Genomic DNA, 71,497 nt, shown 5'->3' with positions numbered 1-71,497 from the left:
ACCCAGGGTCAGAGCCCTGAGCTAAGAACCCAGGCCAGCTGAGTAGCTGTCACTGGCCACATTGTGTGGCTGCAATAGGAAGGAAATACCCAGGGCAGAGGAGGAGCCAGTGTCTGGGAACAACCTTGCAGGGGCTGCTGCCTGCTGTCCCCAGAGAGGAGCACATGGGAGGAAGCATCTTCTGTCCAGAGTGCAATGGTGGCTTCTCTATGAGGCCTGTCACATTTCACCACTAGGGGCCAGCAGTTAGCAAAATGTTTTCCCAGTATGATTTCAATGTTTCCCTGTTAAATTATTATTTTTATATTATTTCATACAAACTCTATTCCAATCTTCTCACAGTGGAAACTCAATGAGCTATAAAAATACCTGACATTTAGCAATCTGCTCTGCTCTCGGCAACCATGAGCCTATGGAGCACTAAACAATTCTGTTCTTGACAATGGTTGTTTCCAACACAGGGTTCACCACACAGGGTATGGAAAAACTCATCCTTCTGAAACCCCATAGATTTTGTCAGATTTGGAATAACATGCTACAAAGAAATACACTGAAATATGGATTATGTTGCGACTGAGAATTGAGTCATTTTGTTTTCTTCCTTACATTTCTGCTTGCCAAGTGTCCCATTTTTATAATCAGAGAAACAGGTGCATTTAAGACCAAGTGTTCCAGCTTTTCTCCCTCCCCTTGGATATTCCCATTGTCCATGTCCTCAGTCTGTGATGGTGACCAGCCAGCCAGGACCTTCTTCCTGCTCCACCTATCTTCCATCATGAGCTCTGAGCCAGCAGGGGTGGGGCAGGCTGTGTATGCTACCTGCAAATGCTTGCGTGCTGTGTGGACTGCTGTAAATGCCTAGAGGAGGGGGCCATGGGAACCACAAGTCACCTGCCTTCAACCCAAGCCCTGGGTGCTGGGGCGGGATCTCCTCCTGTGCAGGTGATCCTTGGCACCAAGCCCGACCTTTCTAGCAACACCATTTGGCACAGTCTGTGCTGGATTTGTGCCCAGACTGCTTGGGTTCCTCTGAGCTCACTGAGCCTCCACTGTGCAAATCATGGGTCATGGAGCTTAGAACAGTCCTCCTTTGCAACAGGAATGCACACAACTCAGGGTGAAGGAGAGTGGGGTGTGTGGAGGGAGTTCTCCAGTCAGGACTGAGAAACTAAAATCTGAGCACACATGGCTGATGCAGCCAAAATGTCCTAACACGTTAGAGAGACTCTGGCATGTTCTTTTAATGTGTGTCAGCCTTAATCCTTATTAGTGTCTGACTAGAACTGGAAGTGAAGGTGAATCCACTGGAATCCTAGGATGAGCCTAAGAAGGGAGTGTAAACCTCAGTTCCCCAGAATGCATCAACCCCTGCTACTTCCTTCCATTTTCTGTGAACTAATTAGCCTTTTTCATACTCAACCATGTATGTAACCCAGACCTAGGGCATAATTACCCTCAACACTATTGAGAACTACTATATTGGTTTGTTCTTAAAATATTCATGTTTATTTTTAAAATGTGACTTAAAGCCACCATGCAAAATATAGTTTCATTCATGGAGCTTCAGCTTCTCCTCGTTGTTGTGCCAGGGTCCTGGGGTTTTATAAGCAATTTGTTTTTGCAGCTCTTGGTCGTCTCCAGATGTGTGATCTGCTCCCCTACTTGTCACAGGCTGTGCCTGGGAATCTTTCAGAGCCCCCCCTCTCTAGATCAGTCTTGCACAGTATGAGTGCAAGCAAGCTATCCTGTCCTCCCACTGCTGGGGAGCCACTTCTCCCCTCTTATCCATTCCACTAGGCAATGGACACTTCATTCTGTGATGACAGCAACCTTTTGGAGGCATTCTCTATCCCTGCAATGAGGAAATCTTCGGGTTTTTTGTTTGTTTGTTTTGTTTTGTCTTCAATCTTGGCTTTCAGGACCTTTGAGAACTCAGGAATTCTCATTGGGATGTTAAATGCTGAACTCATTTATCTCTTTGCATTCCTACTATTGAAATCCTCATTGTCCTTGAGACAAGGATGTCCCTAGCTGTAGAGGGGACATTGCTCTAGAAATGGAACACAAACAGGAACACTGACATTTTAGACAGTATCACTACCCTGTATCACACATGACAGGGCCCCTCTCAGCATCTGATACTGGCTCCCCACAGCTCTAACAACTGCACCCCAGCACCTGCTCTAGAAGAAATAACTCAGGAGTCGGGGGGTTTCTGCTAAGAGAAGAAGGAAGTGGTTCCTGTGGGGAGGAGGGAAGGTCTCCGCATAAGTCAGTGCACAGTCACAAACACAAGAGGCACTTTCCAGAAATGTTGAATGGACACAGTGGCAGTGAAAACTCCAGAACAGAAGTCATCAGCTTGGGAAACAAAAGCAGATCTGGGAAGATTACAGTGTACTGGGCGGTATGGACAGGGCCAATCAGGCCAAACCCTAGGGCTTTAAGTGGGTGGCCTCAGAGTCACTGCCCAACATCAGAGAGCCCTGGGGCTACACCTGCTGAGGGTATTTGCACAGCTACACGATCAGGTGAGCACTCCCGGAGGGGCCGGTGTAATCCTTGTGTAAGTATTTGGGAGGATAAATTCAATGTTTTACTCCATTCGAGTGGTCTAACATCTCAGAAGAAAGAGGGATAGTTTTAGATAGTTCAGTCTAATCAGATACTCATTTCTTTTTGCTTCCTAGGTTTTGAAACATGCATCGTTTTGTCTTCCTGACTGCCCTTTGCTTGGGAATAGCCTCAGCTACTATACAGCTTGATCAAAGTTTAAATGCACAGTGGATCCGGTGGAAGGAGATACACGGGAAAAAATATGGTGTGGTTGGTAACATCTAAACTATCTGGGGGACCCACCGAGAACGTCCGTGCTGGTGGGAGTTCATAGCACAGAGTAGCATCTTGAGGCCACTCTTACCAAGAGAGTAAGCTGAGCACTGTGACTGTGCACAGTGTGAGCATGAGTCCTGCTGTGTGGTTGGTGGAGAACATATCTCAGAAGCATCAGGTCACCCTGGCTGTTGTTTCTCCTCCTCTCTCTGAGCACATCCACTTGGTGCAGGTCAGTAGGTTTTAAATACAAATAAGAATGATAAGTTATATGTTTGCCTCTAGGCTGAAGAATGCAGAAGAGCAGTGTGGGAGAAGAACATGAAGATGATTCTAAAGCACAATCAGGAATATTATCAAGGGAAACACAGCTTCACAATGGCAATGAATGGCTTTGGTGACATGGTGAGTGTGGCATGGATTTGCTGAATATTTTGTTCTTTTTCTCTTCAGTACTTTCCTCCCCAGATCTCATGCTTGTCAACATTCTACTTTTTTTCTCCTGCAGACCAGTGAAGAATTCAGGCACATGATGATTGGCCTTCCAATGCAGAAGAATGATACTGGGAAAGTATTTAAAGTACCTTTCTGTGCTGGTATATCTGTAACTGGGGATAGGAACCAGAAATCTGCTGTAAGTCCTGTCAGTATCAAGGATGACTACTCAACAGGTCTCTCTCCAGGAGGAAAGCCAAAAACAAAGTGGCCACCCTGCTAAGGTTTCCTGCTGTGGAACAATATGTTGTTGCGATATTGTTGTTGCTGCTGTTTGTAACGTTCATTATTTTTGAGAGAGAGAGAAAAAGAGCATGAGCGAAGGAGGGGCAGAGAGAGAGGGAGACACAGAATCCATGCAGGCTCCAGGCTCTGAGCCGTCAACACAGAGCCTGACATGGGTCTCACACCCATAAGCCCTGAGATCATAACCTGGCCCAAAGTCTGACTCTGAACCAACTGACCCACCCATGTGCCCCATCATTGCTATGTTTTAAAGTTTTCATATAGATGGACTGTTGTCACTCTTAATATTTATTTTGTGGACTGAGACCTTTATAATTTGTTTTCAGGGTCGGTGTGCTTCTGGCTGGGCTTTTAGTGCAATTGCTGCCCTTGAAGAACAAATGTTCCGGAAAACTGGCAAACCTGTTTCCCTGAGTGTGCAGAACCTCCTGGACTGCTCTTGGGCTGAAGGCAATGAGGGCTGTAATGGTGGTCTAATGAGTAATGCCTTCCAGTATGTTAGGAACAACGGAGGCCTGAACACAGAGGAATCTTATCCATACGTTGGAAGGGTGAGTGGAGTTCCTCACTTGTCATTCCAGCTCTGCTCTTAGACTTGAATGCTTCTGAAGAAAACGGACACCATATTTAACATTCACATTTTCTTTTTTTTAATGTTTATTTATTTTTGAGAGAGAGAGAGAGCATGAGTGGTGGAGGGTCAGAGAGAGAGGGAGACACAGAATCCAAAGCAGGCTCCAGGCTCTGAGCACAGAATCTAATGTGGGACTCAAACTCACCAGCCATGAGATCATGACCTGAGCCGAAGTTGAATGCTTAACCGACTGAGCCACCCAGGTGCCCCTAATATTCACATTTTCAATTGTAGACTCTATCTGCAGACTGTCAGGACTGATAGCCTGCACAGTTCTCTGCTTAGAGGGTTGCCACATAGGTATTTTTATTTCTATGTTACATGGAGATATGCGTACCTTTCTCTATAGGGTACAGATTTCTCCAGAGTGAAAAACTTCTTATGGACACTTAGACCAATGGTGCTTTGATGAATTCACACCAGTTAGATCTTTTTAAGTTTATTTATTTTGAGAAAGTGAAAGAAAGAGGGAGTACGAGAGGTGGAGGGGTAGAGATAGAGAGAGGGAGAGAGAATGCCAAGCAGGCTTCAGGCTCTGTGCAGAGCCCAACACAGAACTTGATCCCATGACTGTGAGATCATGACCTGAGCCACAATCAAGGGTTGGACGCTTAACCTAATGAGCCACCCAGGTGCCCCTCACACCAATTAGTTTTTCAATTTCAAAACAATAAATACCATTTCTCTTCCTGGGATCCTTCACAACAAACTTGACTTGGAAATCTTTCACCTGTAAGCTGTGTTACATGTTCCCAGGAGGTGGATGGTAGTAATCAAGTTTCTTTTCCTTTACCGTTCAAAGGATGGACCCTGCAAATACAGGCCCGAGTATTCTGCTGCCAATATCACTGACTTTCACACCATCCCTCAGCAGGAGAAGATCCTTAAGATGATACTGAGAAAAATAGGGCCTGTCTCCGCTACTCTAGATGCAAGCCTGGATACCTTCCGGTTTTATAAACGAGGTAAACTTTTGTTAATGTAGAAATTTAGGTAGGAAAATTGGAAAACCGCCCTAACAGACGGAAAGAGTGACACTTTGGTATGTACAATTCAATGTAGAATTTGGGGGGGGGGGGTGGATTTAAACTAGTTGTTCATTCTGTACCTGTAGTATTTATGTCTGCTGCTTCCATATGCCATGACTTGACCCAAATCCCCATGATTTTAAGTATATCACGAATATATTTAAATAGCTACATAATTCGATGGGTAGAGTTTACTTTACTTTTTTTCCATGTGTAGACCTTAAAAACGTTTAAAGAATTTTGCTACTGAAATTAACACTGGAAAAAATCCCTTGGCTCAAGTAATTTTATGTTCTCTACTGTTTCACTAGGCTGACATCCTATAAGTAGAATAATAAGGTTTTGGCAGGTAATTTTTAAAAACCTCTTGACTCGGGGTACCTGGGTGGCTGAGTTGGTTAAGCGTCTGACTTCGGCTCAGGTCATTATCTCACGGTTCGTGGGTTTGAGTCCCATGTGGAGCTCTGTGCTGACGGCTAGCTCAGAGCTGGAGCCTGTTTCAGATTCTGTATGTCCCTCTCTCTCTGACCCTCCCCTGTTCGCACTGTCTCTCTCTCAGAAATAAATAAGACATTAAAAAAATTTTTTTAAAAACCTCTTGACTATTATTTTCAAAAGAGATTGTGACAGTATTTCTCCTGGTGTGAGATGAAGGCCTGAATCCCCACCCTAGGTAAACAAAAGTATCCGACTTTTAAATCTCATCTGAATTCATATCACAACTGAATCTTGAAATGCCTCCCTTACTGTGATTGATAGGCTGGGTTACTATCACATGTCATGTGGGAATCCTCACTTCAGCATTGAATATTACTCCCTAGGCATTTATTATGATCCAAAGTGCAGCAGTGAAGACCTGAATCATGGTGTTCTGGTGGTTGGCTATGGCTTTAGAGGAAAAGAATCAGATGACAAAAAATATTGGATTGTCAGAAACAGGTATGAAAATCCAGGAACACATACTGTTGAATTTGAAAACAGAATATTTTTTGGAACCAGTGTTAAGACACTGGTCCCCCACACTTGACAATACTTCTGAAATCCTAGCAGTGTTTACCCACCTAGTAGGGAGCACAGACATTGTCCATATGATAACAACATTAAGATATTGCCTCCCACTGGCCCTAGGGTCCTGATTTGGTACAATTGCATTTCTTAATTGGAATTTTAAAAAATTTCTATAACACATCCGGGTCCCAAAATTTTCCTTTTCCTGCTCACGTTACAGTTTTGTGGAAGGTCTGGGGATAGAATTCTATGCTGGGTCAGAACTCAGCCATGAACAAGAATGGCCTCTCCTGATTCTTCCTGAATCTGTTTTTGATCATTTGTAATAATTGGAAAACTCTGTATTTTTTCAGCTGGGGCTCTGAATGGGGCATGGATGGCTACATAAAAATAGCCAGAGACAGGAACAACCACTGTGGAATCACCACCATGGCCAGCTTTCCTGTCGTGTGAGATGATGGTGATGAAGAAGTCCTTGACTGGCAACAGAATATCCAGGAAATGGATTTTATTGTAAAGTTTATCACATCTTATTGTTTGGGGTAAAACACTTGAATCATTGAAGATCCAAGTTGTGACTGGATTCTGTGACTGTTCACACTGCTCTTTAATCCTTGCTGTAATCAATGGTGTATGATTATCTTCCTTAATAACTTTTGAATGTTCATGTTATAATTTTTTAAATTTATTTTTGAGAGAGAGACAGGCAGACCAAGTGTGAGTAGGGAAGGAGCAGAGAAAGAAGGAGACACAGAATCCGAAGCAGGCTCCAGACTCTGAGCTGTCAGCACAGAGCCCAATTAGGGGCTTGAACTCACAAACCGTGAGATCATGACCTGACCTGAAGTCAGATGCTCAATCAGCTGAGCTTCCCAAGTGCCCCTGTATGTTCATATTTTAAAACGTTGCATGAATTTTTATCTTTTAAAATAAAATTTATTTGCATATGTTGGGGTGTGATTCTGTTTTTAATACATAAACTTCTTTATAGTAAAAACATGCAGTGGTTTTGGAGAGAGGAGGAAATGTCCTCATTGATTTAAGAATTTAATTAATATGAGACAGGTTAATGGAAAAAAATATCTCAGAGTTTTATTATATAAGCAGGGAGGCCCAGTAATGAATTTGAGCGCCCCCAAAATAGCCAACAGGTAGGGTTTTTTTTTTTTTTGGCAGTTTTTATACATTTAGAAAAAGACAATAATTTGTGAGGAATTGACAGGAAAAAGAGAAAACGTGTGTGGGAGCTTTAAATTGCAGGATCTCTAAGTGGAATCTGGGCTGGGGTTGAAGATGAGCAAAAAAGTAACAAGGTTTGTTTCCACAGCTTTCTTACCTTTGAAGCCCCATCTCTGCTGATAAAGATGTCTCTTACCTTGTTCAGGGAGAGAACTTTCATATGGGACACTCACTTTCTGCTTTCAGGGGTCACAGAAACAGCCTGGGTGTCCTTGAACCAGCTGTATCCCAAGTAGCTTTAATTCAAGATAGTCAATATGCCATGTGGTACATTTTGGGGTGACCTCCCTGGGCCCCCATAGTTTCTTCATCTGAAACTTCCCTGGAAATTTGCATACTAACTAGCTGAGCGGGTGACTGTGGAGAGAGAAATCCAGTTTGTAAATGAGCGGTAAGAAATCTACAAAGAATAAAAAAAAAAGCACAGAGCAGCATGAGGATGAAAATATGGGTGAAGGAGGGTGGGAGGTACAGGCTTCCAGGTATAGAATGAATCAGCCATGGGAATCAAGGGCACAGCACAGGGAATATAGTCAATGGTATTGTAATAGTGATGTAAGATGACAGGGGGTGGCTACACTTGTGGTGAGCACAGCATAATGTATACAGTTGGCAAATTACTGAAACAACGGTAGCATCGTGTGTCATTTATACTCAAAACATTTGAAAAGAAAAAAAAGCAAGACGATGAATAAACAGAAGAGAACATACTGCCCCACACCTCATGAAACCCGTCCCACAATACTGGAAGTAGATCAGCCCAATGAAATGTGTTTCATTTATCTGATGGAAAATATTAACTCCTTTTTTTAAGGCTGATGTAAGTTAGATATTATCTATCTCATTGGGTTTAGATAAAAGCAACATTTTCCACTGATGATTGCATGAGCTGCCCCTGCTGGGCAGTCACTGTATCCAGAACATGATGACTTGAGACCCCCAGATGCTAAGCTTTTACCTTCTGACTAGAGTGTTTTCTTTTTTTTCTTTTGTCTATAGATATCTTTATTATTTTTTTATTTTTTTAATTAATTAATTTATTTTTTACAAATAGTTTATTGTCAAGTTGGTTTCCATATAACACCCAATGCTCATCCCAACAAGTGCCCTCCTCCATGCACNAATTTTGTTTACTTTTTTAAAAAACCAACTCTTGGTTTCATGGATCTGTTCAATTGTTTCTTTGGTCTCTATGTTGTTTATTTCTGCTCTGATTTTTACTATTTCTCTTCTTCTTCTGTGTTTGGGGCATTCTTATTGCTCTGCCTCTAGTTCCTTTTGGTGAGCTGTTAGATTTTGGGCTTGCACTTTTTCTAATTCTTGAAATAGGCCTGGAGTGCAATGCACTTCCCTCTTAGGACTGCCTTTCNGAAAGTGAATTCCCTGGCCTCAGGATGTAGAGTTCTAAATATATCTGTTAGATTCATCTGGTCCAATGTGTCTTTCAAGTCCANCTCTAAGTATAGCTACTCCAGCTTTCTTTTGACTTCTAGTAGCATGATAGATATTTCTTCATCCCCTTACTTTCAATCTGAAGGTATCTTCCAGTCTAACATGAGTTTCTTATATACAGCATATAGATGGATTTTGTTCNTTTTTCAAGCCCAGCTATTAATTTTATGATTATTATTCTAAAATCTTGTTCAGTGTTGCTGCTTATATCTGTTTTGAGAAGTTCATTAGCTGTCAGTTCTCTTTGGAATTTCTTTGGAGGAGAGCTCTTTCGTTTTGTNGCGAAAGTCGGACGCTTAACCGACTAAGCCACCCAGGTGCCCCTCGTTTTGTCATTTTAATTACTTTCTGGCTTTTGTTAGTTTTAAAGACTTGTTATGCTCTCTGCACCTGTGAGCACTGCTGTATCTAATAAGGCTCTTTGTCCAGGTCCTATCCTTTCAGAGACTGTTTTTTTTTTTTTTTTTTTGAGTGGTATCTCTTGGTCTCTCTTGTTGAGACCTTTATTATTTTATTTGCCTACTCATAGTGATATTTGGGACTCTCCATCATGTGTACTTTGGCTTGTTTTTTGAGGTAGCCGTGGAGAAGAAAACAGACAAACACACAAGGAGCAGAGGCACAGAAACGCACAAACAAATCCAACTAACTTGCAAACCGAGAGGGAAAATGCAAAAGTTAAGAGAAAAGATGGAGGAGGGAAGTCAAACAATAGAAAATAAAAAAATACGTAAAAAGGTCAAAAAGAAGAAGAGAAAAGGAGAAAAGTAGAAAACGGATGGACAAAGAATGGTTTAAAGCATATAACCGGATTTCCCAGCTACAATTAAATAGCCGGGTGTATCCAGTGCTGGTTGAAGAGCATAGAGAGAGAGAAGACAGGGTGGGGATGAGGGACAATTGGAAATAGAATGAACAGGCTGAAGGGATAAGAAGCTTTTTTCAAAGAACTAAAGGGTGGAATATGGTTGGATAGGTGAGAGAAGGACGCTGGTATTATCCAGAGAGACTATATAGTCTAATTACTCCTGAAAGAAAGAGATGAAAATGTCGGTAGTTGTAGAATTTACATCTACAGAATGGAATAAATGTGACTGTTTAAGCAAGCCGGTGACCAGAGTTAATCAAGTCAGTGTTCCGGGAAATAAAAAAAAAAAAAAAAAGAAAAAAAAAGAGGGGAAGGGCAGCTCTCAAGCAGGGATGGGCGTGGCGTGATCCATTGCCTCAGGCGGGGGTTCTGCATTGGTTGTTGTGGGGAGAAGAGTGGCGGCGCTCCAGTTCCTTCTTGAACCAAGCGTTGCACCTTGCTTTTTTGGGTGTTTAAACTCGCCAGGTCAGGGGCACAGCCAAAGTGGGTTGCGCTCTTTAACCCAGGCCAGCCCTAGTTTCCAAATCCCAGTCTGCTTGCCCCACTGAAATTACCATAGACACAACCTCGCAGGTGATCCCCTCAGGGCAATTCCAAGCCACTTGCCTAGCCCTGGGGTTGGAGCCAGAATCGCAGCTACCTTCTCCTCCAGGTCAGGTTGGCGAGCATGGGCGGGGTTTTGCCTACGGGCCAGGCCGGGCCTGCTGGAGAGCGGGAAACCAGGTCCCTCTGTGTCTCCTCACCTGAAACACGAACTCGCGGGCAAATCTCCCAGTTTTTAAGCTCTTCGCCTTCTCTCTAGTGTTCCAGCCAGCCAGGAGCGCGGAGGCCCAGCACGCACGTGAGGCTCCTCCAGGAGTCCGGCCAGCCAGGAGCACAATGGCGCGGTAGGCACACAGCTCCTCTAAGCGTTCAGTCAGCCAGGAGCACAAAGAAGTGGTCAGCGCACAGTCCCTCCGGGATGAGTTGGCACGCGGGGACCTGGCGCGCAGGGATTTGGCGCGCATGGTCCTTCTGTGCCCTGAGCGGAGGGTTTTCTGTTTCCCAGCGACAGGGCCCGTGTCTTGAGTGGTTTCAGACTCTCTTTTTCCCCTCTCACTCCCCGCAGAGGGGGATCGCCCCCGTCCCTGGAGTCTCCGATCCGGGCCCGATTTTATCTTCCCCCGTTCACACTCACGTTGTTAGAAGGCTTTCTCAGTGGGTTCTGCGTCCTTTTTCTCCCAATCTCTTGGGTTCTGTAAGGTTTGGCTTCGGATCTTTTCCTTGCGAGATATGGGGGCGAGTGCAATGAACGGAGCTCCCTACTTCTCTGCCATCTTGCCCCCTCCTCCTGACTAGAGTGTTTTCAAAGCTTGCCTAGTGGTATTGAGCCCTTCCTTGTTCCATTATCATAGACAGATATAGGATTGCCTTTTCTAATTCACAATCTCTGAAACTTGGGAAGAAGACCTTTAATGCTGATGAGAACTTGGAATTCTGATGCACCATCCGATTTTCTATGATTTTTCAACAAGCACGTGTGTGTGTTTGTGTGGCAGAATTTTATGAACAAGTGCTGTCACTAAGCACAGTGACAGAAGAGCTAGGGATCCAAGCCCAAATGATTCTGACCATTTAGTTGGGAACCCTTTATATTTCTGTTGCCACATGAAATAAAGGAGCAGAGGTGCCTGGGTGGCTCAGTCCTTAAGCATCTGACTTCAGCTCAAGTCATGACCTCACAGTTGATGAGTCCGAGTCACACATCAGGTGAGCTTGAGTCCTGCTTCAGGTGAGACCCTGTCTATCTCTCTCCCTCTCTCTCTCTGTCCCTCTGTCTCTGTCCTTTATTCACTTGTGCTCTCTTTCTCTCTCTCTCAAAAAAGAGAGAAAAAAAAAAGAGCAGTGTGGTTTATAGATAAGGTTAGGTTGAAACGTACTTTTCAAAGTCTGGAATATTAATTGATAGTGTTAATGTTCATTTATCTCCATTTTTTCTTGTGGTCCTGTGTGTCTTTGAGAGCAGCGCACATTTTAAATAGCTGATTTCAGAGATGCCTGGGTGGCTCAGTTGGTTAAGCATCTGACTTCAGCTTAGGTCATGATCTCAAAGTCTGCGGGTTCGGGCCCCACATCAGGCTCTGTGCTTACAGCTCAGAGCCTGGAGCCTCCTTCAGATTCTGTGTCTCCCTTTCTCTCTGCCCCTCCCCTGCCCAATCTCTGTCTCTCTCTCAAAATAAAGACATAAAAAAAATTTTAAATAAAATAAAATGGCTTATTTCAGAGGCTCTGAAATGGCTCTGCAGCTAGGAAGCTTGGTTTTGTCCCCCGGCCAAGTAAGCCCAGATTTTTGGTCCACATTTTTAGGTGGCCTGCCTTTGTTCAATATAGTTCCTTCCTCTGCAACTTTCTTGGAAGATTCACACATTCAAAGTTGAGCTGATAGATGGTTTTATCTCCTTACTCCAGTTTCTTTGTTCTGACAATGAGTCAATTCAGTCAAATTCATTTCAGAAAGAGATGATGCAGGTATGTTCTTAGAATGAGGCCTCTGCTTCAAATAATCAGGTAACAAATAAGAGGCAATTCTATGGCAATACAATAAAAATAATGGTTAATAAAAGGATCAAATTATAAACAACTTTCTGAGTTCCAGGGCAGCCAGTCGAAAGAATTTCTAGATGCTGGGCTTAAAGCATCTTAGACAGAATAAGAGTAGGTAGTGGCAGGCTGACAGACTATCTGAGTGGCTCATAGAGGAACAGGCATGAAGATTGTCTACACATGAGCTGTTGTGGTGATTTCTCTGAAGGTTACATCAAGTTCATATTCAATTTGGAGGGCTTTAGGAAAAGGGTAGTTTTGGTTATCCAGTGATTCCAAGTAAAAAGGATAGAAAAAAGCAGAAAACATTAGTTTGGAGACTTGTAGACAGACTTTGCAGGAAACTAGAAGAAATTAGGATCTCATCCAGTTCATAGTGAACTCTATTAGACACTAATATCCACAACGGTGTGTTATTGAAATATAATTTTTCTTTGTATAATCACCCTCAGTTTTACCAAGGACAGCCAAATTTAAGACCAATTTGTTTGCAAAGTGTAGATTTCTTCTTCTTCTTCTTTATTTTAACTTAGCCTATAATGATTGCTATAATCATAGCTTATGAGAAAAAAATTTCTTAGGATTCCTTGAAATTAACGCTACTGTACATCTGTTTTCTTCATCCTGTTAATTCATCGTGAATTTGTTGTCTCTTTGTCGCAATGGATGAAAACTACCTGTCTTGCTTATAGACTCAGATATAAGTATCAGGCTGTTTTTCCAAGGGGCTTTATTGGCTCCATAAAGTCTGTCTGAGTTCTTTCAGCCTCTGGTCATATCTGAGTCTGTGCAAGTCTCTCCTCGAATATGACATTGCAGTCAAAGCCTTGGTGGGGTAACCAGTGTTTCCAAATGTGCCCTGTTACAAAGAGAGCAGATTCTTATTCAACTTCTACAAATTAGCATATTGTCATGAAAATATGAGATTACTCACTGAACGTTTTTGAATTCTGGGCAGATCAGGTAGGGAGAACAATTTAAATGTCTCAGTCTGTTCACACAGGCATATTTTATCAAATGGCTATAAGTCATAACTTCAAATAATTTCTTTAACACTGGAAAAAACATTTAAAATCATCAATGTTTCAAAAAAGTTATAAAATGAGAAGCATCCTCCGTTCACTCAATCCCATGTTATTAATTCTTGTTCTGGTTGAATCCAGATCTTCCATTCATTCTAGAACTTCTTACCCCGTTCGGCTTTATGATCCTAAGGTTATCAGAAACCTGTACTCAAGAGTTCCATCAGTCTCATTGCAGACGAAACACATAATTACTAATTAGTATAATATCTTCGTTTTTATAAAGAGACCAAATCTCTTGCAAATGGTCCATGGATCCTCGGGAATATTTTAGTTGCATTGTGGTCAAAATACTTCAATTTAGAATTTGATTTTGGAATGCCTGTTTTACAAAAAATCAAAATATTTGAACATTTGATTAAATGGGATCACAATTCATCATGCAACAATATTTATATATTCAACCCAAGTGACAATAAAATATTTCTTTTTGAAGAGAAGTAAAGTGGGCTGAATTGGTTGCTTTTTGGTGATTAATCAAGAGACCAACAAGTCCCATGTCCTTGTCCACCTCATCTGACTCTTCCTTTGCTTCAACTTTGTCCAGGGCTATGGCAGCAGCAGGTGCAGCAGTGGTGGTGATGGCTTCAGCAAGTGGGAAGGTGTAATTAATCAGTCTACACAGACAAAGCCAGGACCTGCTTGTATCCATTGATGATAGAATGGGGCAATGATGTAACAATTGGATGACCGATCTGCAGACAGATGCTGGCAACAGTGCGGACATCCTCCAGGAAGACAGAATGCAGTTTTCTCTGTGATGTCAAGCACTTCAGGGCTGTAGATTCTTCCATTGTCAGATACTTGCTGATTGATTACCCCAGAGGAGAATGGGGAGGTGTTCACCACGTTCAGCTGTGTGGCTTCGCTGCCCCCGCTTTGTCTCCAGTCTTAATCAACTGCATGTCACTCAGGATTTCAGCGGTGCCCCTGGAGATTTTAGTGGTGATGCTTAAAGCCTGGGAGAAGAAGGTCTTGCCCCAGACAAGTGTTCTGGCCTGGTATAGTGACTTCATATGGGGCTATGGCACTAACACAGGCAACAGTTGGCACCTTATCAGCCAGTAGCATGTGCCTGGTCTCGGTGAGGTCCTCCTTGGTGAGCACAAAGCCCACATTCACCCAGATATGAGGCAAAAGTTTCTCCAGAGCTGGCTGTTCTCCAGATGCCCTCAGATGGCCTCGTACATCATGGTGCTCATGCCACAGCAGCACCACAGGGTTTCCATGGAAATACATGCGGATCTACTGCATCTTCTTGGAACCCACGTTGTCTGCTCCCACAATGAAGGATGATCATCCCAAAGGTGATGATTTTAAGGAAGTACTCGGATTTCTGGGTCACTCTGTATTCCCTGGGCATCATGGAAATTATCAGGATTGCCACTATGGCTTAAGCAAGATGTTACTCTCATGAGGATGCCTGGAGAGAGGAGGGCCAAGAATAAAAATTTTAAAGGCAAATGCTGCAAGTTATACCATAGTGAACAAACCTTAGCTCTTTTAATATTAAGACTCAGTTTTCTTGAATAATCTGATAAAGATGAAGCATAGAAAATTTGTATTTCTAAACGATTAAAGGTAAGAAAAATCTTTGGTTATAATTTTTTCTAATAAGCAAACTAAGACTCTTTTTTTTAATGTTTATTTATTTTTGAGAGAGGGTACACACATACAAAGCATGAGTAGGGGAGGGGCAGAGAGAGAGGGTGACACAGAATCTGAGCAGGCTCTAATCTTGGAGCTATCAGAATGGAGCCTGACTCGGGGCCCAAATTCAGGAACTGTGAGAGCATGACATGAGCCGAAGTCGGATGCTTAAACGACTGAGCCACCCAGGTGCCTCAAGCTAACACTTTTAAGAAAATGTTTTGTCCTTTTTAACAGAGAGAAAACGCAAGTTCTAATGTTGCATCAGTGTACTTTTGATATGAGAACTTGTTCTTTTTTTTTTTAAACATCAGTGTTTTTTTTTTTNGCGAGATCATGACCTAAGCGAAAGTCGGACGCTCAACCGACTACGCCACCCAGGCGCCCCGAGAACTTGTTCTTAAATAAAATATTTTTTAATTTTTTAACTTATTTCTGATAGAGAGAGAGACAGCATGAGCAAGAGAGGGTCAGAGAGAGAGAGAGAGAGATACAGAACGTGAAGCAGGTCTACAGGCTCTGAGCTAGCTGTCAGCACAGAGCCCTACGTGGGGCTCGAGCCCATGAACCATGAGTCTATGACCTGGGCCGAAGTCGGACGCTTAACCGACTGAGCCACCCAGGTGCCCCGATAAAATCTTAAATAAAATCTATTTGGGCATGGCTTGCAAGAATCCAGGAGGGTTTTTCTTCTGTTCGGATGGTGGTGTAGCTGGTGAGCAGCACCTCATAAGGTCCTTCCCAGAGAGGTGATGGCACATGTTCTCTTCTGAAGACCTTGAGGTCCCCCTGGTCTTCTGGTGGACAGGTGTGGTGAGCCTCACCAGTTGGTGGAGGCCATATCTTTTTTACCTGTTGGTGATGTGCTCCAGGTGTACTAGAGAGTCCTTGTCTCGAGTTAGTCATAGCATCACATTGTTCACTCAGCCATGAGTGGAAGGTTTAGAGATGCCAGTAGGCTTTGACAACCAAACACTATTTCAAAAGGGGTCAATCCATGTCCCCTCTTTGGAGTATTTCGGACCTTAATAAGGGTCATGGTTAGTTTCTTGATATTTTTCCTACAGTCTGTCTCCTGTCTAGACTTCTATGTTCCATTTGTGCTGATAATTGAGTATCATATATGGTATGAAATTTTAATGTATACCCCAGAGTTTTTGTAAGCAGGTGGTTTCACGCATGCTGTAAAATAAATTTCTTTGTCTGATTGAATCCATAAGGAATGGAAACATGAGGAACAGAGGTGTTAATTTCTTTACTACCTGCTGTGGCATCATCACATCTAGTCAGAGAGCATGAGCCCATTCACTGATCATGCAGGCAGTGATCAAATAGTGAGAATATCACAAGGAGGGGGCACATCTATCAAATCCATTTATTCAACCACAGAGGGTGGTGTGGGCCTAGGAAGACTTCCTGGGGTATGCTGATTTCTTCCAGAGATTTCCCGGGATTTACAAATAGTGCCCTGGGAAATCATTTGGTCAGGAATGTTGTGGATGCTAGGTCCTTCATTGTCTTTGGGTCCAATTTGGGGAATGGTATGCATAAGCCACAGAGTCAAAAGAAAGAATGCTGAAGAAAGTCCATTCAGCTGCTGTATAATCCATCTGATAGTTGTTTGGCACCTTTTTAAATCTGAATGTCTTTTGTAGGCTGTGGGGCATTTCCCAGGTAATTAATACTGTCAGTCAGGGATAAAGGTAGGGTGCACAATTGGGTGGAGAAAAGAGAATGGGGTCTGTTTGTAGTACATGCTTAGCAGCTCTTTCAGCCCTGTCATTTTCTAACGATACAACATCAGCTTTCTTAGTATGTGCAGAGCAGTGAACAATGATGATTTTAGGAAGGTGAATAGCTGTAATAGGTCAACAAATATAAGCCTTTTAGCAAAAGGAATAAGATGATAGAGAGGTGCTATGATTTATGAACTTTTAAGAGAGCAGGCACCACAACGCAGAGTACTAACCACTATACGATCACGGCGCGCCACCGGGGACCAATGAGAAACAATGAAATCTGGCCATGTGTAGCAACATGGATGGACCTTGAGGGTGTTATGCTGAGCGAAATAAGTCAGGCAGAGAAGGACAAATATCATATGTTTGCACGTATAGGAGGATTAGGAGGAACTTGACGGAGGAACAAGGGGGAGAAGAAGGGCGGAAATGGTGGGGGAAAGGGAGAGAAGCAAACCATGAGAGACTCTTGAATGCTGACAAAAACTGAGGACTGATGGATGTGGGGGGAGGAGGGATGGGCATGGAGGAGGACACTTGTGGGGATGAGCACTGAGTGTTATGTGGAAACTAATTTGACAATAAACTATTAAAAAAAAAAAAAAGAGAGCAGGCACCATGTGGGGAGGGGACACACAGGTGAACAGGAAAGCTTAATGTCAGAGTGCTGGCTTTGTCTGGTAGAAGCTGTGGCCACCCGAGGAGAGCATGGGGGCATACCTGATGCCACAGCATCTGACGGGCATGAGAAGTATGCTCCTGGTTATATCTGACGGGCAAAAGCCTGTCCCAGAATGCATGCAGCAACACTATTCTTTTCATGCAGTATAAATGAAAGGGCTTGTCAAAATCAGGTAAGCTAAGAGCTGAGGTGTGGACAGAGCCAGTTTTAAGGCTTCAAAGGAGGTTAATGTCTCTAAAGTCCATTGATATCTGAGAGAAGAGCATACAAAGGTTTATCAAAAATTGCAAAATTAGGGACCCTTTGGAGGCAGTAGCCAGCTGCTCCTAAAAATTTATGTAACTGTGTTTTGATTTTGGGGAGAGAGATGGACAAAAGTTACTCAAGAATATTTGGAGTGAGATTTTGAATGCCCTGAGGTATGTCCTAAATAGGTCACAGCATCCTAAATAGATAACAGTTGTTTACACTCCTTGGAGTCTAGATATAGAGCTGTATAAGCTGTCTGCCTTGTTCAGCTAGTGCCCTTAAGAGAATGAGGGAGTCCATATGAGCTCCTGGCTTGCTTTGATTATAGAGTAAAAGCCACCAGCAGGTATTGTGCCAACAGGGAGTCTCAGGTACAGGTTACAGCGTCTAGCTTGACTTTAAGGACTTAGGAGAGTATTGAGTGAGACTCACAATATTCTTGGTGCATGCAAGCCCAGGTGAACGGTCTCCTTTAACTGTGATTGCACAAGAAACCAGGAGTCAGGGTGCAGAGGGATTGAAAAGAAAGCTACTCAGAGGTCATTTCTGTAAACCAGGCTGCATCAGCAGGAATGACGAAGAATATCAGCTAGATTGGGGAGAACTGGGTGCCAAGAAATTATGAAAGAGACTATGGCCCCTAGATCCTGTACACACTGATGGACTGGTTTTCCCTCTGAGTCACATTTGCCTTCTTTCTTTATGGGCAAGATTGGGTGGCACAGGGTCAGGTGGTAAAAAGGATGCTGTGGTTCAAGAGAAACTCTATTATAGGGGTATCACTTGCCTGGAGTCTCTAGAGAGAGGGAGCTGAGCCACGAGGGAGAGGGTGAGTTCCCCTCCCAAGAAATGCACCCAGGCTCCCACTTCCTAACAACTCAACTTCAATCACATGTGTAGCCCAAAGACTGACTGAGGTATCTTTTAAAGATCGATCCTCTTCACAGGAATTTATCTCAGGATGAACCTCCAGTAAAGACAGCAGGACACTTGGGGCTTGGCCTGAAGGTGAGAAAACATAAATGTGTTTGTTTGTTTGTTTGTTTGTTTGTTTTTTACTGCAATTTATATTGGCATTCAATGTAGATAACAAATCTTTACCAAGAAGGTTTGCCAGTGAAAAGTTGGGAAGTAGCAAGGCCTGGGGAGTGTGAAGAGGGCCTGAAGATACTGGGCTGGGCTGGGACATGGGCAGTAAGATGGGTCGCCTCGGGACTCCGACAGCCTGAAGAGAGTCAGAGGTGACAGGTAGAGATCAGTCCTCTGAGCAGATGCAAGAGAAAGTCACACCAACGTCAATCAAGAAATCTAGTTCCTGAGCCTCTGTCTGAAGGTTTCTGGGAGGCTTGCAGGGGTGACTGAGTACTGGCTGATGCGTCATTTAAAGGGGGAATTGTCTTTCAGATGAAAAATGAAAATTTTTAATGGTTATGGGGCTTAGGGAAAATGGTTTCTTAGTCTTTCCTGCATCTGAAGTGCAGGGCGATTTCTCCTCCAATTTCCTGTTTTATTTGCAATATCTGCAGTTGTCTGGAGGCAAACAGGGAAACATCAGAGTGGGCTGATAGTCATTCTCTGTCATGCTTTTGCCTTTACAAAGATTCAAGTTGTAAACCAAAATTTGTTTTCAGTTCCTTTCTTTTATTCTTGTTGGCTTTCTTGCAAGCTATTTTTTTTTTTTTAAATATTTTTTATTTATTTCTAGGAGAGAGAGAGACAGCGTGAGCAGGGGAGGGTCAGAGAGAGAGGGAATCACAGACTGAAACAGGCTCCAGGCTCTGAGCTGGCAGTCAGCACAGAGCCCGACGCGGGGCTCGAACCCACGAACCGCGAGATCATGACCCAAGGGAAAGTCGGACGCCCAACCGACTAAGCCACCCAGGCGCCCCTCTTGCAAGCTATTTTCAAAAACCCAGGTAGCTGCTTCCATTATTTTGTTGCCTTCTCCAACCAACCACACTATCATCATTTTTAAAACATTTTTTTAAAGTTTATTCATTTATTTCTCAGAGAGAAAGAGAGAGCACAAGCAGGAGAGAGAGAGAGAGAGACATACACAGAATTTGATGCAGGCTCCAGGCTCTGAGATGTCAGCACAGAGCCTAACATGGGGCTTGAATTGTGAGATCATGGCCTCAGCCAAAGTTGGATGCTTAACTGACTGAGCTACCCAGGTGCCCCCCTAGCTTTTAATATCCAGGAGGAGATTTCCCACTGAAGCAGAAATTAGAAGATTTCTATGTTCTGGGGCTACCTGATTGAATACAATGTTTTTTTTTAAAGTTTGTATAAAATGCTTAACAAGCACTTTTGGGTATTCATCTTTCTGAGTGTATGTTTCAACCCTAGACCAACTCACTTTGGAGGAACAGGCCTCCTTTGTTGCTCCTATTAACCCTTGAACAATTGAGCCATCTCCTGGTCATTCCCAGGAAGGCCAGAGAGAGGCTGCAGCCCTCTGTGTCCCCTTTGAGGGGGGCCATTTGGCCTGCTGGGTAACAGCCGAATACTCATGGGCTGGAAGGACTCCCCTTAGCAGCCAGGGAAGGTGTCTGTGAGTTGGGTTGTAAAAAGCTACAAAATGTTTAAAATGTCTCTCTCAATTTGGTAGGATCCTCAAGAGCAGAAGTAAAGTGACTTTATAATTGAAAAGATCTGTTGCTGTCTAGGGGACATGAATTCTCTGCCACAGGGGTCCAGGAAACACTTCTCAAGGACAGCACACAGGAATGTTTGGAACTGGCAGAGCTTGACCACAAAGCCCTGGAGACTCTGAGCAATTGTACGGACCATGGCACGAGCTTTACCACCCCTCCTGGCCGCCCCCACTAGAGTTACTTCTTTACACTCAGCATCTACAGGAAAAAAAACTGTATTTCCCAGGCCAGGAGGCCAGACCAAGGTACTCCCTATAAATCTTGTAAAGAAACAATAGTTAAAATAAGAGCTAGTTGTTAAAGGTTTTTTTCTGGAACAGATGGAGTTTCAGATTTAAGGAAACTGGCTGAATAGTTGGGGTTGGGTTTTGAAGGGAAAGTTTCTAGACCGGGAGCCCAGAGATCCAAAGTCCTTATGGAGGGTCAGGGGCAGAGTGGTGGGGATCAAGGGGATATAAGAAGGGGAACTGATGTCAGATTTGGTTTTTGATTCTTGTTTTAAGTCTGAATTTTATTTTTTATTAAGAGACTCCCTAAGGATAGTCTTATAGTGGTCTGTGTTTTCATTTTGATCCTCCTCTAAATACCAAGAAGGCAGGTGCTAGGAAGAAGAGCTCTCTAAGAAATGTTCTAAATATAGAAAATTTTCCAGTTTGAAAGATCTGTTGCTGCTACTGGCGAGTGAGATCACCATTAGTGTATTTATTCTAATAGTGAATCAATCCAATAAGCCTCTTTACAAAAGGACTCAGAAACAAATTTCCAGGTTTAGAATAAATCTCTACCCTGGATGCAAGAGATGTCTCTGGAGAGGATATGGATGATGAGGCCCCCATGATCCAAAGTTTTCTCCCAAAGAGAGTCTGAGAAAGCAAAGACCTTTGAGTGACATCGCAAGAGCAGGTATGCCAGGACGCCCACGAGGAGCGTGGCCTTGATGCATAGTGGAGCCTGTCACCAGGGACGGCCCAGAGACCCAGGGACAGGCTGAGATCTCACCTGTGGCAAGTGCAGTTGTGCAGCTCAGTTACAGCTTCAGATCAGGGGTGTCCTGGGAGCCCGACGATGGATAGGAGGCTGCCCTTTCAAGGCCTGGGATCTGGCCCTGCCAGCCCTGTCCCCGCCACCTGCCTGTCCTGCAATTGACTGAGCCATCCTGTGGGCAGGTCTCTGAGCCCTGGAGCTCTGAGCTATTGGGGCATATGTTGCCTGGGTCCCTAATTATCCCACTGGAATTCCTGATTGCTTCAGTGGCCTCAGGGGAAGTGAGCTGGAGAACCAGGGACAGCCCTGTGGAGGGGTCCAGCACCTCCCTGGGGACCCACATCAACTAATTACCATGTATTTATGCATTGGCAGGTGGTTCATGAAAAGACCCCACAGGGAGCCCCAAGTGGGTTTTCAGCATCACCCTGCCTGTCCTTCATTCCTAGTGTTTCTGGTGAAAATCTTCTGACAGGATGAGTACAGGATAATCTGGTCTACTGGTTCCTGTTTATTCAGATTAAAGGTCGGGCAGGTGGAAGAAGCAGAGCCCAGAGAGGGAGATGTTATCGCTGTGTCAGGATAGGATGCCCCTGGGTTATGAACGAATCTGGAGAGGGCTGGCAGTCTCCCAAACAGGGGATGCACTGGGCAAGGCTCAGGTCCTTTCAGGGAAAGGGGCAGGAGGGAGGGCTGTCCTGGGAAGGCCTGACGGTGTGTAATGCCCCCTCTCTGCCTCCCCTAGGTAGGGATTCTTCTTCCCTCTCAAGCTTTTCTCAAAACCAACAGAAAAGAGTTATTTCAAGAAAAATATGCTTTAATAAAGGGAGGAAAGGCAGAATGTAGAAAAAGCTTTTTCCTATCCACTCTCTGCGTTATGGATTATTATGTTTCTCAATTTCCAATATGCTTTTATTCAGCTTTAATTCAAAAAGTTTCAGAAAGACATTGATTTCAAGCAAAAAAGTATTTATCAGGAGACCATCAATTTTCTCTTTTACAACGAGTTTTGCTCTCCTTATAAACAGATTCCCTGTGTCTAGACTAGCGGTTGACAGCCTCCTTCCCTGGATCTATGTCTATGAGCCTCCCCAGTGATCTCCCTCTCGCATTGTGTCCAACACTCCTCTGCTCTGGGACAGCAGTGATCAAAGGGATCCCATGCAGGGGCTCAGAGTCAGGCTAAGCCAGCATGGCTATGCTATAGCTCTGCGGCCCGGCAGGCTCCCCAACATCCTCACCCTCAGTTTCCTCAGTGAGGACATGGGGCAATAATTAGATTTTTCTCATAGGATTCTTGTGAAGACTAAACGAGATAATATATGTCAGGCATGAGCATAGAGTAGGACCAATTTAATACTGCTTCCTTATGAGTTCCCAGAAATTTCTTCCAAAGGTTTTGTTTCATTCAGAAAATACTTTCAAGAACTTGATACAGAGGAAATCCCTACTGATTTCTTTACTTTCTGTGAGCCAGGACACCAGATTAGTGAAATGAACCATAAAGTATAGTGGCTAAGTAAGCTTATAGGATCCCAAGTACGACTACTCTCTGTGTTTGTTGATGTAGTGGAAATAAGTGGAGACAGTAAGCCTCCCTTGAAGAAGCAGCTGGGAAAGGAAAGCCTGACTTCCAGCTTCTCTGGGTCACCAGTGCCTGCATCCTGGGTTCACCTGAAGCCATAAGGTAGCTGTCAGTGGACAGAGTGGTCCAAACTCAGGGTGAGTTCCTGGGAAGCCTGTTAACCTATTGGGGCCTTGCTCTCTTCTGTAAATTATCCTAAAATACTCAGATGACACAGGATTTAAGTAGCATTTTTAAATCTTTAAAACAGCAAGAGAACATTAGTTACTGATTTCACATTTATTTGTAAAACAATACAAATTCCCCCCAGATCCTTAGTCCATGTTTCTGAAGAGCAGCGTTAGAACATCTCCCAGGGACACTAAATGTACGCACCTGCTGAGAAGGAGCTAAAGATGGAGAGATGCGGGAACCGACTTTCCTTCAGGGGAAGAGCTGTTTTTTATTCTGTATTTGACTCTTCTGTTTGGAGAGCCTGTTTTTCTATGTGAGGGACCTCATCTAAACTAAACTATATGCCCCAGTCATTTCATACAATAAAAATCTCTACAGTAATGCTTGCTCTCAAGGATTTATATATGTTTATGCTTTGGGGGAAATCTGTCTTTAAAAAAACTATTACTTCAGTGAAGCATTTATTGAGAATAGTTATCTTGTTCAGTACTCCAAATTGTGGAGACTGAGTCCTTTAAAAATTCACACTTTTATATTTGATATCACATTCATTACAGTTTCCAAATATTTTGCATCCTCTGGGTAGCACCAGAATGATCCATTAATAGAAGAAATACATTGTTTCTAGGTAGTTTAACAGGAAGTAGAAGAGATGGTCACAGTGAGCACTTGTGATGCCACTGTAACAGTCCAAGTCCCTCACACTTCTATGCAATATAGGCAGTAAATGTCTTGTTTTGCATGGTGTAAAGTCATAGCAAGTGGCTTCAGATTAATTTTCCATGACTATTGGGCTACTTAGTCTTTCACAGTGTTATCCCTAGGCTCATTGTCCTTTTATCCTATCCTGAAGAAGCACCATCACCCTCCTCACAATCTTTGTTTTCTGCAATTCTTTACCACTGGCTCTATATGACATTTCCAGGCTCATCTCTCATTGCTGCCATGAACACCATGAACAGTGCACTCCATCAACATGCTGCTCTGATGACCTGATATTGCTCTGAGGAGCATTCCTGTGCCTCAATGCCTTAGCCAAGCCATGCATTCCCCCTGGAATGCTCTTTCTTATCATTACACCTCTTCAAATGTCTGGTGGAATTCTGCTCTTCCTCCCAGTCCCCTATGAAAAGGCAGTAAATGGATTTCTTCTTTATGTTTCCACAGCTTCTAGACTTCAAAGCTATCAGGGTACCTGTTACAGTGCTTATAAGTTTTTGGTAATCCTGGCTAGGCTGAGCTCCTCAAAGTCATGTTCATGTCTACTAACCATTGAACCCAGTATCTCAATGACTGGGTCAGCAGGTGCTTGATTAATAAGAAAGGTTGCATTTTGCACTAACACTATGGACCACAGAACCAAATGATAACTTCTGATTCCTTTAGATTTTGACAGTTTTTTGATTTGTAATGTATACCCATGCATAAAGTTGCTCTCATTTTGTTCACATTAAAATGAGTAAATGGAACTGAAATAGTCACATTTATGTTTACATATTTTTCTGTTTTTTTCCCAACTTTAATCTGTGACAATTCATCTAAGGCAGCCAAATTTACTTCCACACCATATATGAAGAAAGAATTTCATGAATAAATTAATGTTCCAGCAAGTACAGAAAATGTTTTAAATTATTTAATAGAAAAAATGTTTATAACATGGTTAGTATCATTATTATCTGCATTCAAATGACCAGAAAATTACAAGTATATCAGCCACTTATTAAGATCATCATTCCACTTGGTTTCACTTTATCAGCAACAAGACCAATTACTTGCAACTTTTGTTTCAGACATTCTACAATCCAGGAAACCATCATCATTATCATCACCATTGTAGTAGTTGTCAACAACTTGTGATATGTTAGGCATTGTTACATGGTTACATGGTCACTGCATTTCCTTTCACAGTGACTGCTGTCTGAGAGAGTCTGAATCCTTGCTGCACTTCCCAATGATGAAAATTTGGAGATGGAGAACTTTAAGTTAGTCTATATGCAAAGAATAAAAAAAACTGACATGATGTGAAACAAGAGTAATTTCAAGCTCAGATATTTTAAGATCTCTCTGAAGAGTAAAAGACAGGTAACCCAAACCAATTAGATTCATTTTTTTTTAAAATAGAATTTTGGAGAAGATATGGGGATGTTGACAGAGTTGATAGCAATGCTAAAGAAACAGATGTCAGGACCGAAACAACTGGAATCCAGGGCAAATCTGGCATCTAAGTAGCAGGAACCATTCAGCAATGTTGTCAGGGCTAGTTGTTGTAATAAAAGAATTCACACTGTTTCTTCCATCCTTGCATCATTCTGCTCCCAGATTGAAAAACCTGGAAGACAGTGTCTTGTCAATATTTCATCCTGTGTCTATGGGAGGGAAAGGCATCTTAATATAGCCCCACCAAGACTGCATGTAATGGGAAAGAAAGAACCCACAAAAGAAAGCATACTGCTTCTACCAAGACAAGAGGAAATGGATGCTGGTGGGTAAGAAATAGCTTTTGTTCAACATGGCAGCCCGCATTTAGCTTCTTAACATATAGATAAGCTTTTTCTTTCATTAAACTTTTTCTTTTGAGATAATTATAGTCACATGCAGTTGTAAAAAATCACACAGAGAAATCCCATGTCCTTCTTACTGGCATGAAAACAAACACATAGATGGATGGAACAGAAGAAAAAGCCCAGAAATGAACTCACACATATACAGAAGATGTGAATAGATATTTTTCCAAAGAGGACACATGGATGGCCAAAGAATACATGAAAAGATGCACATCATCATTCATTACCAGGAAATGCAAATAAAAATCACATTTAAATGTTACCTCACACCTGTTAGAATGGCTATTATCAAAAAGACAAGAAATAAAAAGCATAGTTAGGATGTGGAAAAAAGGACTCCCTTGTATACTATTGGTGGGAATGTAAACTGGTGCAGCTCATATGGAAAACAGTATATAGTTCTATATACACTAGAAATAGAACTACCATAACATCCAGAATTCCCACTTCTGGGTATTTATTTGTAGAAAATGAAAACACTAACTCAAAAAGATAAATGTACTAAATATCCATTGCAGCATTATTTGAAAGAATCAAGATATAAAAACAGCCTAAGTGTCAATCAATGAATGAATGCATAAAGATGTGGTATATATCACAGCCATAAAAGGCTTGCTCAGCCATAAAAAGGAATGGAATTTTTATTTGTGACAATAGGATGGCCCTTGAGGGTCATTATCGCAAGTGCAATAAGTCAGGCAAAGAAAGGTAAATACTATATAATCTCTCCTAAATGTGGAATTAAAACAAAAAACAAAAATTAAAAAAAATCAAGTAAATAAACAAACTAAGCTAATAGATACAGAAAGAAAGTTAGTGGTTTCCAGACACAGGACTGTGGGTGGGAGAAATGGGAAGGAGGTCAAAGGTAAAGAATATTACCAAAAAGAAAAAAAAAGCCTGAAAGAAACACTCCCACATTAGCCTGGGGAAGAGGATTTAGTGCCTCTAACCCTGCAGGGAAAAAGATGAACAAAATCTAAAAACATCTTCAATTATAGTGCACACAAAGAGTTTCTCTTAACAAGGTTTTCTTTTCTTCCTCCTGTTCCCAGATGGGCTGGCGTGCATGGAAGTTTCTCTGTAAGGGAAGCGCGTTTCTTGCTGGAGCTTAGTGCAGGCAGCAAGGAGTAACCACTACCTCCTACGTTCTCACGTTTTTCTGCCAAGATTCCTAATATTCCAGCCTGGTTAGGCATTGTCGATAGATACCCTGAGGGACAATATGTGTCAGGTCAGCCACCTTGTAACAGACATTTCCAGCGTCTCAGCTTACTTAGTAAGGAGAGAGCTACGCTCACTGCATCTACGCTATCACAGCTCAGTCAATCCACATTGTACAGACTTTTATTTATAACACCCTATTTCCAAGTACCGGTTTCTCTATTAGTCATCACTCTTCCAGTTTCAAATGACAGAAACCTAAGTCCATATGCTTGAAAATAGTTTATTGTCTTTCCATGGGAAACAGGGTAGTTTCTCTTGAAGCACAGCTGGATTCCATCAAAAACTCGTCAGGTGTGGGAGGAACTTCCGTGAGCAATGTCATCACCCCCACTGCGCGTGCACGTTCCTTCCACACATCTGCCCTGGTTCCTGGCTGTTGGCTTCACTCTCAGACTTCTTATACTCAGTCTAGACAATTACTGACTTAGCTATATCTAAGGATGGTATCCTTAGAAAAGAGAAACGATCTTGTCAAATAGCATAGACAGTCTTGGAATTATTCCATCGGCTCTATGAGCCTGCGGCGGGTGCTCATTTTAAACATATCTCTGTGTGGGGCTCCTGGGTGGCTCAGTTGGTTAAACACCCAACTTCAGCCCAGGTAATGACCTCACGGTTCGTAGGGTCTAGCCCCGCATCGGGTTCTGTGCTGACAGCTAGCTAAGAGCCTGGAGCCTGTCTTCGGATTCTGTGTCTCCCTCTCTCTCTCTTACCCTCCCCTGCTCATGCTCTCTCTCTTTCTCTCAAACATAAATAAAACATTTAAAAAATTTAAAACGTATCTTTGTGGCTTATAGATGAGAGAAGAGATGTCGGGCTTGGGCCTGGAGACAGATCAGTTTGGTCAGAGACACCATAAACACTCTCAAGGAGATGGAGGCGATTGAAAAGGTGAATGTAAAGAGTGCAATTGCTGGGCCATGGGGTAATTGAATGATTCCTTTTATGAGAAAATGCTTGGGTGCCTGGATGGCTCAGTCGGTTAAGCGTCCGACTTTGGCTCAGGTCATGATCTCATGGTTTTTGGATTCGAGCCCCGCATCAGGCTCTGTGCTGACAGCTAGCTCAAAGCCTGGAGCCTGTTTCGGATTCTGTTCTCCCTCTCTCTCTGACCCTCCCCTGCTCATGCTGTCTCTCTCTCTCTCTCTCCGAAATAAATAAAACATTAAAAAAAGAAAACACAAAAAAAGAAAATGCTTTGGGGTCAGGTACATGAGGGCAGGGAGACAAAAGGTATAAACTCCCAGTTACTAGATAACTAAGTTCTTGGGATGTAATGTCCAGTGTGGAGACTATGGTGAATAGTATTGTGTATTTGAAAATTGCTAAGAGAAAACTTAAAAGTTCTCATCACAAAAAAAAATAACTATAACTTTGTGGGATGATGGATGTTAATTAAAGTTATTGTGGGGATCATTTTGCCATGTATGCATATATTAAATCATGTTGTACACTTTAATACAATGTTATATCTCAATAAAATAGTGAAAACCAGAAACTGCTAAGCTATATTCTAGCATAGCTGTGCCACTTTACGTTCCCACCAGCAATGGCTGAATGGTCCAATTTCTCTGCCTTACCAGCATTACCGCTGGTATTATTGACATTTGTATTTTACCCCATCTAATAGGTGTGTAAAGATGATCATCCTGGCTTAAGTGGGCTTTTCTCTAATGGCTGATAGTGGTGACCATTTCTCATGTGCTCATTGGTTGTCTGCATATCTTCCTTGGTGAAGACAAGAAGTTTCCAGCACTCTTCCCTCATGCACATAGTTCACAGATGTCAGGAGCTCATTCAACGCCAAATGAAAGGGCTGCTGTCGTTGCCTATGTTCTGTCCAGGGTAATCCACAGGCACCTGCACCTTAATCCTGTCTGCTGATGAGTACTGGGTGTTTAGCAGTGTCATCCGATAGAGAAGTGTAGCAGAGTGCTTTCTCTCTTAACATAATCTTGATCATGACCCTCATAGGTACTTTGATGAGCTTCTCAGACCCAATGTGGACTGTGGTTGTTCCTGCTGCAGGGAGGCTGTCTCTGTAGCTCTGAAGTTCTGGGCTCTTCTTTGCATTTAGTGACAGGGAGGAGGCACTGAGGTTCCTCAGGAATGCCTAAGGGTTGCATTAAAACATAGACCCTTCTGCTATACTAGCAAGCTACTTTGCTTTATTTGAAACAACAAGAAAGTGCTAAGGGCTTCATGCCCAGGTTTTACAAGATTTTCTAATAAAAAATGCACCAGGGCCATGAAGCCAGTGAATTGCTGTTCCAACAAACTCCAGTTTTCTGATTTCACTGTCAGTTGCTTCATTTATACTTTATTTATTTATGGCTGCTCATATAAAACCCTCAGCCTCACAGCTTCACTGAGTGATGTCAACACAATGTAAGTTTACATTCTCTAATAACATAAGTGTCTTTCACGATTTAGATGTGGTCAAAACTTGAGGTGTTGAGAGGGTGAGTGAGATCATTCTGTATTCCCTCAGTTCTAAGTGAGGCCAACAGTCGGAGCTCAGATTCCCTCTGTCTCTGAGGCCAGAGCCTTTTTCCAGGGCTGGCCATGTCAGCAGGATGAGAACGTCCCAAATCCCTGCGTGGTTAAGTACAGCTGTGCAGCATGACACACCAAAACTCTGCTTGAAAACAATAGTCACTCACTCATTCTTGCAGGTCTGTGCTCGACCGGAGGTTTTCTGATCTAGGCTGGGTCAGCGGGCTCTGCTTCATGCCTCTCTCAACCTCCTGGTCTCCATGTGGCAATGGCAGGAATATGAGAGAGTGAGTCAAAACACATGGATTCTTTTTTTTTTTTAATAGTTTATTTATTTTTGAGACAGAGACAGAGCATGTGTGGGGGAAGGGCAGAGAGAGGGGGAGACACAGAATCCAAAACAGGGTCTGAGTCGTCAGCACAGAGCCTGGCGGGTCTCGAACCCACCAGCCATGAGATCTAACCTGAGCCGAAGTCGGATGCTTAACCGACTGAGCCACCCAGGCGCCCCAAAACACATGGATTCTTAAGGCCTGGGCTCAGAACTGGCACACTGTCCCTTCGATGTAATTCCATTGGGCAAAGCAAGTCACACAGACAGACCTGAATGGAGCAGGGAGGTCCACCCTGCTCTTGCATTGGGATGTTGAAGGAAAGAATGTTTCTGAGTAGGAATCCATCTGGCAGCTGGGATCTGGGAGCATGTGTCCCCACAGCAGGGTGGAGGAATATGGCATTTTTATGCTCCAGAAGATGCTACTATTCTGTATCTGGGGCAGTCAACCAATTCCACCAGGTTCAAGAAGAGGGGACATAGGAGTGCCTGGTTGAATCAGTTGGTTAAGTGTCTGACTTCGGCTCAGGTCATGATCTTGTGGTCCGTGAGTTCAAGCCCCACATCAGGCTCTGTGTTGACAGCTCAGAGTTTGGATCCTGCTTTAGATTCTGTGTTTCCCTTTCTCTCTGCTCCTCCCCTCCTCACTCTCTATTTTTCACTCTCTCTAAAGACTAAATATTAAAAACTTTTAAATAAGATGGGACATAGACCCCATCATTCAATGCAAGGAATGACAAGGTCATTTGGTAAAAAGTCCACATGCAATTAGAGATATTGATATGGATATTCCTGAAAAATGCTGTCTGCAAAACAAAACAAAACAAAAAAACACAAACCCACAATAGTGTTTCAAAGAGACATCCCATCTCAACACCCACCACTCCACGCTCAGTGCTGCAGCACTCGCTCAGGACCCTGAGTGGCGATGGGTACCATTTCATACACAGAAGAAATTATTTCTTCCAAAGGGAATTAGTTTCTGGTTTCCAGAGTGTAAATTTCTCCCTGGACACTGAGATCTGTCCTGGCTTTAAGTGACTACATTTCTTTCTGGGAGCCCTGACTCACTGGTGAGCACGTGCTGCAGGCAGTGCTGATAAGACGTGGCCTCTCACAGACCACCACAAGATCAACCAAAGCCCATGGCTGTTTACCCAGGCAGATGAGAGAGACGAAGCAAGAAGAGTGTGCAGATTCTGGTGTAGACTGCCAGCTTCCCAGAGTGTGACCTTAAGCTCCACTAGCTTCTCTTGGTTCTAGTTTTCTTATTTTGTAAAACAGGAAGAAGCTTGTTCTGAGTGGTAACTTGGGCTCCTGCACACGAAGTACTAGAATTGGCTCTGGGAATGCTCTCCACACATACAGACTCATAGAAAGATGGTGGTGGCTGATAGGCATTGGGATGGATACAGAACAGAGAACTACTGGGCATTTGCTGTAGACTGAAGGCTCATGTCCCCCACCAATTCATGTATTGACATCCTAACATCCAAAGTGAGAGTATTAGGAGCCAGGGTGCTTGGGAGGAGATTGGAGGTCCCAGGAATGGGATTAGTGCCCTTACAAAGACAGTCTCAGAGAGTTACTCATCCTTTTCTGCCCTGTGAGGACACAGTATAATGATGGCCATCTATAAAGTGGAAATAGCTCTTTGTCAGACTCTGAATTTGCTGGTGCCTTGATCTTGGCTGTCCAGCCTCCAGAACTGTGAGAAATAAACTTCTATTAGGCACAAGCCCCCATTCTATGTTACTCTGTCATAGCAGCTAGGCAGACTAAGACAGCATTTGTGCATGGCAAAGAGCTGAGTCCTGATTTCCACACATCCAGACGTGGATGAAGTCTCTGTAGGGCTGGGTGGGCAGACAACATTTCTCCTCTGGAGTTTCTTTTTAAAGCCCAAAGAGGAGGACTGTTTTGTCTGAGAAGTGAAGATGGTCTTCACTGGACAGGGTAGAAGTAGAAGGTATTTGAAGTGATTCTGGATACCAAGTATTTATTTGGAGTAGCAGAGGAATTACTGGAATACTAAAAGTCTTTCTACAATGTCTCAAGCTTCTTCCAATGTCATTTATTGCCTAAGTAAAGAAAAATTAAAGTCTATGATTCCCTTTTTTATATATATCAGATAAAATTTTATATACCACTTATTTTCACTCAAAATATAGCATGTTCATCCTTTTCTGTCATTACATGTAGATCTATGTTGTTGTTTTTAATAGCTGTATGGAATTCTATCACAGGGATATATCTATAGAGGGACATTTGGCCTGTATTAAGATCGTTGTGGGTTTTTTTCCTATGAAAAGTATTGTATGATTATCTTGTACATTCACGTAGATATTTCTCTAGAGTCTCTGGAAACTCGCTATATCCATTAGTATGGCCATTAAAGTTTTGTAAATATTTTCAAATACCCTAGAAAAAAGCTAAGCCAATTTATAGTCACTGAGTGTATGAGAATTTTCCCTGCCACTCACACATCCATTATAGCCCCACTGGATATATTAGTTGAAAAGTTACAGATTCATAATGTTATGGGGAGTTCTCTATCGTGTGTAATAATCTGTAACGGGTAATCATATGAATAGAATGATGTGACATTTCAGTTTTTCCCATGGGTAGCATGTACAAACCAGTCTAAATAAATAGGAAACAAATTTCCCCCCTTTTCTGGCCTACGTTTCTTTTATTATATATACTGGTTTAATGAAAACCAATTCTTTTTTTTTATGTAAACATAAATCTTATTTATTTATTTATAGATAGTTTATTGTCAAGTTGGTTTCCATATAACACCCAGTGTTCATCCCAACAAGTGCCCTCCTCCATGCCCATCACCCCCATTCTCCTCCCTCCCCATCAGTTCTCAGTTTGTTCTCAGCATTCAAGAGTCTCTCATGGTTTGCCTCTCTCCCTCTCCCCCACTATGTTTCCCCTTCTTCTCCCTCATGGTTCTCCACTAAGTTCCTCCTAATCCTCCTATATGTGCAAACATATGGGAGCTGTCCTTCTCTGCCTGACTTATTTCACTCAGCATAACACCCTCAAGTTTCATCCAGGTTGCTACACATGGCCAGATTACATTCTTTCTCATTGCCATGTAGTATTCCATTGTAGAGATAAACCACATCTTCTTGATCTATTCGTCAGTTGATGAACACCTAGGCTCTTTCCATGATTTGGCTATTGTTGAGAGTGCTGCAATGAACAATGGGGTACATCTGCCCCTATGCATCAGCTCTCATGTATCGCTTGGGTAAATTCCGAGCAGTGCTCTTGCTAGGTCATAGGGGAGTTCTGTTGTTAATTTTTGGAGGAATCTCCACACTGTTTTCCAGAGGGGCTGTACCAGTTTACCAACTGTACAACAACAGTGTAGGAGGGTGCCCATTTCTCCACATCTTTGCCAGCATCCAGAGTCCTCTGATTTCCTCATTTTAGCCACTCTGACTGGCGTGAGGTGGTACCTCAGTGTGGTTTTGGTTTGTATTTCCCTAATGAGGAGGGATGCTGAGCATTGTTTCATGTGTCTGTTGGCCATCTGGATGTCCTCTTTGGAGAAGTGTCTGTTCATATCTTCTGCCCATTTCTTCACTGGATTGTTTGTTTTTCAGGTGTGGAGTTTGGTGAGGTCCTTATAGATTTTGGATACTAGCCCTTTGTTTGATATGTCATTTGCAACTATCTTTTCCCATTCTGTCGGTTGCCTATTAGTTTTATTGATTGTTTTCTTTGCCATGCAGAAGCTTATGATCTTGATGAGGTCCCAATAGCTCATTTTTGCTCTTGATTCCCTTGCCTTTGGGGATGTGTCAAGTAAGAACTTGCCGTGGTTGAAGTCAAGGAGGTTGTTGCCTACTTTCTCCTCTAGGGTCTTGATGGTTTCCGGTCTCACATTCAGGTCCTTCATCCATTTTGAGTTTATTTTTGTGTATGGTGTGAGAAAACGATCCAGTTTCATTCTTCTGCATGTTGTCCAGTTTTCCCAGCACCATCTGTTAAAGAGGCTGTCATTTTTCCATGGGACACTCTTTCTTGCTTTGTCAAAGATTAGTTGGCTGTACACTTTTGGGTCCAATTCTGAGTTTTCTATTGTATTCCATTGGTCTATGTGTCTGTTTCTGTGCCAATACCATACTGTCTTGATGATGACAGCTTTGTAGTAGAGGCTAAAGTCTGAGATGGTGATATCTCCCATTTTGGTTTTCTTCAATATGACTTTGGCTATTCGGGGTCTTTTGTGGTTCCATACAAATTTGAGGATAGTTTGTTCTAGTTTTGAGAAGAATGCTGGTGCAATTTTGATTGGGATTGCATTCAATGTGTAGATTGTTTTAGGTAGTAATGACATTTTAACATTATTTTTTTCTTCCGATCCATGAGCATGGAATGTTTCCCCATTTCTTTGTGTCTTGTTCAGTTTCCTTCATAAGTTTCTATAGTTTACATCATACAGATCTCTTATATCTTTGGTTAGGTTTATTCCTAGGTATTTTATGGTTTTTTTGTGCAATTGTGAATGGGATCAGTTTCTTGATTTCTCTTTCTGTTGCTTCATTGTTTATGTCTAAAAATGCAACCTATTTCTGTACATTGATTTTGTACCCTGCGACTTTGCTGAATTCATAGATCAGTTCTAGTAGGTTTCTGGTGGAGTCTGTCGGGTTTTCCATGTAGAGTATCATGTCGTCTGCGAAAAGTGAAAGTGTGACTTCATCTTTGCCAATACTGATGCCTTTTATTTCCTGTTGTTGTCTGATGGCTGATGCTAGCACTTCCAGCACTATGTTAAACAATAGTGGTGAGAATGGACATCCCTGTCGTGTTCCTGATCTCAGGGGGAAAGCTCTCAGTTTTTCCCTGTTGAGGATGATGTTAGCTGAGGGTTCCTCATAGATAGCTTTTATGAAGTTANAGTATCATGTCGTCTGCGAAAAGTGAAAGTGTGACTTCATCTTTGCCAATACTGATGCCTTTTATTTCCTGTTGTTGTCTGATGGCTGATGCTAGCACTTCCAGCACTATGTTAAACAATAGTGGTGAGAATGGACATCCCTGTCGTGTTCCTGATCTCAGGGGGAAAGCTCTCAGTTTTTCCCTGTTGAGGATGATGTTAGCTGAGGGTTCCTCATAGATAGCTTTTATGAAGTTAAAGTAAGTTCCTTCTATCCCGACTTTCTCGAGGGTCTTTATTAAGAAGGATGCTATATTTTGTAAAATGCTTTTTCTGCATCTATCGACAGGATCATATAGCTTTTATCTTTTCTTTTGTTGATGTGATGTATCACATTGATTGATTTGCGAATTTTGAACCAGCCCTTTAGCCCAGGAATGAATCCTACTTGATCTTGTTGGATAATTCTTTTTACGTGCTGTTGGACTCGATTTGCAAGTATCTTTTTGAGGATTTTTGCATCTGTATTCATCAAGGATATTGGCCTGTAGTTCTCTTTTTTTGCTGGGTCTCTGTCTGGCTTGGGAATCAAAGTGATGCTGGCTTCATAAAATGAGTTTGGAAGGTTTCCTTCGATTTCTATTTTTTGGAATGGCTTGAGAAGAAAGGGTATTAATTCTGTTTTAAATGTCTGGTAGAATTCCTCAGGGAAGCCTTCTGGCCCAGGCCTCTATTTGTTGGGAGATTTTTGATAATTGATTCAAATTCTTCACTAGTTATGGGTCTGTTCAGATTTTCTATTTCTTCCCGTGTGAATTCTGGCAGTGAGTGTGTGTTGAGGAATTTGTCCACTTCTTCTAAGTTGTCCAATTTGTTGGCATATAGATTTTCATAGTATTCCCTGATAATTGCTTGTATTTATGAAGGGTTGGTTGTAATAAGTCCATTTTCATTCACGATTTTTTTCTATTTGAGTGCTCTCTCTTTTCTTTTTTGAAGCCTGGCTAGAGGTTTGTAATTTTGTTTATTTTTCAGAAAACCAACTCTTGGTTTCATTGATCTGTTCAACTGTTTCTTTGGTTTCTATATTGTTATTTCTGCCCGGATTTTTATTATTTCTCTTCTTCTACTGGGTATGGGGTTCTCTTGCTGCTCTCTCTCTAGTTCCTTTAGGTGAGAAGTTAGATTTTGGACTTGCACTTTTTCTAATTTCTTGAAATAGGCCTGGAGTGCAATGCACTTTCCTCTTAGGACTGCCTTTGCCTCATCCCATAGAGTTTGGATTGTTGTATTCTCATTTTCATTTGTTTCCATATATTTTTAACTTTCTTCTCTAATTGCCTGATTGGCCCATTTGTTCTTTGGTAGGGTGTTCTCTATCCTCCATGTTTTTGGAAGTTTTCCAGATTTCTTCCTGTGATTGATTTCAAGTTTCATAGCATTGTGATCTGAAAGTGTGCGTGGTATGATCTCAATTCTTTTATATTTATTGAGCACTGCTTTATGTCCCAGTATGTGATCTATCTTGGAGAATGTGCCATGTACACTTGAGAAGAAAGTGTATTCCATAGCCTCAGGATGTAGAGTTCTAAATATATCTGTCAGATCTATCTGGTCCAATGCGTCATTCAAGTCCATTGTGTCTTTATTGATTTTCTGTCTAGTTGATCTATCCATTGCTGTAAGTGGAGTATTTAAGTCCACTGCTATTAGCACATTCTTATCCATAAGATTGTTTCTGTTTGTGATTAATTGTTTTAGATATTTAGGTACTACCATATTCGGTGCATAGACATTTATAATTGTTAGTCTTCCTGATGGTTAGACCCTGTAATTACTACATAATGCCCTTCTTTATCCCTTGTTACTGTCTTTAATTTAAAGTCCAGTTTGTCTGATATAAGTATAGCTACTCCAGCTTTCTTTTGACTTCCAGTAGCTTGATAGATATTTCTCCATCCCCTTCCTTTTAATCTGAAGGTGTCCTCCAGTCTAAAATGCATTTCTTGTAGACAGGAAATAGATGTGTTTTGTGGTTTTTTAAATCCATTCTGCTACCCCATGTCTTTTGATTGGAGCTTTGAACCCATTTACATTCAATGTTATTATTGAAATATATGGGTTTAGAGTCATTGTGTCCTTTGTGGGATTCATGCTCGTGGTGGTGTCTCTAGTATCTTGCGTTCCTTGCAACATTTCTCTCAGAGAGTCCCCCTTAGGATTTCTTGTAGGGCTGGTTTAGTGGTAATGAATTGTTTCAATTTTTGTTTATTTGGAAAGACTTTTATCTCTCCTTTTATTCTGAATGACAGGCTTGCTGGATATAGGATATTTGGCTGCATATTTTTTCTGTTGATCACATTGAAGATTTCCTGTCATTGCTTTCTGGCCTGCCAAGTTTCAGTAGATAGGTCTGTCACCACTCTGATAGGTTTCCCTTTGTATGTTAGGGCCCTTTTATCCCTAGCTGCTTTCAAAATTCTCCCTTTGTCCTTATATTTTGCCAGTTTCACCATGATATATCGTGCAGAAGATCAATTCAAGTTACATCTGAGGGGAGTTCTCTCTGCCTCTTGAATTTAAACATCTACTTCCTTCACCAGATTGGGGAAGTTCTCTGCTATAATTTTTTCATGGACTCCTTCAGCGCCTTTCCCTCTCTCTTCCTTTTCTGGAATTCCTATGATACGGATATTGTTCTGTTTGATTGTATCGTTGAGCTCTCGAACTCTTCTTTCATGTTCCTGGATCAATTTATCTCTCTTTTTCTCACCTTCCTCTTTTTCTATAATTGTGTCTTCTAAATCACTTATTCTCCTTTCTGCCTCTTCAATCCGTGCATCGGACGTCTCCATTTTATTATGTATCTCATTTATAACATTTTTTAATTCATCACAACTATTTTTGAGCTCCATAGTCTTTGTAGCAATAGTTTCTCTGATGTCTTTCATGCTTTCTTTAAGCCCATTGATTAATTTTATGACTATTGCTCTAAATATTGTTCTGTTATGTTGCTTATATCTGTTTTGAGCAGTTCTTTAGCTGTCAATTCTTCCTGAAATTTCTTTGGCGAAGAGTTCCTCCATTTTGTTATTTTGGTTAGCTTTCTATCTCTTGTTAATTTTAAAAATTTGTTGTGCACTCTGCCTTTGCAGGTTCTGCTGTATTAAAGAGGGCTCTTTGACTGTGTAGGGCCTCTCTGTTCAGGAAGTTTTCTTTGAATGGTGTCTCTTGGTTTCTCTTGTTGAAACTTTGGTTATACTGTTTCCCTCCTTGTAGTGGTATTTGGGACTCTCCACCATGTGTACTTTGGCTTGTTTCTTCAGGTAGCTCCCCAGACCAATAAGGTTTTTCTTGGTGAGCTGCCATATTCAATGCGGAGTAACATTTATCCTTTGGAAAGTAGTACAAGCTGTGACTTCCTAATCTCAGCCAGCTGGCCAGGTCAGGAGCTGGGATCAGCGGGGGCACAGAGTGCAGAGAGTCAGCAGCCACCATGCTCCACCTGAAGACCAATTCTTAAACTCTTTCAAGAAAATATTGGCTGGCATCATTCTTCCCGACATCCCAAATATATGATATAATTGGGTTTTTGTCATTACCCTCCCATCCAGTGATGTCTCAAGAAATCAGATTGTCAATTATAACTCCGCATCTGCAGACAGCAATGAGAGTCACATGAAGACTCTGTCATCTCCATGGACTCGTCAAACAGGATCAGTATCTGCCACCTTCCCAGATACTAGAGATGGAGCCTACAGTGAAAGAGGGGAGTGGGGCAGTCAGCTGGGTCATCAATTCAATGGGAAATGGAATGGTGGCAGCACAGGGTGACATGGTCCCCAGAGCCAGATTCTCTGCAGGTTTGTAACATCATGAGGATCTGTTACCCACATTGAGCACGAGGTTTGTGAAGTCATGTGGTTCTGACCCCAAGTGTGTGCCCTGGGAAGGAGTGCTTCCTGGACTATGAGCAAAAGTGGTAAGAATGGAAAGCTGGTAAAAGCTGTGCAGGTGAAAAAGACCAAGGCCAAATAGCATTGGGTCTTGAAGATTTGAGACCAGATTTGTCCTTTGTATCCTATGCCTTGTAGACAAATCCTGAAACCTAAAATCCTCCAGGGCAGGGCTTCTTAATCTGATGTCCATTGATCTTACATTCATGGATAGATTTCAGGCAGCCTTTATTAGTCAGGGTTCTCCAGAGAAACAGAACCACAGGTGTATATATACAGAATGAGATTTATGATAAGGAATTGGTCCACATGCTCATTAAGACTGAGAATTCCCAAGATCCACAGCCAACAAGCTGGAGACACAAAAGATCCCAAGGTGTAGTTCAGTCCAACTGGGAACACCTGAGTACCAGATGTTAGACCCAGAGAGCCAATGGCCCAAGTTCCCGTCCAAATGCTGGCAGGCTCCAGCCCCAAGAGAGGCCAGTGTTTCACTTCCAGTCCAAGGTCAGGAAAAGACCTATGTCCCAGCTAGAAATCAAGCAGCAGGAGGAGTTCCCCATTACTCAGGAGAGGGTCAGTGTAGGTTTTTTTTTTTAACTATTTAGGCCCTTAACCGATTGGATGAGTGATGCCCTCATTAGGGAGGACAATCAGTCTTACTTTGTATACCAATTCCAATGCTAATCTCATTCCAAATCACCTTACAAACACACTGAGAATATTTGAACAGATGTTCAAGTATTTTCTGACCTAGTCAAGTTGACACATAAATTTAACTATTACATTCAAGTCCTTGTCCATTTGGCATACTCACACATCTTCTCAAACCATACTTCATCCCCAGATAAAGACAATGACAAGGTCATAATTCAGCCTAAAATGATCCAATGTATCCAAGCTGATATAACCAAAAATGCACTAAGCCTTTCCCCACAGAGGAAATAAAGTTCTTGAGTGATATTTACTATTGTTCTTGACACCCCATAACTAAAATACTATGACATAAAATCAAGAATACCTAAATACTGTGGCACAAAGTCAGCACACCTTATGTCACATGATAAAGAAATAAGGGGGGGGGAGACAAAGCTATTCTATGAACATACATATACATATGTATTCATGACAAAATAGGAGGGAAATGATCATGATAATGACAACCCTCATTCTGGAAGTGGCTACATGGTACTACATATCTAGTATTTATAACTACTTTCTTCCACAGGCTCTGTCCTTTTCCCCAACATTGGAGATGAACCATTCTGCATTCCCTTGGCCCCCAGCAAGCACCTCAGCTGGTCATGATTCTTTACCTGATGTTGCGACCCAATCCTTTCGCCTTGAAAGGTCTTAGACCATAACTAGCCTGCTGAATTGGGTTTCTGTAATTTTCTATTGATCTTAATCACAGGGTAACCTAAGGTATCTCTTGTATTCCAGACATACTCTCCTTTACCTCCATTTTGGAGTAGCAGTCCAATTTCTTCCTGGTAGTGAGGATTATCCAGCTCATCCAGCACTATAGCTCCCTCCTTTGCCTGTTGACTCAAAAGTGTGAGGAACCTAAGTGTCTAGGCAGTAGTAGTAACTTTCAGTTCAACAGAATCATTGTGCATATTCATGAGGAAGGATTTCTCCCTCTGGAACTAGGGCATCTAGGGCAGAAAAGAATAATGTGGTAAGAACAGGAAGCATGAATTTAACTAGTGCACCACTAGCGATAGTAATGAGAGCTACCTCTTCCATATCCACTTCTTGATTCTTGGACTTTGGAAGTCTGGCTACTGGAGAAATAGCACCATTTTGGATGCTGATTCAGACCACATACAGCCTGCTAGAGAGCCTTGTTTCAGTTCTGCAAGATATTGCCATGCAACTGGTGCTGTAATTGAGTCTTCAAAAGGCCATCCTACAATTCTATGAAGCTGGCTGTTTTGGATGTCAGAAAACATAATAAGACCAGTGAATTCCATGAGCATGGGACCATTGTTGCATTTCACTGGCTGTCAAGTGGGGTCCTTGAATATGGTGATGCTGTGTAGGATACCATAATTGCATTGAATGGATGGTAGTTTTGGTAAAAGCATTGCATATGGGGAAGGCAAACCTGTATCCAGACTGTCTATTACAGGAAGAACAAAAGGCTGCTTCTTTCATGATGGAAGTGGTCCAACATAATCAACCTGCCACCAGGTAGCAGGCTACTTATCCTAGAGAATGGTGTCATATCAGAGACTCAGTGTTGGTCTTTGCTGCCAGCAGATGGGCACCCAGCAGGGACCATTGCCAAGTTGCCCTTCTGAAAGAAGCCCATGTTGCTGAGCCCATGCATAATCTCCATCCCTGCTACCATGACCACCTTGTCCATGAGTTCATGGGCAATGGAGGAGTGGGTGTGGAAAGAGGCTGACTGCTATTCACAGAACGAGTCACCACTCTACTCACTTGATTATTAAAATCCTCCTCTGTTGAACTCACCCTTTGGTGAGCATTCACACAACACACAAATATCTTCACACTTTTTATCCATTAAGAAAGGTTTGTTCACATACATTTCCCCAAATTTCCTCGGAACCATTCATCCAATCATAGTCTTTCCAATTCTTCAGTTATCCTGCCAAACCATGGGACACAGTTCATAAATCAGAATATAATAACATGTTTGGCCATATTTCCTTCCAAGCAAAGTGAACCATCAGGTCTAAAACTGAAAGTTCTACCCCTGGGTAGAATCTCTCTTCCCTTACTGTCTTTTACAGATGTCCCAGAGAAGACTGTTGTGCTGCAGCTGTGCACTTTCAAGTGAACCAACCCATTGTGAAGAACGACCTGTATACCTGGCCTGAATCTTATCTGTCAATAGAGAACTCCCAGTGAGGCCATAGGTGCAGGCAGAGTGGGGGCCATGGACATTTGGGTGCTCCCTAGGGTAAATTTCTCATGCCTTCAGGGCCCACTTGGGCCTAATTGTGCATATATCACTTCCATCTGATGAAGGAGTGTTGATGTGCATGTCCAACTTTAAGGCCTTGTTCATCAGATAAAATCCATGCATGATGGGCAGCCCAGATCACACTGTAAACTGATGACCCGTGGTTAAATATTCAGTCTCTACTAAGGCTCAGGAGCAGGCCATGACCTTATTCTCAAAAGGAGAATATAGATTTTTTCCAAAATTCTCAGTGTCTGTGCTGTGATTCACCTACAGGGGCCTGCCAAAGACTCCAAACAGCACCCCTACCTGCCACTCATCTCAAACACCATTGAATGTGACCCAAGCGGCAGAACAGGCAAATAGCCATTGTACCTCCTGCAGAGCTTTCCCTTGTTTCTGAACCTCACTCAAAACCAGCAGTGTGTTTAGTTACTCAGTAAATAGACAGGACATGACATCCACATGAGGAACAGGTTGTTTCCAAAATCAAGGATGCTAAAACCCAAAAGAAGCCTTGTACTTCTTTTTTGGTTAGTGGAGAAGGCAAATGCTATAACATATCCTTCTCCTTGGACGAGGTCTCTCCACAAGACCCATGCCATTGGACACCTAGAAATTTCACAGAAATAGAAGGCCCTTGAATTTTTATCTGATTTATTTCTCATCCTCTAAAACAAAAAATATCTAATCAGCATAATGTCATCAATACAATAGACCACTGTGATATCTTCTGGAAAGGAGGGGCAATTATGATCCTTGTGAACTAAATTATGACAGAGGGCTGGAGGATTGATATATCCCTGTCATAAACAAGGAAAGCATATTGATGGCCTTGCCAGCTGAACACAAGCTGCTTCTGGTTGGACTTATGGCAGAGATGGAGAAAAGGGCATTTGACGAGATCACACTATTTGCTCAAGCCATGCAACCACATCTGGTCCAACACTGAATGAAGTGACTACCTGCTTAAGCTTATGATCATCCACTGTCATTCTCCAGGATCCATCTGTCTTCTGCACAGGCCACATAGGATTAATGAATGGAGATGCAATGTCAATCACCACTCCTGTGACTTTCAAAGCCTTGATGGTTGCACTAACCTCTGCAACCTCTCCAGGAATGTGGTATTGTTTCTGATTTTCTACTTTCCTATGCAGAGGCAGTTCTAGTGGCTTTGCAGGTCAGGAACCAATATATGGATTCTGCCAAATACAGGGCTTAGTAATATCTATTTCACTTATGCATTCCATAACTAGGGAGATAACCACAGGATAGGCTAAAGGACCCACTAGAACCAGTAGGAGATGGACTTGTGCTAAAAATTCAATAATCACCTGATTTCCATCAGCCTGTACTTTGACTAGTGCATCATAGTGTCATTTTGGGTCTCTTGGGATTAGTGTTGATTCAGAGTGAGTTTCCATTGATCCCTGACATGTCTGATTATTTCCAATGTATTTACTCTGGTCAAAGCCAGAGGTACCTTGAGGAAAGCCTGGAGAAAGATTAACAGGAAAAATGTTTGCTTCTGGTACCAGAGTCCTTCTTCAAGGGGACTTGGACTCCCCTTCATTCAATGGTCCTGAGTCTGTAAACTGGCTAAGTCTAAGAATTGATTCAGGGATGTGATTCTCTTTCATGATTCAGGTAAGACTTTTGTTCAGTTAACCTGGAACTTTTCTGCTTAGTAAAAATTTAACAGCTTCCTATTTTTTTCACCTCTAGGAGCACTGTGATCAACTAGCCAACACCACAGGTGTGCATGAGGCAGACAATTCTGATTGCTGCTCTGACTCTGCTCTCCACCACAGTGACAGCACCCATGTTGCCTTGGGCTGTTTAGTACTGCCACTGTCCCCATCACAAATTCATTTCTCACAAGAGTGGTACAAAGTATGTCTTCTGCATCCTCCCAGTGTGGGTGAGAATGTCTTAAATGACAAATCCAATCTAACTTTCCACTCTCCCTACACCTGTGAATCCCTTCTTCTACATTAAACCAGGGAAGATCTGGCATTTCCAACTCACTCACTCTGGGACACGTTTTGGTCCATGTTTCACAACCAACCCAAACAAACTGATAGACCCTTTCTGACTCCTCAAGCTTCAACATTAAATGTAGAACCTCTTATTGGGGAGCCCTTAATTCATCCTAACCCAAGTTTATGGTCTCCCCACTGGCTCATACCCTTAATATCCATTCTCATACATGTTCCCTTGAGCTGTTTGTATAAGTTAGAAAACTCGAGTAGTTCCTTTGGAGTATATAATGCAACCTCCTCATGGGTCACACTTCATACTTCACTTTTAGGGGCCTGCTGAGAACTCAGGTTAGCTGGAACAAAGAGAAGAAGTAGAGATAATTCCTGTCTTTCTCTGTGCAGCTGCCATAACAAAATACCATAGACTGGGTGTCTTAAATAACAGAAATTGATTTCTCTCAGTTCTGGAGGCTGGAAGTTCAAGATCAAGGTGATGATTGTTTAGATTTCTGGTGAGAGATCCTTTCCTGTCTTACACGTGGCCACCTTTCTGTTCTGGTCTTAAAAATTGCCTTTCCTTGGGTATGTGCTTGGGAAGAGACAGAAAGAGAGATCAGTTTCTCTTATAATGCAATCAATCTTATTAGATTAGGACCACACCTTTATGACATCATTTAACATTAATTACCTCTTAAGAGCTCTATCTTTAAACACAGTCACCCTGAGAATTAAACATTAAACACTGAACACATTTCATGGTGATACACATTTCATGGCAGAGGGTTAGGGACTATTCCTGGGGTAATGATGTGGAGCCTCAGGGAGGAGTGTGGTCCTTGGTTGCTGTCCCAGGACTGCAGCATAAAGCATTAGCTGTTGCCCTCTGCAGTTCTTTTTAATGATCTGTACTTACAGCCAGGCTTCAATCCCAGGTCTGGTACAGCCCTGTGTGCTGCCTTGACTGGAGTTACAGCTCCTGAGATCAAACCCTGGCTCCCTGCTCACCAGCTGAGGAACCTGCCAACCGCTCAAATCCATGGGGCAATTTATAGAGAAAGGGGGCTCCTCATGGCAGAGGGAAAGACTATTAAAAATAAAAGGAGATCCTAGCTCTCCTCAAAACTTTATGGCTCCCGAAAAAACTAGCTATCATTCATTGTCCAGGCCATCAAAAGGACATAACTGAGACAGCCAGAGGCAACAATATGTCCAGCCGGGCTGCTAAAGAAGCAGCCCTCAAAGGCACCTTCGCCCTGACAGTCAAACTCATAGATCCGGGGGACCCCAACTTACCAGAGGCTCCTCGTTATTCACTTGAGGACCTACAATAGATTAAAAGACTGCCTATGACCCAATGCCTTAAGGGCTGGTAGAGGTCCTTGGATAATAAAATCATCCTGCCCGAAGAAATGGGAATAAGGGTTCTGTCAAAAATACACTGAGCATCCCACATGGGACAGAGAAGACTACAAGACCTGGTTAGACAGTCACACATAAAAATTAAAGATGCCAACTCCAAAATTGAACAAATCATCAGCAAATGCAGAGCCTGTCAACTGGCCAACACTATCCAGAACCCCCATAATCTTGGAACACATCTAAGAGGAAGATGCCCAGGGGCCTACTGGGAAACTGACTTTACTGAGGTAAAACCTGGCAGGTATGGCTACAGGTACTTACTGGTCTTTGTAGACACTTTTCCAGGATGGACTGAGGCATATCCCACCAAACACAAGACTGCACAGGTGGTGGCAAAGAAGCTGCTAGAAGACATCCTACCAAGGTATAGATTTCCTCAGATGATAGGGTTAGATAATGGACTGGGTTTTGTGTCCAAGGTAAGTCAGAGCCTAGTCATGACCCTGAGGATTGATTGGAAATTACACTGTGCTTATAGACCCCAGAGCTCAGGACAGGTAGAAAAGATGAATAGAACCTTAAAAGAGATCCTTACCAAATAGGCCCTTGAGACTGGTGGTGACTGGGTGGTCCTCCTCCCCTTTGCCCTATATAGGGTGCGTAATTCCCCATATCAAATGTGATTGACTCCGTTTGAGATCATGTTTGGTAAAGCACCCCCATTATACCCCGCCTACAGCATGAGGCCATTGAGGAGTTCAAAAAAGCCCATCTCCTCCAAGACCTCAGAGGCCTCCAATGGGTTCATAAATGTGTTTGGCCTAAACTGCGTGCCCTCTATGAAACAGGTCCACCACTGGAGCCACACAGGTACCGCTCTGGTGACTGGGTCTACATGAAGAGACACTGCCAGGGCAACTTGGAATCACGCTGGAAGGGACCTTATGTTGTACTACTGACCACCCTGGCCTTCAAGGTGCGGACGCAACTGCCACACCGGGCTGAGTCCCACGCACCTGTGCCCTTCCTAGCCTCTCAGCTGGACTGGAGCCCGGGGGGCAGCAACCACGAAGCCTAGCAGGAGTCTCAGGCCTGTCATTCCGATCCCGATGGTTTCGCTGTCTCGTGGCCCTGGATTCTCGTGGCATAGGACCATGGGGCCAAAGTTAAGTAGAAAAAGAAACCGAGGCTGCTTGGGTTGATTACCAGACAACCCAAGATGTCCGGGAAAGGGGAGGCCTCAGCAGCAATAAACACTGGCAGGGAGTGGGATACTGTAACCATTAACCAAAGATGTTGGAAACTGGGTCCCCACTAGGCGAGGATAACCGAAAAGCTGTGTCTTTTGAGGGGGAAGGTTGATGGGAGGGAGCACTGTAGTGAGAGCCAGACGATTGAGATTCCTGAGCCAGCTTTGCAATAACTAGCTCTACGATCTTGGACAAGTCATTCAATCTCATTGAACTTGTTTCCTGATCTATAAAAGGAAATTGGAAGTTAATACTGGTTATACCTATGTCCAGGGATCGATGTAAAGTTTAGTTATTAGTAATATGTAGAAAACATATTGTGAAATGTAAAACAGCAGAGAAAGAGATGTTCTGGGTCTCCATTGATGCAAAAAAAAATTATAACATCCTTGACTGGGTCAAGCTACCTGATGCAAGTCAGGAGAGAGCCTATCACTACTCTCACCCTGACTGTCCTTCTGGACCTAAGCGTGACAGGAGCAGGGACCGGTATTTCAGCCTTAGCAACCCAAAGTAAAAACTATCAGGACTTAAAAATGGCCATAGACGCTGACATCCAGAACGTAGAAAACTCTATTGCCCATTTACAAGAATCCCTGACCTCACTAGCAAAGGTAGTACTGCAGAACAGAAGGGGCTTAGAGCTTTTATTCCTCCAACAAGGTGGATTATGTGCTGCCCTCAGGGAAGAATGCTGTTTTTATGTTGATCATTCGGGAGTAGTCAAAGAATCTCTAGCTAAGAGAAGGCCTGGCCAGAAGAAAATGAGAGTATGAGCTGAGCCAGAGTTGGTTCCAGAAATGGTTTAACAACTCCCCTTGGCTAACTACCCTGATTTCTACTTTATTAGGCCCCCTACTGATTTTATTGCTGTTACTAACCTTTGGACCTTGGATTCTTAATAGACTACTTACATTTATGAAAGAACGTTTGGGGGCCATCCAATTAATGGTCCTCCGGTCACAGTACCAACATTCCCAAAACATAGATAGGTCTGGTGACTTCGAGCTCCTAGAGGACCCATGATTGGGTCCACAGAAATCTCAAGAAAAGGGGGGAATGTGAGACTTAAATCTAACTGACTCCATTTTAGAAAAAGCCTCCATCTGGAGAGTGAACTAGGCCTGAACCCAGTCCCAGGAAAAACCGCAGGAAGTAAGTAGGCAGCCTGCCCTTAGTTACTTCCCTAGCAACAGCAACAGCCAATCAGTTTAAAAGAGGTGCCTATGTCCCAAGACTTTCCGGTTGGCAGTTTGCGGTCAGGCCAGATGGGCCGAACCAATCGGGCACTGACAAGACAGACTGTACCTATCAGGAGGCTGCCAAGCTGGAACTCCCGAATTCCACTGTAACCACAATAAAAAGCCCTGTGATCTGATCACGAGTTCGGGGCTCCATACCATCACCGCTCCGCCAGGGTACATTGGAGTCCCTGCTCAAGCTTGAATAAAGACCCTCGTGTGCTTGCATCGGAATCGGCTCCTCGGTGGTCTTTGGGGTTCTCGTGATCTGGGCATAACAGTTCACGCATCAGCCAAGTCTTCCTGCTTTCCCTCCCATCAGCACCTGCACATGTTCTCAGAGTCTTGGGCTGAACTCCCAAGATGGTGTAGACAGCAGACTGAAGGAGGCTGTCACGGTGAAGCAAGATAACTGTCACAAGGAGCCTGTCTAAGGGATATTCAGAGATGACTGTGGCAGACTGCATGCTCCAGAGATGGACCCAGCCTTGTCTTCATCCCACATGCCCTCTGCTCAGTGGTCTTGGCTTCCCCATCATGAGGTGAGGTCTCGGCCCGTCTCCGGGTCCCTGGGCCGTCTCTGGTGACAGGGTTCAAATGCAGTACAGAAGTAGAGTCTCACCAGGGACCAAGGCCAGGTCTTAGGGGCCTGGAGCTTCTCGTGGGCATCCTGGCACCTGCTCTTGGGACTTGCTGTCAGAGCAGCCTGCAAACTGTGGGAGACCAAGCAACGCCGAGGTCCGCGCAGGGGCACTGGTCAGCAGCTAGGCTGACCACCCCACCCACACCCGCATCTAGGACACCCCACCAGGGCGCCTGCGTGGACGCCCTCCCAGCCGATCCCACAGAAGAGTCCACCTCCTGGAGAGACTTCCGGGGAGAACCACACCCCTGAGCCCAGGTGGGAAACGAGAGAGGTGGTTTTGTGGAGCTGCTAGGATTCCAGGAGTGTGTTTTACTGTAAAAGATAACCAGTCTTTACGTTGCTTCCCCAGGGGTGCTCTCATGATCTAAAACCCCCGTGTGGATCCAACCTCATCTCTGCACACCCTCGCTTCTCACTCTTCCCACCTCTTCAAGATGCACTCACTCTTTTCTCCAAGGTTCTAAGCCTGAGTCTCTGTTCAGACACCCCTCTTTTTTTCTGTGCCACTGACCAGCTCCTCTGGGTTCATGTCAGGCATTTCTTCCTCCTGCTGTTCTCAGCTACCTCGTCCCCCTCCCAGCACCTGCTCCTCCTGGCAGTTGGGGATGTGTCTTCCACCAGGTGATGGCTGGGACCCAGCAGGTGCTGCATCAGTTCCTATTGTTTGAATACAGGTCCCCACTGAGAGAAGGGATTCAGCTCCGGAGTCCCCACATCTCCTATGATTGCACCTGACGTTACTGTCAGGAAGCTCACAGAATTTCCCTCCAAACACCATATTTGTCATTTTAGATCAAATAGTTGGAAATGTAATCGTCTAGGAGGGAAGTCTCGTGGAGGGTCCTTTCAGCATGACATGTGGCCCAATATAGGGGGACTTATTTCAAGGTGTTGGAGGTCTTGTGGGCTTAGACTTGCTGTCTTCCAACTCATGTGCTCATGAGAGGTTACGGGATCTGTTAGCTACATACTTATATCTTCTCTTCATGTGTCCTAAGTTGGAACATGAGCATTTAAACACGCAGAGAACTATGTGCTTCTTTAGCCTGCGGGCAGTAGGCAGAATGTCTTTTAATAAATTCTGGGTTTGAGTAGCTGGGTGTAAATTAGGCCTCAGATGATCAGTTTGGATGTCCTCACCTGTCTGCCACCTCTGAGGCCCCAGTTCTATGTTTGAAGCTGGTCTCCTGACTGGGGCTTATCGTCAACCCTTGTGGACACAAGACACACATCCCTACAATCTACTGTGTCCAGTTCTCCCTTGCCCACAAAGTGGTTACATGATCTTCTCTGCCAGTAGGGAAAATGCATCTGAAACTGGCTGTGACATCTGTCCCATACCTCGAGTGGATTGTAACCATCTGGGGTCAAATGACCATGATCTTTAAGAAACTGTTCCAGCTTGGAAATCCTATGCATGTGTGTTCGCCTATCTAAATTGTGTATTTTTTTCTTATTAAAATAATTAACCTTTGTCCTTATAGATCATTGGTCACATTTTGCTCTATATAAGGGTTGGGACAGACACAGCCAGAGGGCAGCTGCCATGACATGTGCATATTTGCAGCTATGTGAGCCAGACATCACCCAGCATTCTCCTAGTGGATCACTGACACATTCAGTGTGTGTGACACATGTCCCTAGAGCCCAATGACATTTTTTACTCTATAAAAATTTAGTCTATTAAAAACTTACCCACTTCCACTTCGAAATGATTTCATTTTAAAGAGTAAAACTACACAAGTCATTTTAAAACATGAAATGTTACATATCATTAGACAAATTCCTACAAGGCTGTTTACAGCAATAATGACAGAGGTGGGGACATTACCAGTATAAAGTGTCACAGGATCAATCCACAACTTGGATCTTCAGCCCTTCAAGTGTTTTATCCCACACAGTAAGTTCTGGTCAGTGTTAAGAATAAATCCTCTTCTCCATACTCTTTCCCTAATCAAGGCTTTCTTTATTCCATTGTCTCACACAGTAGGAAAGCTGGCCGAGGAGGCAATACCACAGTGGTTGTCCTGGTCTTTGGCCATCAGTATGTAGCCATCTATGCCCCAGGCTTCTCCCCAGCTGAAAGAAAACAGGGTTTTCCATTTTACTCAAACAATAAAACATATTTATCTTTATGAACAATAGCACCTGATACCGAACGGTGCACCAGAGGCCACGACAGATTCAGGAAGAATCAGGAGAGGTTGTTTTGTTCATTGTTGAGTTCTAACCCTGCACAGAATTCTATCCCAAAACCTTCCACAGACTGAAAATGGAGACACAGAAAGAAGAAATTCTTGTGGCCAGATGTATTTCATAATTCATAAAATTACCAGTTTAGAAACGCAGTAGGACCAAAACTATATCAAGACCCTAGCAAGCTTGAAACAATATCTTACTGTTGTCATCACATGAATATGTCTGTGTTTACCTTAAGTGGGGTTCTGAGTTTCTGGATTTTACAAGTGGGCTCAGGGGTTTGAGGATCTGTATCCAAACACTGATTCCAAAAAGGATTCCCTTTTCAATTTTAAAGGTAAGTATTTTTGTCTTTTATACCTGTTCTTGACAGTCCAATAGTTTTTGTTATCCAACTCTGCTCCCTCAAAGCCGTAGCCAACTATCAGAACGCCATGATGTAGGATTTCATGGCTGCAGTTTGGATCATAATAAATGCCTGGAAAGTAAAATTTAGTGCTGGGGTAAGGATTCCCTCGTGACATGTGATAGTAACTCAGCCTAACCTGACTCTTGGTTTTGGCTCAGGTCATGATCTCACAGTTTGTGAGATTGGGCTCTGCGCTGACAGTGCAGAGCCTATTTGGAATTCTCTCTCTTTCTCTCTCTCTCCCTCCCCCTTCCCTGTTCTTGTGCACATGCACGTGCACTCTTTCTCCCTCTTAAGATAAATGAATAAACTTTGAAAAAAATTAAAATCTTTTTTGAGCTAGGCAAGAGACTTATGCCTTCATCTAATACCAGCCAAATACAAAGTGGTACAATCTCTTTTGTAAATAACTAGCCATGAGCCATAAAATACGACTTATGGAAACCTACTTTTAAGATGTCAGCCTAAGGAAACAGCACAGAACACACAATTACTTAAACTAAGCTGTTCTTTCCAGTTTTAATTTCAGTAGTAGAATAATTTGAAATGCTAGAAAGTTCTAATAACTCCAAAATCATGTAGTAAATTATGTAGACTTTCACATATATTTATGAAATGATTAACACCATGAGGATGTGTCTCCAGTCATTACAAATAGAAACATTAGGCACATACATTATATGTACACAATAAACAATTGTTTTAAATCTGTACCCCCCCAAAATTCTACATGAAATTCGACATACCAAAGAGTCAATCTTGGTGTATGTGATGGCAGTCTTTCCATTTTTCTGCCTAAATTTCTACATAGACAAATGCTTACCTTGGTCATAGAACCTGAAGGTATCCAGGCTTGCATCTATAGCAGCAGAAATGGGACCCACAATTGCCACTGACCTCATAAGTTTGTACTCCGTCTTAGGGACTGTCAAGAACCCAGTTATGTTGGCAGAAGAATTTTCTGGACTGTATTTGCAAGATTGGAGCTTTCAAAGGTAAAGGAGTAGAGACTTAATTACATTTATGTCCTGGGAAGATCAAGGCAGTTTGCAGATACAAAAGCTACAATCTAAATTGTGAAAGTTAAATATGGCATCTCTTTTCCCTAAATGTGTTCAAGTTTATAACAATATAAGGAGCTCCATTTACCTCTGCACTATATGGATAGGATTCCTCTGAGTCCAGGCCTCCATTCTGCTTAACATACTGGAAGGCATCATCCATATTGCCACCACTGCAGCCCCCACTGCCTTCAGACCAAGCACAGTCCAGCAGGTTCTGTTCACTCAGTGAAACAAGTTTGTGAGTTTTCCTGAACATCTGTCCTTCGATGGCACCAGTTGCACTAAAAGCCCAGCCAGAAGCACACTGACCCTGAAACCAAATTAAAAACGTCTCAGTCTATAAAACAAATAGCAAGATTTGACAACAGCCCACACATCTCAAAGTTTTTTAAAACATAGTGAACTGCACATTGTTTCTCAGTCTGCCACAGCAAGGACACTGATTCTTTTTGCCTTTACTCTTGAGAGGGACCTGCTGAATATTGTCACACCTGATTCTTCACAGGAGTTACGTAGCCTTTCTTTCTCCAATTCACAGATGAGGGGATCTCAGCAAAGGGAGGTGGTTGGAAAACTTTCCTCTTCTGGAGCTTCTGGATTTGAAGGCCATTCATCACCTGCCTGAATTCTTCATTGGTCTTCAAGGACAAGAAGGTAAAATGTTGACAAGTTTGAGATTACTTTGGCAAAGTACTCGGGAGAGGAAGCACAAAATGCTTAGCATTCCATGCCACACTCACCATGTCACCAAAGCCATTCATTGCTACCGTGAAGCTGTGTTTCCCTTGATTGTATTCCTGATTGTGCTGTTCAATCATTTTCATATTCTTCTTCCACGCTGCTCTCCTCCGTCCTTCTTCATTCTAGTGGGAAGATACAATCACACATCTTTATTTCTATTTAAAACCTACTCACTTGCACCAAGTGGATATGTTCATGGAGAGGAGGAGAAACTATGGCCAGGGATGGCCTGATGCTTCTGGGAGCTGTTCTTCAGCAACCACAGAGCAGGACATATGCCCACATTGTGTGCACTCATGGTACCCTGCTTATTGATTTGGTAAGAATGGCCTCAAGAAACTACTCCCTGCTATGAACTCCCACCAGCATGGAATGTTCTCTGCAGGGGTACCTCTGGACAGGTTAGATGTTACCAACCACGCTATATTGTTTCCCATGTGTTGCCTTCCACTGGGACCATTGTTCATCTATGCTCTGATTGAGTTGTGGAGCAGCTAAGGCTATTCCCAGGCAAAGGGCAGCCAGGAAGAGAGAAGGATACATGTTTCAAAAACCTAGGAAAGGAAAAGAAATGAGATTCTGATTAGAACAATCACTTTAAAAGGGCATCCTCCTTCCTTCTAAGATGTTAGAGGCCTATGGTAGGGTAAAAAGATTGTATTTATCCCAAATGTTTACACAGGGCTCTGGAGGATATGGAGGGGCCTGATACCCTGCTCCCTGCCTTGGAACTTGACCACCAGTTTTAAGGCATGTGGACAAGGGGCCATGACTCAGCGGGCTCCACAACCTGGTATACGGAGATCTGGCTTCAGCATCTGGTGGGGCCAGGCCAGGGACAGTACTTCCTGGAAGCCCCAAACCCCAAATCCTAAGGCTGGGGGCCAAGCTCGTTCTCAGGTTGGCCCTTCACTCAAGCCCAGCCCTGGGCCTCACCTGTAACAGATGTAGCTGAGTAGGCACAGTCACAAGTACAGGGCTGGGGGTCCGCTGGGTTGGGAAGTGGGTCCAAGTCTGTCGGTTTAAGGCCCATGATTCCGCCGGAGGGCCCAGACCTGACCACCTGTCCTCAAGGTGATTGGCTCAGCCAGTCTGGGGGCGGGGCCTCTTGGCAGCGTTCCCATCTTTCCTAGGGTAAGTAGTTATCTGTCCAGTGACCCCGGGACGTTTGGGGGGCGGGGGCGGGATGCGGCGACCTTGCTGAATGCAAGCAGGACCTAGGAGGGAGAAAGGAAGACCCAACTCATCCCTGGGACCCAGATCTACCAATTGCCCAGACTACAAGGGATGGGCAGGTGGTTCATGAGCAGAAGCTCACTGGGAGCCCCAGATTGGTTTTCAGCATCAGCCTGCATGTCCTTTAGTCCTACGGTTTTTGGTTAGAATCTCCTGGAGGGCTGAGAACAGGATAATCTAGTCTAGTGGTTTCTATTTATTCCAGGCAAAGGTAGGGCAGAGAGAGGAGCACAGAGGCCACAGGGGGAGGTGTTATCACTGTCTCAGGATGGTATGCCTCCAGGTTTTGGAAGAATCGAGTGTACTGGAAATCTCCAAAATGCTGGATGTGATGGGCATGATGTAAATCCTTGGACTGAAGGAGACAGATGAGCACAGGGTGTCCAGGGGTGGAGTAGCATTTTGTAACGTTCCTCTCCTGTCCTCTCACAGTTATGTTCCTTTTCCTTCTCAAGCCCTTCTCAAAAACAAATAGAAACTAGTTATTTAAAAACAAAACAAAACGGGATTAAGAAATAGAGGAAAAGTAGATATAGGAATTCCATTTACTTTCCCATTCTCTGCATGGATATTATGTTTCTTGGTGTCCAATGTGCTTTTCTTGATATTTAATTTCACGAGTTTAAGATAAATAGCTATTTCAAGCAAGAAAGTATCAGGGGACCATGAATTTGCCCTCTGACAACTGGTTTTGCTCTCTTTAGAAACAGGATTCCATGCATCTAAACAGTGGGTCAGTGCCTTCTCTGGACCCACTTCAGTAAGACACCCCAGTGATCTCCCTCACGCATTGTCTCCAGCACTTCTTTGCTTGGGACAGCAGTGGTCAAAGGGATCCCATACGTGGGCTAGGAGTCAGGGCTGGGCCAGCATGGCCATTCTACAGCCCTGGTGTGGGATGCCAGCAGTGTCCCTAATGTCCTCAGCCTCAATTTCCTCAGTGAGCACATGGGGAAATAATTAGATTTTCCTCAGAGGATTCTTGTGAAGATTAAATGAGATAATACATGTCAGACATGAGTATAGAGTAGAGCTAATTTAATACTGCTTCTTTGTGAGGGCTATTGAACAGAAATCCACAGGCCCAAAATGATGTCGCTTAGGTTAAGGGCCCAAGTCAGGACACCAAGACTTAATACCTAACCCAACTGCAGGTTCAACCCCTAGCAAGGTAACCTTGAGAGAGTCAACCTGGAATTTCCTAGGCCATGTTGGAGAATTTACTGAGAGCCTTTCTGCTCCCCTTAACAGGGGCATGTTGTCCAAATAATGCATTCCTTGCTAATACACTCCTTGTCTTCTCTTTATGCCTTTCCCTGACTTTTCAAACCTTTCTTTCATTTAGCTCAGGACAGTTTCCTTCTATACGCTAGATGGGATGCTGCCTGACTCATGAATCCTCTAATAAATCCAATTAGATTTTCAAATTTACTTGGTGGAATTTTATTCAGTGGCAGGGACAAGATCTGGAGCAAACTTCTGGCAACTACCCAGCAAGGAGGAACAGAGGTGTGGTACCTACAAACCTTAGGATCATGGTCTTCTCCCACTTTCCCAGCGTCGTGGTGAAACATCTCCAGGTTAAGGCGCCATTCTAGTTGTCTCTATCTTTGCCCTGGAGCTCCTGATCCCACTGACCTTCCATTACAGGTCAGGTCGGGTTCTGCTGCAGATGGTTATGTCAGGAACCCATTCCTGCTGGCATGTTTGCCGGGACTCCCACCGAGCTGACAGAAGGGCTGCCCTTAGCCAACCCCTGCCTTTTTAAAAAAATTATTATTATTTTATTTCTTTCATAGTTTGTTGTCAAGATGGTTTCCATATAACAATCAGTGCTCATCCCAACAAGTGCCCTCCTCCATGTTCATCGCCTCCCTTCCCATCTCCCCCACCCCCAAGAGCTCTCAGTTTGTCCTCAGTATTTAAGAGTCTCTCATGGTTTGCCTCTCTCCCTCTCCCCAACTAGTTTTTTCCCCTTCTCCTCCCCCATAGTCCTCTGTTAAGTTTCTCCTGTTCCACTTATAAGTGAAAACATATAGTATCTGTCTTTTTCTGCCTGACTTATTTTGCTCAGCATAACACCTTCAAGTTTCATCCATGTTGCTACACACGGCCAGATTTCATTCTTTCTCATTGCCATGTAGTATTCCATGGTATAGATAAACCACATCTTCTTGATCCATTTGTCAGTTGATGGACACTTAGGCTCTTTCCATGATGTGGCTATTGTTGAGAGTGCTGCTATGAATGTTGGGGTACATGTGCCCCTATGCATCAGCACTCCTGTATCCCTTGGGAAAATTCCTAGCAGTGCTATTGCTGCATCATAGGGGAGTTCTATTGTTAATTTTTTGAGGAACTTCCACGTTGTTTTCCAGATGGACTGCACCAGTTTACATTCCCACCAATACCATGCTGTCTTGATGATGACAGCTTTGTAGTAGAAGCTGAAGTCTGGGATGGTGATGCCTCCTGTTTGGGTTTCCTTCTTCAATATTACTTTGGGTATTTGGGGTATTTTCTGGTTCCATACAAATTTTAGGATAGTTTGTTCTAGCTTTGAGAAGAATGCTGGTGCAATTTTGATTGATTGGGAATTCAATGAATGTGTAGATTGCTGTGGGAGGTAATGACATTTTAATAATATTTCCTCTTCCGATCCATGAGCATGGAATGTTCTCCATTTCTTTGTGTCTTCAATTTCCTTCATAAGTTTTCTATAGTTTTCATCATACAGATCTCCTATATGTTTGGTTAGGTTTATTCCTAAGTATTTAATGGTTGTTTTTTTTTTTTTTGTGCAATTGTGAATGGGATCAGTTTCTTGGTTTCTCTTTCTGTTGCTTTATTATTGGTGTATAAAAATGTAACCGATTTCTGTACGTTGATTTTGTATCCTGCGACTTTGCTGAATTCATGGATCAGTTCTAGTAGGTTTCTGGTGGAGTCTGTCAGGTTTTCCATGCAGAGTATCATGTCATCTCTGAAAAGTGAAAGTTTGACTTCATCTTTGCCAATTTTGATGCCTTTTATTTCCTTTTGTTGTCTGATTGCTGATGCTAGGACTTACAGCACTTTGTTAAACAACAGTGGTGAGAGTGGACATCCCTATCGTGTTCCTGATCTCAGGGGGAAAGCTCTCAGATTTTCCCCATTGAAGATGATATTCGCTGTGGGCTTTTCATAAATAGCTTTTATGGTGTTTAAGTAAGTTCCTTCTATCCCGACTTTCTCGAGGGTCTTTATTAAGAAAGGCTGCTGTATTTTGACAAACACTTTTTTGCATCTATCGACAGGATCATATGGGTTTTATCTTTTCTTTTGTTAATGTGTTGTATCACATTGATTGATTTGCGAATATTGAACCAGCCCTGTAACCCAGGAATGAATCCTGCTTGATCATGGTGGATAATTCTTTTTATGTGCTGTTAAATTCGATTTGTAAGTATCTTGTTGAGGATTTTTGCATCCATATTCATCAAAGATATGGGCCTGTAGTTCTCTTTTTCTCCTGGGTCTCTGTCTGGTTTGGGAATCAAAGTGATGCTAGCTTCAAAGAATAAGTCTGGAAGTTTTCCTTCTATTTTTATTTTTTTGGAATAGCTTGACAAGAAAGGATATTAACTCTGATTTAAATGTCTGGTAGAATTCCCCAGGGAAGCTCTTATTTGTTGGGAGATTTTTGATAACTGATCCAATTTCTTAACTAGTTAGGGGTCTATTCAGATTTTCTGTCTCTTCCCATTTGAATTTTGGTAGTGCATGTGTGTTTAGGAATTTGTCCATTTCTTCTAGGTTGTCCAGTTTGTTGGCACATAATTTTTCATAATATTCCCTGATAATTACTTGTATTTCTGAGGGATTTGTTGCAATAAGTCCATTTTAATTCATGTTTTTGTCTATTTGGGTGCTGTCTCTTTTCTTTTTGACAAGCCTGGCTAGAGGTTTATCAATTTTGTTTATTTTTTCAAAAAACCAACTCTTGGTTTCATTGATCTGTTCAACTGCTTTTTGGGATTCTATATTGTTTATTTCTGTCCTGATCTTTATTATTTTTCTTCTTCTGCTGGTTTTGGGGTGCTCTTACTGCTCTACTTCTAGTACCTTTAGGTGCGCTGTTAGATTTTGTGTTTGCGCTTTTTTTAGTTTCTAGAAATAGGCCTGGAGTGCAATGAACTTTCTTCTTAGAACTGCCTTTGCTGCATCCCGAAGAGTTTAGATTGTTGCATTTTCATTTTTATTTGTTTCCATATATTTTTAAATTTCTTCTCTAATCGCCTGATTTGTCCATTCATTCTTTAGTAGGGTGTTCTTTAACCTCCATGTTTTTGGAGGTTTTCCAGACTTTTTCCTGGGTTGGATTTCAAGTTTCATAGCATTGTGATTTAAATAGTACATGGTATCATCTCAATTCATTTATATTTATTGAGGGCTGCTTTATGACCCAGTATGTGATCTATCTTGGAGAATGTACCATGCTCACTTGAGAAGAAAGTGAATTCCATAGCCTCAAGATGTAGAGTTCTAATATATCTGTCAAATCCATCTGGTCCAATGTGTCATTCAAGTACATTGTTTCTCTAATGATTTTCTGTCTAGTTGATCTATCCATTGCTGTAAGTGGAGTATTATTGTCCCCTGCTATTAGCACATTCTTATCTGTAAGATTGTTTCCGTTTGTGATTCATTGTTTTATGTATTTGGGTGCTCCCGAATTCAGTGCATAGACATTTATAATTGTTAGCTCTTCCTGATGGATAGACCCTGTAACTATTATAGAATGCCTTTCTTCATCCCTTGTTACTGCCTTTGCTTTAAAGTCCAGTTTGTCCAATATAAATGTGGCTACTCTGGTTCTCTTTTGACTTCTAGTAGCATGATAGATATTTCTCCATCCCCTTACTTTTGATCTGAAGGTGTCCAAAGAACTAAAATTGCTCTCTTGTAGACAGAAAATAGATGCATTTTATTTTTTTATCCATTCTTATACCCTATGTCTTTTGATTGGAACATTCAGCCCATTTGTAAATGTCCAGTGTTATTACTGAAAACTATGGGTTTAGAGTCATTGTGTTTCTGTAGGATTCATGCTTGTAGTGGTGTCCCTAGTACTTTGTGTTCCTTGCAACATTTCCCTCATAGAGTCCCCCTTAGGATTTCTTGTAAGGCTGGTTAACTGGTGATGAGTTCTTTCAGTTTTTGTTTATTCACAAAAACCTTTATCTCTCCTTCTTTTCTGAATGACAGTCTTGCTGGATAGAGGTTTCTTGGCTGCATATTTTTTCTCTTCATCACATTGAAGATTTCCTGCCATTCCTTTCTGGACTGCCAAGTTTCAGTAGATAGGTCTGCAACTACTCTGATAGGTCTCCCTTTGTATGTTAGGGCCCTTTTATCCCTAGCTGCTTTCAGAATTCTCTGTTTGTCCTTATGTTTTACCAGTTTCACTATGATATGTTGTGCAGAAGATTGGTTCAGGTTATGTCTCAAGAGAGTTCTCTGGGCCTCTTGGATTTCAATGTCTGTTTCTGCTATAATTTGTTCATGTACCCCTTCTCTTTTCTCTCTCTCTTTTTCTTCTAGAATTCTTATGAATTGTTCCTTTTGATTGCATCACTCAGTTCTCGAATTCTCCTTCCATGTTCATGGATCAATTGATCTTTCTTTTCTTGGCTTCCTCTTTTTCTGTCATTGTGTCTTCTAATTCATCTCTTCTCTCTGCTTCTTCAATCCGTACAGTGGTCGCCTCCATTTTATTATGCACCTCATTTATAGCATTTTAAAAATTCATCACAACTATTTTTAAGGTCCATAATCTTCATAGCAATAACTTCTCTGGTGTCTTCCATGCCTTTTTCAAGCCCAGCAATTAATTTTATGACTATTGTTCTAAATTCTTGGTCAGTTATGTTGCTTGTATCTATTTTGACCAATTCTTTAGCTGTCATTTCTTTCAGGAATTTCTTTAGAGGAGAGTTCTTCCATTTTATCATTTTGGCTAGCTTTATGTCTCTTGTCAGTTTTAAAAGATTGTTATGCGCTCTGCGCCTGCGTGTTCTGCTATATTAAAGGAGGCTCATTGACTCTCCATGGCCTGTCCATTCAGGAAGTGTTCTTTGAATGGTGTCTCTTTGTCTCTCTTCTGCCTTTGGTTGCTCTATTTCCCTACTCATAGTGATATTTGGGACTCTCCCCCATGTATACTTTGGCTTGTTTCTTGGGGTAGCCCTGAAAAGGAAAACAGACAAACAAAAAGGGAACTAAGCACGCAAACACACAGACAAATCAAACAAATAAGCAAACTTGACAGGGAGAAAAATAGGGAACAACAACAAAAGACGAAGGACAGTGTAAAAGCATAAAACCAGAAATCCCGGCTACAAATAAAGAGCAGTGTGGAGGTAGTGCTGATGTAAGAACATATACAAAGAGAGAAATGACAGGGATGGGGAGAAAGTGAAATTGAACACTGAATAAGAAGAAAGACTAAAGGACTTAATTCAGAGAGATAAAGAGGAGAATATGGTAGGAGGAGAGGGGAAAGACATTAAGATAATGTTCGCCAAAGAAACTATAACTAATAATCTAATAACTAATAACTAATAATCTGATTATTCCAGAGAGAGAGAGAAAGGAAAGTAACGATGGAGGTGTAGAATATGCATCAAGAGAATGGATTAAATGTGACTGTTTAAGCATACCAATGACCAGAGTGCCCTGTTTAGTGGAGGGGAGAGATAAGAATGAGATAAGGGAAAATATATCTGAATAGTAAGAATTGATCTAGAGTTAATCACAGCAATGCATCAATGTTGACCTTGCCCAGGCTCCCCTAAGGAAAAAAAAAAAAAAAGGCAGCTCTCCAGCGCGGATGGGCGTGGTTTGGTGTAGGCATGTCTCGCCTCCCTGAGGCCCTGGCTTGGTGGTTGTGGGGAGAAAAATGTTGGCACCTCAGTCCCTTCTCTAACCAAGCATTGCAAATCACTCTTTTGGGTCCAATCTCCCTGTGCCAGGGGTGTAGCCAAGATGGGCTGTGTTCTATGTCCCAAGCCCCGCCTCATTTCCAGATCTTAGTCCATGCGCTTTAGTGATACTGCCCAAAATGGAATACTGCTGGCCAGGCGCTTCCTAGCCAGGGATTGAGTAGGGGGAGTAGGGAAGCATTTTCTCCTGGACCATCCATTTTAATGAAGAATTGACTTACGTTGTACAAGCAAAAGCATATAGAGTTTTGTCCTCTATTAATATTATTAATGGAAAAAGTGGGCTCTAGCATCCTCAGGTTGGTTTGAGACCATCTTATCTGCATTATGGGTATGGAGATGTGTAGCCAGGATATGTTTCTCTGCCCCTCTGAAGTCCCATAATATATAGTGATATGTATTGAAACAGATAAGGGACATTTGGGTCCTTCCGCATGATTTTTTCCAGAAGCCTTGCCATAAAATGAAAATTGTTTGGACATTTTTAGATATGAAGAGTTTCTTTGGATCTTAATTTTCATGGTAAGTGAAATGGGCTTATTTTATTTCTGCCGCCTCCCATACACCTTTCTCCAACCTCTGTTTCATGTTTGGAAAGACTTTTTGAAATGGAAACTCAAGATAGAAACTAAATGACAACGTAGATGTTACCTGGGATATTTTGTCGGCTTACATGAACATGCAGAATTAAGTATGACCTAATTCAAATGTTTACTTTAGTTTAGTATTGTATCTTGGGGTGGAGCCTCCAAAGTGCCAGGAAACAGGAGCTCACCTATCCTTTTGGTAACTGCACCCCATACACACCTTCAACTACTCCCTTTGCTCTTCTGTAGAATCATCTTCAGGTACCACTGTTTTCTATGTATCTAGTATATATATGACTTAGTTTTAAGAATTTTCCAGATTTGGGGCACTTGGGTGGCTCAGAGGCTTAAGCGTCTGACTTTGACTAAGGTCATGATCTCACGGTCCGTAGGCTCAAGCCCCATATCAGAATCTGTTCTGACAGCTCAGAGCCTGGAGCCTGCTTCAGATCCTGTGTCTCTCTCACTCTCTGCCCTCCCCAACTTGTGCTCTGTCTCTCTCATAAATGAATAACTTAAAAACATTTTTTGAAAGAAGAAAGAAAAGAATTTTCCGGATTCTTCTTAATATGCAATGCTCAAATTCCAATCTTGCCAAGTCTTGCACCGGTTACATATAACACAAGAGTTTTATTTCTCTGAATCGTTCCAAACCCAATTAAAGAACAATGGAGTGGGATAGATGATACCAGGCTTTTGATCCCCGATCTACCCTAAAATAATTGTGTCCCCTTGGGAAAATCATAGTTATTTGGGCCCCTTTCCTTTATTTTGAGAGAGTTTTGTCCTAGATGATTCAAAATAGCATGTGTACTCTTTGAATAATAGTTTAAGTGTTACCGGTAGTCTAAACAAATGAAGGCACCTGAGCATAAAACTGTACATCATTTCTGTGACTGTGGTTTTCGAGTTGCCTCCATTTTACAGATGATAGGAAGACAGAGAACAGCAGAAGCAGATTATTTAACCAGAGGCTCCAAAGTAGATGGACCTAAACCACAAGTTTCCTTTTTTTCTGAAGCTCATATAGCCAAAATATAGGCTGCTTAATATTAAGCTGTGAAGTATATTATCGGTATGTTTAAGGGAGGTTATTCTTATGAGATTACCAATTAATAGCAGGAAGGTTTGAAATTATTACAAGATCATGTAGTCTTGTGAGATTTACAGCTCTGTTTTTATATCAAGCAAGTTCTTCCAGTGTCAAGTAATCATCTGAATTTCTAGTTGCTTCTCTGAACTAAACTTCTGAACCTCTTGAGGTGTTCTATTCGCTATCTGAAATTTATACCAGAATAGCGTGTTTTGTTTTTTTTTAGAGAGAGTACATTCACATTTCTAGATTACATGTAAGAAAGAGAGATTCCTTGAGTTAGGTTAGAGGTTAAGCCCTCCTTCTCAGAGTGGTGTCTTATTTTTGAGAGAGAGAGAAAGAGAACGTGTGAGCTAGGGAGGGGCAGAGGGAAAGGGAGACAAAGGAGACACAGAATCTGAAGCAGGCTCCAGGCTCTGAGCTGTCAGCAAAGAGCCCAACACGGGATTCAAACATACAAACTGCAAGGTCATGACCTGAGCTGAAGTCAGATGCTTAACCGACCGAGCCACTCAGGTGCCTCAGTATGCCAGAATTTAAATTGCCACTCTGAAACATCATAAGACTTTGGGGCAAACTGCTTCCCTAAACATTTTCCCTGCATCTTAGAAAAATAACACCCTTGCCCAAAATGTTCATGTCCTAATCCCCAGAGCCTAAGAATGTCACCTTCAAGGGCAAAAGGGATCTTGTAGATGGAAGTGTTAAGGATCTTAAGATGGAGATATTATTTTGGATTATCTGATGGGCCCCAAAAGTTATACCAAGTGTTCTATGAGAAAGGCAGGAGATTTTACTACAATTAAAGAGAATGTGTTCATGAAACAGGGATTAGGTTAATGTGGCCAAAAGCAAGGAATGGGAGCAGCCACCAGAAGCTAGAAAAGGTAAGGAAATGGAGCTTCTAGAGGGAGCACAGCCCTGCCAACTCCTGATTTCAGCCTAGCAAAAATGGCTTTGGACCTCTGACTTCAAGAACTATAAGAGAATAAATGTTTTTTAAACCACCAATTTTGTGGTGACTTGTTATAGCAGCCATAGGCAATCTGTACCTCACAGAACTGTTACTCCAGAGAAAATGTGTGACTGGTGGCTCGTGAGTTCAAGCCCTGCACTGGGCTCCGTGCTGACAGCACAGGGTCTACTTGGGATTCTCTATCTCCCTATTTGCCCCACCCTACTCTCAAATAAATAAACATTAAAAAAATGTGTAACTGAAATACACTTAGTAATGTGTTTAACACACAGTAGGGATGCTGTAAAATGTATGTCCTGTTTTGAAACTGAAGTTTGGTTTGAGGGACCACTAAAACCAGTACAATGTCAACATTTTTTTAATATATATTTTTACCATTTTAGTTATCTTTGAGAGATAGAGAGAGACAGTAAGAGCAGGGGAGGGGAGAGAGAGAAGGAGACACAGAATCCAAAGCAGGCTCCAGGCTTTGAGCTGTCAGTACAGAGCCTTTGGCAGGGCAAAACGCACAAACTGTGAGGCCATGACCTGAGCTGGAGTCCGAAGCTTAGCCGACTGAGCTTAACTGAGCCACCCACTCACCCCCAATGGTAGTATTTTTGTCCGTGTTCTTGGTAAAAATGCCTAGACACCTAGTAGGAAGATCTTTCTACTCTCCCACAACCCCATGCTTGCCTTAATTCTTAGAGAGGAAAGATTTCTTCTCCTCACTTAAGTCACATTATTATTTTCCTGTCTACTTTTTGTTTTCATTACTCTTCATTCAACCAGTCTTTCTGAACTTTAAAGCAAACCAAGTCATTTCTCAATAGATTCAGGTGCTCTCTTAAATGAACATCCCAACCAGCATCTTATTATTTCTAAGCCTCATTAACAGAAATTTCTGAACGTAGCTCTTCTTCAGTTTCTGCTGTCATTCATTTTCTCATTTCTCCCTTCTGCTTTTAGTTCATTCTTGACAGCTTAGTCCTTTCCTTAAACACAGCTTTTAATAAGGTAACACAGCAAAGTGACGAAAGTCTAGAAGGCCTGGTTTCAAATCTTGGGTATTGCCACCTACTTACAGTGTGACATTGGACAAGCTATTTAACCGATCTGGTTTCCCCCCAGAAGTGGCTATTAGGAGTGATACCTACTGCTGTTATGAAGAGAAGTGAGTTGATATTTGCCAAGTCCTTAGAATAGTGCTAGTCACAGAGTAAGCACTCCAAATGTGTTTGCCAGCAATGATAAATGCAAAGTTCAGACGTATAGCTTTCTCAGCTTTCTGTCATAACTTCGAGATATGTATTTGGTGAAATCAATACAAGTCTTTTCAGGGGAAACACAAAGATATTTCTTTTCTTTCTTTCTTTCTTTCTTTTTTTTTTTTTTTACAAATAGTTTATTGTCAAATTAGTTTCCACATAACNGGGAGTTCTATTGTTAGTGTCCTGAGGAACCTCCACACTGTTTTCCAGAGTGGTTGTACGAGTTTACATTCCCACCAACAGTGTAGGAGGGTGCCCGTTTCTCCACATCCTCGCCAGCATCTAGAGTCCTCTGATTTGCTCATTTTAGCCACTCTGACTGGCGTGAGGTGGTATCTCAGTGTGGTTTTGATTTGTATTTCCCTGATGAGGAGGGATGCTAAGCAACACAAAGATATTTCTATTCAGGAAAATAGTTTTCAATGATTGTCCATTTAGTTAGTTTAGGTGTTTCACCTCAGTGTTTCCAAATTTCTATACGACAGAACCTGGGTTTAGTCCAGTGAAAAATTAGAATCGTGAGCTTCTGTTTGAAACCCTTTACCTTAAGGCCCCCCCCCCCCGCCACTGCTTTGCCCATTAACTTTCATGTGTCCTCCACACTCTGAAAATCTACTTCTAAGAAAGTCTCTGATGTCCGTCTTAGCATGGATTTAAGACAAAGGCACTGTTTACATGAGACAGACGAGTTTTCAGGACGGGCTTTGTCTTGCTTATTTTGGTTGCCCTCCACACAGCGACAGTCTCGGACCATATCCAGACATCCGTGTCGTGGCTCTAATTCTTAGTACCTGTTTGATTATGCGAGCCTCAGTTCTCCCATCTGGAAGGGTTGTCTGAGGGCAAATCTCTGTCTTTGAGACTGCTAAAAAGAACATTTCCAGCTCAGGTATGAACTGCTGCCAGGAAGCCTGGTTATGTCACATCACCCTGGGATCCTAGCAGAGATTGGGTCAGGAAGAGCCTAAGGAGGCTTATCACAGTCAGGTCGTTTCTAGATTTCTAAAATGAACATATTAGGGCAAGAAAGACATGCATTCAGGAGTCTGAACTGAAAATTCTCACAAGCTACCTTTGGTTCTTGAGAAATAGATGTAGGGAAAATGTCCTGCTTGTTGCTAAGGGTTTTCGCCCAAAATATTTAATCTTATAAAATGTTGGGGCCTTTGGTGAGCTCTCACGTAAGGCCCAGTCCAGTGTTTGGTTACAACGTGGAACGGGGACTTCCTGGAGCACAGGCTGAAGTCCGTATGGCTGTTTCTCCTACAAAGCTACACAATTAGGATGATGGGGCCAGAATTATGCATTTTTCATAAATAGTGATTAGTGAACATTTCTCGCCTAGCCTAAAGGCAGTCTGAGGTGTCCCTCTGCTCCTTTTACTTTTTGGGTCATATCTTTCAGTGTTGTAGCTTCCAAACTGAGAAGGGGAGGTGCAAGTATTCTAGAAAAGAAAGGGACCCAGCCAAGTAAATCAAAGAATATCAAGTTTGAAAATAAAATATTTTTAATGTGCAAATAGTGCAAGGATTAAAAGAGGGAAATAGTTCAAATTTTAGGAAAAATAATTTAAAACATACAAGAAGCATAAACCAAACTAAAATGTAGTATGATTTTGAACAACTGATGTCAAAGACAAGAAGGAGCACTGTACTGGCAGAGTAGGAAATACAATCCGATCACACTATTTCCCCCAGGACTAAGCGAACCTTCTTAATAGAGTTGATTGGTTTTCAACCCTTGGAGCTAACCTGTGGAGAAAACACAGAACACTTTGCCACAACTGTATTGCAAAATGTAAATGCTAACAGCACAAATAAAAGCAAGCAATATTCACAGAAGGTGATTTGTACAAGCGGAAAGGAAAGGCAGAGGGAATAAAGAGCACAGCCTCATGCACTGAGAGAATCATGAGATTAAGGTGAAAGTTAATAAGGCAAGATATAAATAATAATAGCTAATGTTTCTTGAGCTCTCCTTGTGTTAGACACTAAAGGCTACAAATGCATTATTAGCTGCATTAGCACAAGCAACCTTATAAGGTAGAGAGGAATCCTTTTCCCTGGTTTATGGATGAGAAAACAATGGGCACAAGTGGGATGTGGACATTTCACAGGGGTAGAGAGCTAATAAAAATTGCAGAACAAGGATTCTAATTCAAGCAGTCCATCTCCAGGACCAGTGCTTTCAGCCATCTGCTACCACTTCCCTCACCCATAGAGTCAGCAAAGTTACATGAAGTTACAAGAGAGAAGCAGCCAAATTAATTAAATATGACATATTGGAAAGGAAGAAGGAGGGAAAACAGTTGGAGTGGAGATTTGTCTTCCTCCATCATGGTAGAGAGGTAAAAATATTGTTTAAAATGAACATGTCATGATACACCAAGATAAGCATCATGTTTAGGATTGAGGGGATGACATCAAAGTAGCAAAATACTGTCTCTGGACAGGGGAACTCAGGACTAAGGGCTACATTTCAGTTTGGTTCAAGTTGCTATTATGCTTATGTGTTATTTTCATACTAATAAAATATTTCTGTTTATTTAGAAATTGCTTCTAGGGGAAGTCTGGCTGGCTGAGTAGATTAGGCATCCAACTTCAGCTAAGGTCATGATGTCGAGGTTTGTGGGTTCGAGATGCATGTCGGGCTTTATGATGATGGCTCAGAGCCTGGAGCCTTCTTCAGATTTTGTATCACCCTCTTTCTCTGCTCTACGCCCCCCTGAAATAAATATTAAAACAAATTTAAAAAAATGGAAATGGCTTCTCCTGTGTAAGTGCATCAAAACTGAAATTTAAAGGGCACTTGGGTGGCTCAGTCGGTTGAGTGTGCAACTTCAGCTCAAGTCATGATATTACGGTTTGAGTTCAAGCTCCGCATCAGGTTCTCTGCTGTCAGCTCGGAGCCCGCTTCACATCCTCTGTGTCCCTGTCTCTTGGCCCATCCCAACTGGTGCACTCTCTCAAAAATAAATAGTTAAACAAACATGAAATTCAAAATCTTCTTTACATCTACCACTGATTTTCTAAGTGTTTGTCTTATCTGGATATTACTTTTGGCTTGAAGGCTTTAACAAAATCAGCAGGTACGAATGTTTAAAAGTTGTCTCTGGTAATATTACCAGGCATGGCTGAGAGAGGATGCAGGACTATTAGAAGCAAACTGGATTTCAACCCTGCTTCAGAGAGACAGTTCTAACTACAAAGGGTAGGCGATTCTCTGCAGTCACAGAGCAGGAGCAATGCCATACATTTTTAGGGTCAGTTATTGTATTATTCCATGTGTTTACTTCATAAAAGTAGGCATTTTAAAAATAGTTTATTGTCAAGTTGGTTTCCAGATAACACCCAGTGTTCATCCCAACAAGTGCCCTCCTCCATGCCCATCACCTCCTTCCCCTCTTCCCTAGCCCCGCTCAGCCCTCAGTTTGTTCTCAGCATATGAGTCTCTTATGGTTTACCTCCTTCCCTCTCCCAACTATTTTTCCCCTTCTTCTCCCGCTTCATCCTCTATTAACTTCCTCCTAATCCACCTATATGTGCAAACATATGGTAATTTGTCCTTCTCTGCCTGACTTATTTCTCTCAGCATAACACCCTAGGCATTTTTATGCCCCTGTTAAAATAGAATCTGCTATTCGAATTGCCTGGTTAAGGCAACTAAAAAATTACTGCCTAAGGAACTCATCAAGTGTATATATTTCAATGTATGTATGTATGTATGTATGTATCTATCTTGTATGCATCTATCCTTATTTATGGAACAAAACAACAATAATAATTTAAATTACTTCCTTACCTTATTTTGTTTTAGTCTTCCCAAAATCCTGCAAGGTAAATGGGCCATGAGAAAAGCATTGAGTTCACTGAGACACTTGAAAGATGGCTCTACTGTTTGTCATTGTGCAACCAATAAATGTTGCAGGGAATTCAACCCACACCATATCTATCCTCCTCTCTTACCTCCCTTTGCTGACTTTAGTCCAGGAATATTAGTTTATACTTGCTCCCTGAGGATATCAGGTACCTTTCCTCTGAGACTTTGCAGTGATTATTCCCGTTATCTGGAATGCTCTTCCCTCAGACATTTGTTTCATTCACCTCCCTCTAGCCTGTTCAAATCCCACCTTCCTAGTGAGGCTTATCCTGTCCACCATTGAAACTGAACGCTGTGATTCTGCCTATAATCTCAATGCTCCACATGCTGCTTTATTCTCCATAACATTAGTCACTGGCTAACCTATTAGATAATTTGCATGTTAGTATTTCTACTCCCCTGTACCTAGAATGTAGGCTCCCCACAGTCAAGAATTTTGCCTTTTTTAAGTCTAGTAGTTATCCAGCAACAAAAAAGTCTAAGGTCAGCCAGGACTGGGCACAATTGTAACTTGTGAGATTTGATATTTTAGTGATTTAGATCAGAGCCGGGCAAATTACTGAAGAGGATCTCTTCCAGTGCACTGAAGCAGCACAATTCAAAGAAACTGAAATTTCCAACAATTACAGAGCAGGTATGTGCTCTTTCTCCCTTTGTTCCTCCAGGCTCACATCTATCCTCCCTGGGTGATAAGGGAATGTGTAAGAATGACTGGCTCAAGTTTAAATTAAATATGAAGACAGAAGAAAACATTTCTTTAAAAAATCATTGAGTGGTTTGCTTTGACACATCAGGGGTTATCTAGCCTCTAGTAAGGTCAGGGCCGGATGAGAGAAGAGCAAGACACAGCGGAAGAGGCAAGGGTGAGTCACCTCATCTCTCCCTCCTTCATCTACTTCTTCCTGGACTGTCATCCCTTACATTCAAAATGCAAATTGCAGAAGTCAGCACATGCAGGTAGAACATGTAGCAGTCACTGTGACATGGAAAATTCTGCATCCTTAAGTCTGACTCCAACCATCACCATTCACACAGGTTAATCCTTTCTCTACTGCTGAGTCAAAAAGACACATGAGTGAAGGCAGATTAAAAAGAACAAAGTTTTATACACATATGTGTATAACTACACAACGTGGGAATGATAAAAGCTCATTGTGGCAAATAGGTTGGGAAACCCATACAGACAGCAGGGGTGTCCTGCCAGTTCCAAGACCAGAGAAAACTGGCCCAGAGCTTGGGTCAGCCGAGTTCACAGTCATACCAGGGATGGCACAGTTGATGATTTATGCAATTGTCTTCGATTTTCCACCATTGGAACTTCTTGAATCTGGTGTCATTCTGGAGTAGTTCTAAACTGGGGCTCATGTGCCCCTCACCCTCCAAAACACACACATGCACAGAAATAACAAAAATACACATGTGCCCACAATGTACATACTTGCAGTATGAAGAGATCAGGTTAAGTTTCACTTAAAGAGGTTGAGCCCCTTTCTGCTGCAACAAAGTCCATTTCAGGGTATATACAATTTGTATAGGATTGAGATTCATGACAAGAGAAAGGAATTGTTCTGTGGCTGTGATGAATTCCTAGGCAGGTTATGAAGGTGCTCTAGTCATGCCCAGAGCACAGGCACAGTTGGCCAGGATAAACACATTGCTTGCTCCTCCAGAGGAGTACCTGACTAGGCAGAGCTCAAGTTCTGTTTAAAATTTCATGGTGCCATCCCCCGTCGCACGACCAGCACTGTGCTTAGGGAGGGCACATGCACTGTGTGTGGATGAGGGACGGGAAGTGTATCCAGTCATAGCAGGTGTGGAGCTCTTCCCCAGAGCAGCACCTGTGTTGGGGTAAGTGAGCTCCCAGTGTTCTTAGGTGGGGAGCTGACACAGAGCCCTGCCATCACAGATGTGATAGTGTCTACATCTGCTACAGCACTTGCTGCATCTGCCTTGGGTCCTCCGCAATTATTCTGCTCTGAAGAAAGAATAGCAGGTCCTACCATCGTGGGAATGTCCTTGTGCCCTCCATGCTTACTGTCTTTCTCCAGGGCAGGTAGGCCATTGTTTCTTGAAAGGTTGGTGGAACTACAAGTGAGTCCAAGCACAGAGTTGGTGCTGCCACTTGTAACTACCACAGAGGCAGTGTGCCCCAGCAAGCTGCAGGGGCTCTGTGAGGGTGAACACACGTCTCTTGACAGGCATGTCTTTTCCATGGTAGATGCTTTTCCACATGGAGCAAATTGGTTTTGTGTAGATGGGTCCCAGATGCAAGTAATTGTACCAGGAACAGCTGGGTCTCCATCTTTGGGAACAGTGTGGCCCTCTCCAACTACTTCACCACCTGGGTTTTTGACCGTTGGCCCCTTCCTGCTCAAATTAAAGGGGGAGGCTGCTTGATCCTGACCAGCACCTCTTCTCCAGGATGCCAACACTTTCACATGGGGTTGTTTTCTTTCCCTGCATGAGCCCCTAGGACACTTATAGGTCATGGAGACTGTAGAGCCTCCACCTGTGGGAATGCTGCAGTCCCGGCCCAGTGCTCCACTAACTGGGTATATGGGTAGGCCCCCAGTGCCTGCATTTAAACTGGAACATGCATTGTGTCCAAATACTGGGACAGTAGTTGCTCCTCCAACAGCAGCAGCCATGTTGTCAAATAGGGATTCCAGGTTGTCTGACTAAATGTTGGAGCAGAAATTGTGCTTGGTGCCCTGTTCAGTCCTGCCCCAAGGTTGAATGCTCCAGATGCCTGTGAATGCATGGGACCTAGGATGGACACACCAAGTCCAATGCCTTGTTTGTCACTAGAGGCCGGCTGGTTACTGATAGTAGTAATAAATGCAGAATCTGCCAAACCTGACTCCACTGCATTGTCTCTGGATGGCTGGGCTACAAGAGCAGTCAGGCCCATAGCTTGTGTTGAGGTTACTGGTGATCCTAACAGGTAGGAATTGGTAGGCCATTGCCCATTATGGTGCCCAGTTGTGGGCTGAGAGGTGA

At 42.6% G+C, this 71,497-nt stretch overlaps 2 protein-coding genes and 1 pseudogene across 2 annotated transcripts; 1 reads left to right on the top strand and 2 right to left on the bottom strand.

Annotated features, from left to right (window-relative positions):
* Positions 1-2,485: 2,485 nt before the first annotated feature.
* Positions 2,486-7,116, top strand: LOC144219500 (procathepsin L-like). Its single transcript, XM_077749512.1, has 8 exons — positions 2,486-2,531; positions 2,691-2,826; positions 3,118-3,237; positions 3,341-3,466; positions 3,900-4,124; positions 5,010-5,172; positions 6,057-6,174; positions 6,597-7,116. The coding sequence occupies exons 2-8, from the start codon at positions 2,701-2,703 to the stop codon at positions 6,694-6,696; spliced, it is 978 nt and encodes a 325-aa protein (XP_077605638.1). The 5' UTR covers positions 2,486-2,531; positions 2,691-2,700; the 3' UTR covers positions 6,697-7,116.
* Positions 7,117-13,115: 5,999 nt separating this feature from the next.
* Positions 13,116-14,830, bottom strand: LOC144219536 (large ribosomal subunit protein uL10 pseudogene; annotated as a pseudogene).
* Positions 14,831-49,872: 35,042 nt separating this feature from the next.
* LOC144219494 (procathepsin L-like) lies at positions 49,873-53,036 on the bottom strand. Its single transcript, XM_077749506.1, has 7 exons — positions 52,911-53,036; positions 52,493-52,615; positions 52,244-52,390; positions 51,838-52,062; positions 51,512-51,674; positions 50,640-50,757; positions 49,873-50,159 (listed from the first exon to the last, which is right to left on the bottom strand). The coding sequence occupies exons 1-7, from the start codon at positions 53,034-53,036 to the stop codon at positions 50,060-50,062; spliced, it is 1,002 nt and encodes a 333-aa protein (XP_077605632.1). The 3' UTR covers positions 49,873-50,059.
* Positions 53,037-71,497: the final 18,461 nt, after the last annotated feature.

This window comes from Crocuta crocuta, unplaced genomic scaffold (genome assembly GCF_008692635.1).
Source record: "Crocuta crocuta isolate KB4526 unplaced genomic scaffold, BGI_CrCroc_1.0 scaffold99, whole genome shotgun sequence".
NCBI lineage: Eukaryota > Metazoa > Chordata > Mammalia > Carnivora > Hyaenidae > Crocuta > Crocuta crocuta.
This window is presented reverse-complemented; position numbering and strand designations above follow the sequence as displayed.

Excerpts from the sequence above, each read along its gene's own strand:
- LOC144219500 (XM_077749512.1), top strand. The coding sequence starts at position 2,701 with ATGCATCGTTTTGTCTTCCTGACTGCCCTTTGCTTGGGAATAGCCTCA. Across the intron at positions 4,125-5,009 it reads CTTATCCATACGTTGGAAGG|GATGGACCCTGCAAATACAG; the intron begins GTGAGTGGAGTT and ends TACCGTTCAAAG. Across the intron at positions 5,173-6,056 it reads CTTCCGGTTTTATAAACGAG|GCATTTATTATGATCCAAAG; the intron begins GTAAACTTTTGT and ends ATTACTCCCTAG.
- LOC144219494 (XM_077749506.1), bottom strand. The coding sequence starts at position 53,036 with ATGTATCCTTCTCTCTTCCTGGCTGCCCTTTGCCTGGGAATAGCCTTA. Across the intron at positions 51,675-51,837 it reads CCTATCCATATAGTGCAGAG|CTCCAATCTTGCAAATACAG; the intron begins GTAAATGGAGCT and ends TACCTTTGAAAG. Across the intron at positions 50,758-51,511 it reads CTTCAGGTTCTATGACCAAG|GCATTTATTATGATCCAAAC; the intron begins GTAAGCATTTGT and ends TTTACTTTCCAG.